Source organism: Carcharodon carcharias, chromosome 5 (assembly GCF_017639515.1).
Source record: "Carcharodon carcharias isolate sCarCar2 chromosome 5, sCarCar2.pri, whole genome shotgun sequence".
In the NCBI taxonomy this organism is placed as follows: domain Eukaryota; kingdom Metazoa; phylum Chordata; class Chondrichthyes; order Lamniformes; family Lamnidae; genus Carcharodon; species Carcharodon carcharias.
Window position 1 is genome coordinate 31,220,184 of NC_054471.1, and position 72,089 is coordinate 31,292,272.

At 44.8% G+C, this 72,089-nt stretch overlaps 1 protein-coding gene across 1 annotated transcript; it reads right to left on the bottom strand.

Moving 5' to 3' along the window:
• Window positions 1-11,302: 11,302 nt before the first annotated feature.
• On the bottom strand, window positions 11,303-42,737 carry kcnk17 (potassium channel, subfamily K, member 17). Its single transcript, XM_041187332.1, has 5 exons — window positions 42,525-42,737; window positions 23,179-23,293; window positions 19,914-20,080; window positions 17,257-17,425; window positions 11,303-11,499 (listed from the first exon to the last, which is right to left on the bottom strand). The coding sequence occupies exons 1-5, from the start codon at window positions 42,735-42,737 to the stop codon at window positions 11,303-11,305; spliced, it is 861 nt and encodes a 286-aa protein (XP_041043266.1).
• Between the last annotated feature and the right edge of the window lie 29,352 nt (window positions 42,738-72,089).

Consider the following 72,089-nt stretch of genomic DNA (forward strand, 5'->3'; position numbering starts at 1 on the left):
AGAGAGTTACAAACTTCTGCCACCAATGGTACATAAAGATTTAAAGAGTCTCCATGTACATACTGCTATAATTTCAGGAATCTTTTTTCAAATATAGTTCTTATTATATGCTGCCACCCAGTGGATGTAAATGGAGCCACATGCTGACTTCAAAGTTCCATTGCTGTTTTTTATACTTGTGTGACATTGATAAATACGAATTACAGCACCATCTAAAGGCATAATAGGTACTGTGGGTGAATGGTGACCATTTTCTCATGCATTTTCCCATTGAACTAATGTAACAAAAGGAGTTTTTGATGCATTTTAAAATGAAATACTGTGACTCGAGGGGTGTTGGGGTAGGCAGGGTGGTGGATAGACAGAGAGTTGCAGCAATTCAGCAGAGCTATGTAAGTGGCACTGAATTTGTTTTAGTTCCTTGAGCTAATGTTTTCACAGCAACATGATTATTTGTTGCCATGCTGTAATTATTGAGTTTAATTTGACTGTCGTGTTTGACTTGGCCTCAATGTAACACTGAGTATTTACATAACATTAACTCCCTCTAGTACAGCTATGCTTGTATTTATCCACCATCAAAAGTTACCAGAGACAATGCTCATAATGTATAGAAAATAACAATATAATGTGTAGGGACTTGCGAGGCTTTTGTATTTCCTATGGAGTCGGGATTCCGAGGTACTGAGGAGTTCGAGGATAGTCAGGTGGCGATGGAAGTCACCACAACTGACATATTGTGCCTAATTCTAGGTCATGCTTTAGGAAGATGTCAAGTCCTTGGAGAAGGTGCAGTTTAGAACAGCAATGAGAGACTTCAGTTATGTGGAGAGACCAGAGGAGCTGGGATTGCCCTCCATGGAGCAGAGAAGGCAGAGGGAAGATTTGAGAGAAGTGTTCAGAATTATGAAGGGTTTTAATAGAGCAAATAAGGTGAAACTATTTCTGCTGGCAGAGGACAAGTAACCAGAGGACAAAGATCTCAGATCATTGGCAAACAAACCAGAAGAGAAATGAGAAGAATTTTAATTTATATAGTGTTTATTATGGCCTGGAATACATTGCCTTGAAGGTTAACAAGAAGCGATTCAATATTAACTTTCAAAATAGAATTTGCACAGCTATGGGGAAAGAGCAGCACATTGGGGCTAATTAGAGGAGAAGGTGGCTTTATGATAATGCCACTGGACTAGTAAACCAGAGGCCCAGACCGATGCTCTGGGGACATGGGTTCAAATCCCACCATGGCAGCTAGTAGAATTTAAATTCAATAAATCTGGAATTGAAAGCTCATCTCAGTAATGGTGACCACAAAACTACCATAGACTATTGTAAAAATCCATCTGATTCACTAATGCCCTTTAGGGAAGGAAATCTGCCATCCTTACCTGGTCTGGTCTACACGTGACTCCAGACCCACAGCAATGTGGTTGACTCTTACCTGGCCTCTGAATTTAATGCAAGCACCCTCTGCCCACAGCCCCCCCCCCCACCCCTCTACCTATCCCATCCTGGAGGTGAGTTCCAAGCTGGGGTTATGGGGGGGGGTGGTGCATTTGATCAGGATCCTGGGGGTTACAAATGACCAGACCAGAAACTGAACTGGGCTAGCCATCTAAATACTGTGGCCACAAGAGCAGGTCAGAAGCTAGGAATCCTATGATGAGTAACTCTCCTCCTGATCTCCCCAAAGCCTGTCCACCATCTACAAGGCACAAGTCAGGACTGTGATGGAATACTCTCCACTTGCCTGGATGAGTGCAGCTTCCACAACACTCAAGAAGCTGGACACTGTCCAGGACAAAACAGCTCACTTGATTAGCACCCCCTCCACAAATATTCACTCCCTCCACCACTGACACACAGTTACAGCAGTGTGTACCATCTACAAAATGCACTGCAGGAATTCACCAAGGCTCCTTCGACAGCACCTTCCAAACCCACAACCAGTACCATCTAGTAGGACAAGGGCAGCTAATGCATGTAAACACCACCACCTGTATGTTCCCCTCCAAGCCACACACCATTCTGACTTGGAAATATATTGCCATTCCATCACTGTCACTGGGTCAAAATCCCGGAACTCCCCCCCTAACGTCACTGTGGGTGTACCTACACCACATGGACTGCAACGGTTCATGAAGGCAGCTCACCACCACCTTCTCAAGGGCAGTTGGGGATGGGCAATAAATGCTGGCCCAGCCAGCGATGCCCACATCCCGTGATAAAATACAGGTTGTAGGAGGGCGTGTCGTTCCTCTCCGCCTCCCCCTGATTAAGTCCAGGGTAGTAAAGCTTATGGGCAGCCTCCCCACCCTGATGTCTGTTGAGGTGCTTAATGGCCATTTACAGCTGGAATTCAATCAACAGCAGGCTGTGTTTCACCATGCGGGGAGAACAGCAAGCAAACCCTGTGGACTAGTTGGCAAGGGCGGAGGGTGCGGTGGTGAAGTGGGGGTTATGGTCCCTCATTAAAAGGCACTCTGTGACTGATCAAAGAATGCTGCATTGGGAAGGGGGCACTCTGACCCCTGTCCCTCCTCCCATCACCAGTGAACCCCTCCCCGTGATCACCAGCCCTTCCACACTTACCTTTCTCCAGAGGTCCCATGATGAGCCCCTGTGGAATCCCAAGTGTAGTACTAGCAGCAGCCACTCAGTGGCGCTGCGAGTAGCAGAGAGCTGCAGGCCTCCAATCGGCCAGCAGTGCTCAGTGGCAGGATTTCCACCTGACTGCGGGAAGACCTGGAAATTCAATGTCTCCCATGGAGCCAGGAGCACTAGTGGCAAGGTTCCTGTTGCCAATTAAGGACTTGATTCTGTCAGGGTTCCTGGAGATCAAATCAGTGGGGTGCCACCAGTTTTGGTGGCTGCTGGTAGGTCCCCCACTACCCTCATTACATTCTGCCCTCTGTATGCATGAATACATGTGGCTGGATGCCAGACCTCCCCTATGGTATCTGACCAGCCAGCTTTCACATGTTACTCTTTCCTCTCCTCCTCTTCTCTTCAGGCTACAGATAGAGGGGAACCCATAAGGCAAAGGACATTGGCTCCTGAGGTGAATGCCACTAGTTGTAACCAAAAGAAACCCCCAAAGCAAAAGGAGGAACGTAGAACCCATTGGCAAACTTTAAGTGGAAAAAAAAAATTAAAAATTAATCAAAAGTGAAGTTACATGGAGGGAAATGTCCTCACAAAGGTCTCTCTTTAGGAACATACAAATTAGGAGAAGGAGTAGGCCATTCAGCTCCTTGGGCCTGCTCCACCATTTGATAAGATCGTGGCTGATCTGATTGTGGCCTCTACTCCACTTTCCTGAGTACTCCTTATACCCTTTGACTCCCTCGTCAATCAAGAATCTATCTAACTTACCCTTAAACATATTCAGTGACCCTGCCTCCCCTGCTCTGGGGAAGAGTATTCCACAGACAAACAATCCTCTGAGGGGAAAAATATTCTCCTCAGCTCTGTCTTAACTGGGAGACCCCTTATTTTTAAACTGTGTCTAATAGTCCCAGTCTCTCCCATAAGGGGAAACGTCCTCTCAGCATCTGACCTGTCAAGTCCCCTCAGGATCTTATATGTTTCAATAAGATCACCTCTCATTCTTCTAAACCCCAATGAACATAGACCCAACCCGCCCAAACTTTCCTCATAAGATGACCCCTTCATCCCAGGAATCAGTCAAGTAAATCCTTTCCAAACTGCTTCTAATGCAATTATATCCTTTCTAAATTGTAGATAGTACTCACCAATGCCCTGTACCGCTGCAGCAAAACTCTCCTACTTTCATATTCCATTCCCCTTGCAATAAAAGCCATTTGCCTTCCTAATCACTTGCTGCACCTGCAAACTAACTTTTTGTGATTCACGTACCAGGACACTCAGATCCCTCTGTACCACAAAGTTCGGCAATCTCTCTCCGTTTAAATGATATGTTACTTTTTTTATTCTTCCTGCCAAAATGGACAACCTCACATTTTCCCACAATAATATCCGTCTGTCAAATTTTTGCCCACTCACTTAACCTATCCATATCCCTTTGCAGTCTACTTATACCCTCTCTGTTTGTGCCAATCTACAGCCACATAACAATGCTGATTTTTTTTTTGGTGTTCTCAGTAAAGGGAGGGCTCTAGGCAGTACCAGAGGGACGTTGAACCTCAGACATTATGGCACCATGTTAATGGTATTTCCATATGGTGCACAGATGGGTAGTTATTGTTGACAAGGTCATCCTGGGAGGAACATCTTTACAGTGATCATTAGGACATGGGTTAACCATTTTCTTCTTCTCAAATCCACCTGAAAACTAGAGAGAAATGTGAAGAAGCTGTAAGGCCAGATATCCACAGCTGAAACAGAAGACATTCACTATCGATGTTAAACTAGTAAGGCGAGGCCTCATCAGCTGAGCTGTCAAACATTGGCACAGATTTTCTCTCCCAGGTCAGGTGGGCAGAGATGGGAGAATTCCCGGCTCTGTGAATTCAACTTTTAAAAATGGCTGCCCACACATCAGATATTTCTGTTGGGGGGTTGAGCGGGGTTGGGGGGGGGTGGGGGCGGGTGGTGGGGGGGGTGGTGCGGGAGGTGGGGTTGTGGTGGGGGTCGGTGGGCAGGATTGGAAGTCAGGGCAGGCGGCCAGGGAAGGACTGAGGAGGCTGACAGGTGCGGAGCTGGGCTGGGCAGAAGGCCAGCCTTTGTGTCCAAAGTTTCAAAATAAAGAATAAAACTTGAAACATCCCTCCATCCCTCAGCATCCACAAAATCCCCATGCCCCATCCATGCCAACCCATGCCATCTCATGCCCCCGTGTCAAGGTATGCCCCTGACAACTCCTATAGCCTCTCATACCATTCGTATCAACCTATGCCTCTCCATCCACCCTCGATGGTCCTTTATAGCCTCTGTGCCAACTTAACGTCAGCTCAGACCAGCCCATGCTCCCCCCACCCCCACCCCCATCCACCATCCTTTACCATCACATCTACCATACCACCTTACCCAGTATCCATCATGGGCAGGCAGGCTTCAGGACACACGCAGAGATGAAATAAAATAAAGCTCTATAAAATAAAATGTCTGTTGCAGACTTCACTATATTGAAAAAAAATACTCATCATAAAAACCCATTTACTACAATTACATTCCCTCAACTAAATAAAGCCTTTTAACAACAAGCATTTCATTCAACTGTACAATCCCTTATAACAACAACCATTGACATCCATAGTCCCACATCAAACTATCTATAACCACTTGTAGCTGTCAATCAAACTGAAATGGCAGGCACCATACTGTGATAATGGATGGTCATGGAATCAGTCATGCAGCACTAATCCAGCAATGGAAACACTCAGGTTTATGTCAACAGACAGAGTGAAATAGCAAGCAATAATTTATTTAACACTCCAGGCAAATTTTCAAAGACTTAAAGGGCAGGATTCTTAAATGCCTTGACAGTTTGTTGGCTTCCTTTGACAGTGTTTTTAATAGTTTTGACAAGTCCCTTTGACAGTTTTGATAGTCCCTTTGACAGATCTGTTGACAGTTCCAGTGAGCTTGACAATAATGAGTTTATGCATTTTTTATGCTAAATTATGCCTACTATAACAATTTAAAAGGACATTTGACCTACCCAAAGGGTGCCTTACCTCAATCAAAGGTATCCACCAACCATATCCAAAGGAGTACCTTACTTCTCCAAAGGGGTACCCTGGCTATCCAAATGAATCAACATAGTTCAGACCTGCTCTTACTAGGTCTAATCTGCACACTTTGGATTTCACACTACAAGGTTACCAAAAGCCCACTTCAGTGGGAGGCAGCCAATGATTTGAATGGCCAGCTGCCTTCATAAAATGCACATGTGCAAAACATGCCCCCCCCCCCCACCCTCCCCCCCCACCCCCCAACCACCCTACCCACTCCACCCCCAGCGAAAATGGGAAGCGCCATGTTCAGAAGTGTAACTTATAATTTTTGGCCACTTCTGCCATTTTCAGCTCAGAGATCATGGTTATGAGCCCACACATGTGCACACACACACGTGCACACACATACGTGCACACACACAGAATCACAATTGGAAGCCAAATAGTGGGGGCCTGTGAACATGTATCAGTAATTGCTGCTGCTGACTGCACTCGGCTCACAAAGCCTGCATGCCCTGTCCCAGCTCCAGCCTCCTCTTTTTAAAATTGTTCAGCTGCAATACCTTCAGTGCCCCCATTATTCTGAATCAAAACCCCTACTGGTGTGATTGCTGAAAACCCCAATTTCTTTCACTTATGTGCAGGTTGGACACTCTGGCTAAAACCTGGCCATGGATACATTTGTATGCCTGCGTAGAGAACATCGACTTGGTTACCCATATGTTCAGCATGACCCATTGGAACTATTGAGACATCTTTTCTGTCTGTCTGCCTGCCCCCTGCCCAATCGCTTGGGCGGATCACTTAGCTCCAGTCTCACAGTTTATGATGTGTTTGGTTTCACCAGCTGAACTGCAACACCACCCTAAAGATGGGAAACTGTTGACTTTGCAACCACTGTCTCGCATTTAAAGCTCAAAATATCCCTTGCATCACCTTTGTGTCCTCTATTTGGATTCATTACGACTGGCCTCGTGCAAGGGCTAATCAGCGGACTTGGGGAAGGGGTTCATCAGAAGGATGGCACAGGGTCTCTGACTTCCCACCTACCTAGGGTGGGCATGCATGTACCTGACCTGATCTGGCGTAAAATCGCTTGAGAAGATGCCAGGTGAGTGCCCTGATATCGTGTCCTCCCCCCCCACCCCACCCCCGGCGCGCGCAACACTTTGGTCAGCGGGCACACGCGGGAGTCAGATCCAAGCCCACCGTCAATTAAGAGGCCACTTAAGGCCATTAAAAACCCAACTGAAGCCAATTTTACGCTGCCCATGTGATTTCACGCTCATCGCACGGGCAAAGCGAGCAGCCCCCATTTTGAAAAACCTCATCCAAGGACGAGATGAGGTTTCCGATATTAAATAAAATAAAAGTAAAAACCTATGGACAGCATTTTTTATCACCGATGCACTCAGGTGCCAGTTGTGATGCTGGGACATTTGTTTCCTGATTTTCAAAACCTTAATTCATGGTTTTCGGATCTGCAGCTCCCTGAGGTGGCTCTCGGCCTTCAGGGAGCTTTCTCTCAACGCTAGCCCGCGAAAACATCACCCACCCGCCCTCCTCCCTCCCTCCCCCCGACCCCGGCAGCGCTGAGCTTTTCAGCGGCCGTTAATTGGCCAGCCAGCATGAAATCGCGGTCAGGCACCCGATCACAGTCGGCAGCCTGTTTGCCAACTGCTCCTGGGCCCATCGGCCACACCCACCTGCCAATCTGAAAATTCAGGCCCTTTCATGAGGTCACGAAATGATTGGCATGCTTAGCTAACTGCTTCAGCATCCAGCACTTCTGGCCAAACAAGCGACCCTGAGATTACCAAGAGCTATTTTGCTTCCGTAGGGACTTGGGATCAAGAACCCATTTCACCATTCACTTAGGTCACGGCTGATCCAAACCTCAACTCCATTTACCAGCCCTTACCCAACCAAAAATCTCTTTGTGTTACATTTTTAATTGCTCTGGTCTCAACAGCTTCCACTTAACAAAAACAGAATTACCTGGAAAAACTCAGCAGGTCTGGCAGCATCGGCGGAGAAGAAAAGAGTTGACGTTTCGAGTCCTCATGACTCTTCAACAGAACTCGAAACGTCAACTCTTTTCTTCTCCGCCGATGTTGCCAGACCTGCTGAGTTTTTCCAGGTAATTCTGTTTTTGTTTTGGATTTCCAGCATCTGCAGTTTTTTGTTTTTAATCTCTGCTTTCACTTAACAATGGTAAGTCATTGATTGTGAAGCTTGTTGGTCGGTCCTGAGAATATGTAAGGTACTATATAAAAGCAAATTCTTTCTTTTCTTTTCACAAACCTATCCCTTGACGTTATAGGTGTCATCCTTTAGAATCTGTTACATTCTCTCCATTTGCCCACAGTTGCTTCCAGTTCTAATTGCATAAGTCAGTGAAGGTGGCAGGCAGGTTGAGAGAGCAGCTAATAAAACATACAGCGTCTGAGGCTTTATTAATAGGGATATAGAGTATAAAAGCCAGGAAGTCATGTTAAACTTGTATAGAACACTGGTTCAGTCTCAGCTGAAGTATTGCATCCAGTTCTGGGTGCCACACTTTAGGAAGGATGTGAAAGCATTAGAGAGAGTACAGGCACGATTCACAAGACAAGAGCATAGTCCCAGGGATGAGGAATTTCAGTTACACAGATAGGTTGGAGAACTTGGGACTGTCTTCTTTGCAGAAGAGAGGGTACAAAATCATGAGGGGTCTGGACAGAGTAGATAGGGGGAAACTGTTCCCATTGGTGGAAGGATTGAGAACCAGGGGGCAAGGATTTAAGGTAATTGGAAAAAGAAACAGTAGTGACATGAGGAAAATCTTTTTCATGTGGCACGTGGTTAGGATCTGGAATGCACTGCCTGAGGGTGTGGTGGAAGCAGATTCAATGGTGGTTTTCAAAAGGGAATTGGATTGTTATCTGGAAAGGAAGAATGTGCAGGACTATGGGGAGAAAGGTTGGCGGGGGGGGGGTTGCTCCTATGGAGAGCAGGTGCAGACACGATGGGTGGAATGACCTCCTTCTGTGTTGTAACAGTTCTGTGATTCTAAGACACTCTTGGCACAAATCACACAAAGCTAAATGTTTTAAGCATATTTCACAAGTAGTCAGAAGACCATGTGTAACAGTTTAATCTCTTGCATTGCCCATTGGATTCATGAGAAAGCACAATGAGTGCTTCACTGATAAGTGATGCACATGCTTTTTTGGCCCAGATTTCTTTGTCCCACTTGCACGAGTTCTAAGAGAAAACATCCATGTTGTTTCCCTCTTCAAATTTTGGGACTGGACGGAGGTATTGAAATTGTAAGGAAAGTTATTTCTCCAGAAGTTCAAGTACAAGTCGCAGTTCCTTCAACTTTTACAATGGTGCATTCCACACCTGGTTGGCTAGGATTTGTCATTGGCTCAAATTTGATATTCACCAGTCAGGGGAAGATGGAAAAATGTGACGGCCTACTGTGATGCTGGGAAGGTGAAAATGGAGTCCAGACATGTAATGCAATCACAATAACATCATCAAAGCAAGGACTTTTTTCATGCGGGTTTGTCCCTGAATAACAACATTCTGAATAATATGTACCAAACAATAGAACTACTCGAGAAAGCATTTTAATCTGTTAGCATTATTTCAATGTTCTTTTGCAATAACTTATTGAAAGGTATTCCTACCAGCTTCGCATCAGTTTATGCTGTGAAGATCCCATGCATTGTCGACCTTCCCATCCCCAGTGTACTGTTATGTGGGAATTTTTTTTTTTTATTCATACACGGGATGTGGGCTTCGGTGGCTGGGCCAGCATTTATTGCCCATCCCTAATTGCCCTTGAGGAGGTGGTGGTGAGCCGCCTTCTTGAACCGCTGCAGTCCATGTGGTGTGGGTACACCCACAGTGCTTTTAGGAAAGGAATTCCAGGATTTTGACCCAGCGACAGTGAAGGAACGGTAATATATTTCCAAGTCAGGAAGGTGAGTGGCTTGGAGGGGAACTTGCAGGTGGTGGTGTTCCCATCTATCTGCTGCCCTTGTCATTCAGTAGTGATTGTGGGTTTGGAAGGTGCTGTCTAAGGAGATGACTATGTCAGACTGTTGCTTGACTAGTCTGTGAGACAGCTCTCCCAACTTTGGCACTAGCCCCCAGATGTTAGTAAGGAGGACTTTGCAGGGTCGACAGGGCTGAGTTTGCCGTTGTATTTTCTGGTGCCTAGGTCGATGCCGGATGGCCTGCCCAGTTTCATTCCTTTTTTTGTGACTTCGTAGCGGTTTGATACGACTGATTGTCTTGCTCATTTCAGAGGACAGTTAAGAGTCAACCATATTGCTGTGGGTCAGGGGTCACATGTAGGCCAGGATGGCAATCGACAATGGTTTCATGGTCATCATTAGACTTTTAATTCCAGATTTTTATTGAATTCAAATTCCACCTTCTGCTGCAGCAGGATTCAAACCTGGATCCCCAGGGCATTACCCTGGGCCTCTGGATTGCTAGTATAGCGATGAGCCCACTATGCCATCACCTTCTCCCCCACCACCCCACCCTACCCTCACCCCACCCCCCACCAAGCAAGCAAGACAGGTCATCTCCTCACAGGCTCAAGCTAATGAAAAGGGGAGGTTCCTCTTCAGATCACATTCACACACCCTCTCAGCAACCAACTCAGACACGTTAGGCCTGGGGGTAAATTAACCAACACTTTATTCTTTGGTATGTATAGATAAAAAGAAACCAAGGACAAAAATAAAATGGATTTCATACATCAAAAATAGCCCTTCCCATAATTGATATGCAATGGGGAAGTGTTAATTTGCTAACATCCTACTTCAGAATCACTCCACTGAATTAAATTTCCACTATTAGCTCAAAAACAGAACATGCTGGAAAAACTCAGGTCGAACAACATCTGTGGAGAGAAAAACAGAGTTAACGCTTCGAGTCCGCATGACCCTTCTTCAGAGCCAGAGTCATATGGACTTGAAACATTAATTCTGTTTTTCTCTCTCCACAGATGCTGTCAGGCCTGCTGAGTTTTTCCAGCATTCCCTGTTTTTGTTTCAGATTTCCAGCATCCGCAGTATTTTGCTTTTATTTCCACTATTAGCTGTTTACTTGTGGGTACTTCCTACAGGTAATCCTGAGGCCCTTTCATTCAATACAAAAGAGAAGGTGCAAGAACAAAAGAAACATTGAAAATTAACTGTGGGGTTACAGTGTTCAGGTGGTCCTTTGGGCTGGTAAAATAAATTCACCTGAACTTTTCACAAATGTGGCACTCTTATCAGAGAGGCCACTAGCTGACCAGTGTGAGAATTGGAAATATGTTACACTGCATTAGAGGGAGCTCTTCTGATTTTGGGATTGAGGCAGATTGTTCAGACATTGAACAGGGTCCTTCACTTTGCATCTAACTAGTGCCCCACCTGAACTAGGAATACATAACGCTGACACTTGGGGGAAGTGTTCCACTCCACAGCACAAACATCATTCACCTGATAAAATCAGAAGAGAAACACCCGCCAGGAAAATAAAGAAAACATGAACATAAGCACTGAGGGAGGAAAAGAAAACCTAACTCGGATGGGAGAGGATGAGTGAAATGAGGTAGTCAAATAGGAGATTCAGCACGATGAAACTAGGTATTAGGTACAATCCTCCTGCTTGGGGCCATGCTTAACCTCGAGCTTTGATTTTTTCCTGTGCCACTTCAGTTGGAAGATCCGTCCCATTACTCTGCTTCCCAGGTTAAAGAGCAGTGCCAACCAAGCCAGGCCAACGACAATCCAGACACCAGCCAGGCTTCTGTAGATGGAAATGTAGTGCTTATCTGGATCAGTGCCTACAATAAGAAGATTGCAATTATTAGTGGCACACACAATTGAAGTGAAGAAAAGGGAAATTATGACTTTTTTTTTAAATCTGATTTTTTATTAAAAAGGAAATCATGCAAAGGGCAAGGACCTTAAGGCTTTAGGTGTAGTGTCCCTATCTCTGGACCAGAAGCTCTGGGTTCAAGTTCCACCTCAGGACTTGATGGGCACAGAAGGTGCTCATAAACTTATTGACGTTTACAGTACAGAAGGAGGCCCTTTGGCCCATTGTGTCCGCACTGGCCAACAGAGATCTGACTACATTGAACTCATTTTCCAGCTCTTGGCCCATAACTCTGAAGGCTATGGCAACGCAAGTGAATATCTCAATACTTCTTAAATGTTATGAGAGTTTCTGACTCAACCATTCTTTCAGGCAGTGAGTTCCAGACTCTGGGTGAAAAAATTTCTCCACAACTCCCCCCTTAGCCTTCTACATCTTACCTTAAATCCATGTACCCTGGTTATTGACCCCCTCTACTAATGGAAAGAGTGCCTTCCTACCCACCCTATCTATCCCTTATAATCTTATACACCTCTATCAGGTCCCCTCTCAACCTTCGCTACTCTAAGGAAAACAACCCCAGCCTATCCAATCTTTCCTCATGGCTCAGACCCCCAACCTAGGCATTAACCTGGTAAATCTTCTCTGCACCCTCTCCAGTGCAATCACATCCTTCCTATAATGTGGTGACCAGAATTGCACACAGTATTCCAGTTATGGCCTAACCAGCATTTTATACAGTTCCAGCATAACCTCCCTGCTCTTGTATTCTATGTTTTGCCTAAAAAAGGCAAGTATCCCATATGCCTTCTTAACCACCTTATCAACCTGCCCTGCTACCTTCAGGGATCTGTGGATATGTACACTAAGGTCTGTCTGATCTTTAGTACTTTCCAGGGTCCTACCATTCATAGTGTAATCCCTTGTCTTGTTAGTCCTCCACAAGTGCAGTACTGCATACTTTTCCAGGTTAAATTCCATTTGCCACTGCTCTGCCCACCTGACCAATCTATTGATATCCTCCTGCAGTTTACAGCTATCCTCCTCACTATTTACCACTCTATCAATTTTCGTGTCCTTGGCGAACTTCTTGATCATGCCCCCTACATTTCAGTCCAGGTCATTTATGTACACCACAAACAGCAAGGGCCCCAGCACCGAGCCCTGCTGAACCCCACTGGAAACAGACTTTCAGTCACAGAAACATCCCTCCACCATCACCTTCTGCTTCCTGCCTCTCAGCTAATTTTGATTCAATGTGTCACTTTGCCTTGGATCCCATGGGTGCTAACTTTCTTGACCAGTCTGCCATGAGGGCCCTTATCAAAAGCCTTGATGAAGTCCATGCAGACCACATCAAATGCATTACTCTCAACAACACTACTGGTTAACTCCTCAAAAAATTCAATCAAATTTGTCAAATTTGACCTTCCCTTAACAAATCCATGCTGACTATCCCTGATTAATCCATGTCTCTCCAAGTGCAGATACGTTCAGCCCCTCAGAATTCTTTCTAGTAATCCCTCACCACTGAGGTTAGACTGACTGGCCTGTAATTTCCTGGTCTATCCCTTCCTCCCTTTTTTAATATGTTAGCAGTCCTCTGGTCCTCTGGCACCTCACCTGTGGTCAGAGGGGATTTGAAAATTACTACCAGGGCCCCTGATATCTCTTCTCTTGCCTCCCTCAACAGCCTGGGATATATTTCATCCGGGCCTGCGGATTTATCCACTATTAAGGCCACTAAACCCTCTAGTACCTCCTCTCTCTCTCTCTCTCTCTCTATGTTAATTTCCTCTAATATTTCACAGTCCTCCACCCTGATGTCTATATCCACATCATCCCTTTCCATTGTGAAGACTGACATAAAGTATTCATTAAGAACTGTATCCACGTCTTCCGCGTCCACACACAGATTACCTCTGTGGTCCTTAATTGGCCCTACTCCTTCTCTGGTTATTCTCTTGCTCTTTATATATTTAAAAAACCCCTTTGGGTTTTCCTTTATTCTACCCTCCAATGCTTTCTCATGCAGTCTCTTAGCTTTCCTAATTTCCTTTTTAAGTTCCCCCCCGCACTTTTTATACTTCTCTAGGGACTCTGCCGTATTGAGCCCTCGGTATCTGCCATAAGCTTCTCTTTTTTTCTTAATCCTAACCTTTGTGTCCCTTGACATCCATGGTTGCCTGGACTTGGTCCCCCACTTTGTCATTTTGCCCTGTACTCTTGCTATTTTCTCCTTGAATGCCTCCCATTGCTCTGGCACAGTTTTATCTGCAAGTAGCTGCTCCCAGTCCACTTGGGCCAAATCACATTTCATCTTAATAAAATTAGTCTTTCCCCAGTTTAGAACTTTTATTCCCTGCCCAACCTTATCCTTTTCCATATCTATCCTAAATCTAACTGTGTTATGGTCACCATCTCCAAAATGCTTCCCAGCTGATAATGCCTTCCACCTGCCCGGGCTCATTTCCGAATATTAGGTCCAGAACTGCTCCTTCTCTTGGGCTTTCTACATACTGTCAAGAAGATATAAGAATGTCTATAATGCTATTGGAAATTATTTTAAAATAGAGTTCTAGTGGTGTCTCTGTGTGTGTGTGTGTGTGTGTGTGTGTGTGTGTGTGTGTTTGTGTGTGTTGGATTAAAGCTAGCTGGTCTAGAGGCTTTGATGTATAGTAGAGAAGTAGGCTTGAAATGTTAATTAGATAAATTACATGTTGAAGTGTAAAGGGGTAATTTGCATTTTTAAATAAACCATTCAAAAGAATGGGTGAAATATTACACCGAGCCAGAAGAAGCCAAACAATATGTTTAATTTTTCCAAAGCTTGCTAATAAAATTGGTGTTATGAAAGGGTTTTATTGTTAGAAAAGGTGAAATTCCAAAAACCTAGTGATACAATGAGAATTTGCATACAAAGAGGAAAATATGTATAAAGGAATAGAAGGCTGTTGGTAAAAAAGAGAGGGATTCTAAGATCTAAAGCCTCCAGCCTGTAAGCCTCAAGTCACTGTCTGCAAGGGCCCAGAGCTGAAAGAAACTCATTTTGAATACAACTGTCCAGAGTGTGCTTTGTCAGGGGTCTGTTTAAATCGGTGTGTTTTACTGTTGTCTTAACAGAGGTGTAACCGAGAGTCAGATTAATTAGGGGATTTTTTTAGAAGCTATTATCATAGTAATTTGTAGACATATCTTACAATCTTTTAATTAATAAATGTTTAATTTAGTTTTATAAAAACTTCTTAAGGCTCTGTGGTCTTATTATAACTGAATTTAAAGCCTGCATCTGAAAATATACAAAATGCAAAAATTAGTTATGACAGTTGTTTCAAGTTCCCCTCTGGGATTTGAACAACTCAGCATTTACCATCAGCTGTGTCATAATAGTACTGGCTAAAAATGTTCTCCTGGATTCAACTGAAGAATTTTGCCCCCTCCCTACCTTGCAAACTAAAACTATCCCAGTTAATATTTAGGTAGTTAAAATCCCCTCCTATCACTGCCTTATTATTCTTACACTTCTCTGAAATTTGATTACATATTTGATCTTCTATCTCTCCCTGACTGTTTGGGGGCTATAGTACACACCCAACAGCATGTCCTTCCCTTTTGTGTTTTTTACTTCTACCCCTGTGGCCTCATTTGATGATCCATCCAGAATATCATCCCTCCTCATTGCTATAATTGATTACTTGATCAATATTGTGCTCCCCCCCTCCTCTTCTATCCCACTCTCTATTTCGTCTGAATACACTATAACCAGAAATGTTGAGCTGCCAATTCTGCTCTTCTTTTAGCCAAGTCTCGGTTTGGCTATGATATCATACTCCCACGTGCCTGTCTGTGCCCTCAGTTCATCTGTCTTATTCTTCAGGCTCTTTGCATTAAAATATATTCCATTTAGCCTTGCTAAACTCACTTCTTTCTTATGTAACCTATGTTTCCTCTGCCTTCCAGACTCACTTACTCGCATTTTAACTTCTAATTCCAACTCAGCTTTTCTCCCCTCTGAACTACTTTTCAGGATCCCATCCTCTGCCAATTTAGTTTAAATCTGCCCCAACAGCATTGGCAAACCTCCCCGCGAGGATGCTGGTCCCATTCTTGTTCAGATGTAACCCGTCCAAATTGTACAGGTCCCACCTCCCCCAGAAATGGTCCCAGTGCCTCAGGAATCTAAAGCCCTCCCTCCTGCACCATCTCTCCATCCACACATTCATCTGCTCTATCCTTCTGTTCCTATACTCACTACTCCGTGGCACCGGGAGTAATCTGGAGATTACTACCTTTGAAGTCCTGCTTTTCAATTCCTACCTAACCCTCTAAACTCTGCTTGCAGGACCTCATTTCTCTTCCTTCCTATGTCATTGGTCCTAACATGGACCATGACCTCTGGCTATTCACCCTCCCCCTTCAGAATGCCCTGCAGCCATTGCATGACATCCTTAACCCTGGCATCCAGGGGGTGGGGGGGGGGGGGGGGGGGGGGGGTGGGCAACATACCATCCTGGAGTCATGTCTATGGCTGCAGAAGTGTCTGTCTACTCCCCTCACTAATGAACCCCTGCCACTATTGCCCTTTCACACTTCTTCCTCCCTCCCTGAGCAGCTGGACCACCCACAGTGCCATGGCCTTTGCTCTGATTGGCCTCCACAGAGGAACCGTCACTCTCACTATTTTCCAAGGCTGAAAAACAGTTTGCGAGTGAGAGGTACTCAGTGGATTCCCTCACTACCTGCCTGGTCCCCTTCTTCTGCCTGGCGGTCACTCATTCCCTCTCTGCTTGCACTTCCTTAAGCTGTGGGGTGACCGCACCCTGAAACGTGCTATGCACGAACCTCTCAGCCTCGTGAATGCACTGTAGTGGCCCCCAGCTGCTGCTCAAGCTCCAAAACCCAGGGCTCAAGTTGCTCCAGTCGGAGGCACCTCCTGCACAAATGGTCATCCAGGCCAACAGGAGCATCTAGGATTTCCCACATAGTGCAGGATGTGCACATCACGGGACTGAGCTTCCCAGGCATATCTTAACTAAATAGAATATGGGCCCTTGCTTTTATTTTACTCTTATTCCTACTCGAGCATAGACTAGATGCTAGATCCTCTAGGTAGACTAGATCCGCTAGGTGCTGCTGACTGCCTGCCCCAGCGTCCTCCTCTCGCACTCTCCTCTAGTACATTCATAACATGGCCAAACAGGTTGATTATCAGCCTGCAAATCCACCTAATTTCCCTCAATGCAGGCGGTAAAAAGAAGATTTTCCTGGTCCGCCATAATGCAGAGCTATTGCCAAGCATATTCATGGACCAATCCAATGGAAGTTCAAGGTGGCCAGCGCCCTCTTAGGGCATGGTACTTAAAGTAGGAGGAGGAGGACAGGCATTACTACGCTGTCATAACATCTCAAAAGGCTTGACACAGTGACTTGACTTTGGAACATAGTGACTATTGTGTAAGCAATAGAGATCCGGCAGGGATCAGCATTAATGGTTTAAATTGCATTATTTTGTAGGCATTCTCATGACATGGCAGATAGACTCAGTGCCACAGGTTGTATGGCCACTTTCTGCAGGTAACACACGGCCACTGCTCTGTTTGGTCAGTTTTGGTGAAATCAGTCCTACTGTGTGTGACTTTGCTTTCAGGCAGTTTCCTCTCTCCTAATATCTGCACAGGTGACCAATATGTATCGTTGAATTCCTGGACTACTCAAGTCATACCTACAACGTAATCTCCAAATCCGATGGTACTGAGAGTAATGAAGGCAAAGTAAAAGCTTTCACCGTATGTCCAACCTTCTACATGACTGAAGACCAATGGCGGGAACACCAGAAATAGCACCGTGCCAATAATCAAGAAGAAAACCATTGTGAAAATCTTCATCACTTGCTGCAGAAGGACAGAAAATGATATGTAAAAATAGGGGAATTTCTTTGTTAAAGTATTTATTCCATAGGAACAGGTGTAGTCCATTTAACCCCTCAAGCATGGTAGATCTGTATCTCAGCTCCATTTACCTGCCTTGGCACTGTATCCATTGTCACATTTATTTAACAAACTATCAACCTCAGTTTTGAAATATTTAATTGTCCTAACCTGTACAGCCATTTAGAGATCCAGATTTCCCAATATTTCCAGAATTCCCAATTGTCTTCACTTTATCTCCTCAAGATGTTGACCCTGTGGTATGGATCATGCTATCTTCTACCTGGTACTTCATTCAAGTGAATGTGTGAGCCCAGACTGTCTGTTTGGCCATAGTTGATAACAGAGCATGATCCTGTTCTTGGTTTATATCCAGTAGACTTTTCAGCCAATAGCATAGATAATCCTGAATAGCAGCCAAGAAAAGGAGTCTTGGCAGATTTTTTATCCTCTTTGGCCCAAGGACATTAAGGTCAGTTGTAGCACATTAACTACTGAGACCAGATTATTGATCAAACCTGAGATCTTCATGTCTTAATAAGGTTCAGCACCATTCTCCAGTTAAACCACTGGGGCAGTTCAAGAAACCAGACTAGTTTCAAAGCCAGAATAACCAGATTTACCAAATACTAAACAAAAAAAATTTGAGTGTTGCTGAAAAAAGAGACACGTTGAAGCTTTTCGTCTTGCACTCATCAGGGCACTCGCAAGAATACAATGTTAGTGGTAAACAACAATTTATACTGTATGAGAAGAGAGTGCTGATTGTTTGGCAAGTGGACTCTGGTAGATGTGTTGCCATGGAGAATGCACCAGTGATGGTGACGGACAGTTTTCAAACAATGGTTGGTAGTTAACTATCAGTCACCATCACTGGTGCATTGTCCATGCCAATGCCTCTACCAATCAGAGTCCACTTGCCAAACAATCCGCACTCTCTTTGCATACAGTATAAATTGTTGTTTACCCCTTATGTTCGTAGTCTTGTGAAGTGTCTTGATGAGTGAAAGATGAAAATCTTCCACGTCTCTTTTTTCAGCAATACTCAAGTCCTGTACGATGAATAAAATATTTTATGATTACCAAGCAGCTGTTTTTGTTATTTTTCACCTTCTGCTGATATTCTTCAACAGGGAAAAGAAAAAAACACCATGTTAAGGGGTGTGCGAAAGTATTACTTATGGTGCTGGCACGCAGTGCACACTCTTCACATTGGGCTGCATCTTCCAGGCGGTGAGCAGGGGGCGGGGCCTGCTCACTGACGGGTAAAATGACACAGGGTGACATCGGGCGGGCATCCCAACGTCACCCCGCGTCATTAACATTCTCAAGTCGGTTGCGCACCCGCTGACCTGTCAACAGCCTTTTAAGGCCATTAGAAAAGTAACTGAAATCATTAATGGACCTGCCCGTTCAACCTTAAGGTTGTTGGACAGGCCGGGAGCCCTGGCAAGCTTCTGAAAAAACATGAAACCTCATCCACGGGCGGGATGAAGTTTCATGAGGGATTTAAAAATTTCAGAATATTTTAAAATAAAGGTTATGGACATGTCCCAACTCACGTGACAGTGTCACATGAGGAAACAAGGCAGCAATTTTTTTTTTCTCATCTTTATTTAATGTTTCAAACCTGAGACGATCTCCCTGAGGCAGCACTTTGCCTCAGGGAGATCTGCGCGCTCTTTCACGCGCATGCACGAAAGAGCACACTCCTTGCTCAGGGAATCCCCCCCCACCCACCTGCACAGGGAGCACATAGCGCTTCCTGATGGACGTAACATGTAAAATAGTGGCTCGCCCCCGAGTGGGGGGTGCCGGTTGAGAACCCGCCCGCCCGTGTCTGGTCCAGCACATCCCCCCCCCCCCCCACCAACGGGGGGAAAATGTTGCCCATTATGTACATTCACAGGAAGAGCAGTCCCTAAAGAAATTAAAATGACCAAAGAATGAAAAATTAATTTTTCATCTGTAATGTCAACAAAAGTCTGAAGATTAATCATTGCACAGGAGGAGGCTATTCTACCCATTGTGTCTGCGACAGCTGCTTGAAAGAATTGTCCAATTAGTCCCACTTACCCCACACCCATGCAATTTTCTCCTTTGTGCATTTGCCCAATTGCCTTTAGCAAACTGTTGTTGAGTCAGCCTCCAACATCTTTCAGGCAGTGCATTCCAGGCTGTAAAAATCTCGCTGCGGTCCAAGCCCATCTACTTCTCAAATAAATTTGTTGCCATACCCTATTCATTGTTGTTTGCCTATTCTTCTTATCCATGAATATTCAATCTGTAATCACTTTTTGGCATCTAAGTTACACCCTTGGCGTGCATTCATTTCTATACTGCAGTTCTACAGTTAACTGAGCATTCACTGAGTGTCCCAATACTGACATGGGCATAGGTCAAGTTTTCCTTCCTGAGAAACTCCTATTAGCTATTTGGGTACAAAGCTTACCTTGTGGTTGCTTGATTTCTGAGCTCTTCTCTCCAGCCTCTTCAAGTAGCCATTCAGGCTTCTCGCCAGGATGTTCAAAAAGGTTAGGTTCAAAGGGACTCCAAATAATGCGTAGAACACGCAGAAAACTTGTCCTCCTACAGTGCTGGGAGACAGGTTACCAAAACCTGTCAAACCAGAGGAAAATTTTGAGTCTCTCGTTTGAGTTTCACATAGACAGAAATTTATTTATTTAGCGAATGCAAATCCCCAAAGCCAATCGACAGCCTCCTCATTTGCTGAAGTTAATGTGTTCAGTCCACCAATTAGTCTGTCAAGGGTCACTGTTCGGTAATGTGCAGTGTTGTTTGTGCCTCTCCGCAAGTGCTTAAGGGGTTTGTACTGAGGGGACAATGGATCAGCATCCATTTCGTGCTCCCCGCCCCTATCAGTACCCAGGCACCCCTGGGGATGTTAATGATCCTCCCAGCATACTGAATTCCAAAAGAAAATTAAAGGACTTCGAAAGAGCACCCCTTGCGGAATGCTAGACCCCTCAGAACCGCCAGTCTCAACATATATCGAAATAACAGCAAATAATGGGGACCAAAATATAGGGCACAGGGTTAAGGAAAATGTTGTCCTAGATATCAGTCTGATTAGAGAAACCATGGCATTGAATTTTATCAGCTCTGGAAGAGCTTGAAGGCGGGAAGGCTGACAAAATGGTGCAGGAAGGTGGTGTGCCTGACATCCTTCCACTGCCATGTGATTTTGCCAGCAGTGGAGAAGGTGGCAAACAGCCTGCCTGCCCGAAATCCAATTGGGCCACTTAAGTGACCAATTACGGGCCACTGCCTGCTTCTTTTAGTATATTTCCAGCATGGGGAGACCATCCAGTGAAACCTGGCCTCCCAGTGTAGGGTCTCCCAGGGGGCTCCAAGGGAGGGCCCTCCTTTTGGGCACTCCATGTTCCACTGAGAGGTGTCCTGGGTGCAATGGCCACCCCAGCAGCAAAGTTATTACCTTCCCTCAGTGACCACCGGTTCCCCCCACTCCACAACCCTTCCCATTGACGGGGCTTGCCTGCCTGGTCCCAGCGTCCCCAGATCCCACTTACCTGTCTTTGAGAGTGTGGACATGCCTGTCCTGCAGGTGCAGCCCCAGCAATGACCACCACTAACAATGGCACTGCTGAGCTGCTGACCCTCTGATTAGCCAGCAGCTATTTGGGGCATGTGGCCGTTCTTAATCGAGATAGCTGTCCTGGCGGTGACCTTGGTCACTTGGTTGGCCACCATCGGGAAAATGCCTCTCAGGGTCCCACTGCTGGTCTAAGTGAGGTGGCCTACTATGTTCAGTCCTGGCAGTGTGGAACCACAAGCTCCCCAGTAAAATTCAGCCCCTTGGAAGTTGTGGCTAAGTGAGGTTGGGGCTGAGGTAAGTTGTCGGACAAGGCATTGGATTCGTTACAAAGCCAACCTGCGATCTAACTGATCCTAGAGTGCATACGAACATGCGAATTAGGAGCAGGACTAGGAAACTCGGCCCCTCAAGCCTGCTCTGCCATTCAATAAGATCACGGCTGATCTGAATGTAAGCTCAATATTCCTGCCTACCCCTGTTAACCTTTCACTCCCTTATTAATCAAGAATCTATCCAGCTCTGCCTTAAAAATATCCAAAGACTCTGCTTCCACCGCCTTTTGAGGAAAAGAGTTCCAAAGACTCACAACCCTCAGAGAAAAATAATCCTCCTCTTCTCTATCTTAAATGAGTGACCCCTAATTTTTAAATAGTGACCCCTAGTTCTAGATTCTCCCACAAGAGGAAACATGATCTCCACATCCACCCTGTTAAGACCCCTCAGGATCGTAAAGGTTTTAATTAAGTCGCCTCTTACTCTTCTAAATTCCAGTGGATACAAGCCTAACCTGTCCAACCTTTCTTCAGAAGACAACCCGCCCATTCCTGGTATTAATCTAGTAAACCTTCTCTGAACTGCTTCTAAGGTATTTACATCTTTCTTTAAATAAGGAGACCATTACTGTACACAATACTCCAGATGTGTCTCGCCAATGCCTATATAACTGAAGCATAACCTCCCTACTTTTGTAATCAATTGCCCTCACAATAAATGATAACCTTCTATTAGCTCTCCTAAGTACCTGCTGTACCCGCATACAAACCTTTTGCATGAACAAGGACACCCAGATCCTTCTGAATCTCAGAGCTCCTCAATCTCTCACCATTTAGAGCTTTTTTTTAATTCTTTCTGCCAAAATGAATGATGTTGCATTTGCCCACATTATACTTCATTTGCCAGGTCTTTTCCCACTCACTTAACCTATCAATGTCACTTTGTAGACTCCTTGCGTTTTTCTCACAATTTATTTTCCTAATGAGTTTTGTGTTGTCAGCAAATTTAGCAACCATTCCTTTGGTGCCTTCAACCAAGTCATTTATATAAATTGTAAAAAGCTGAGGCCCCAGCACTGATCCTTGTGGCACACCACTGGTCACATCGTGTCAACCAGCAAAAAAACCCCTTTATGCCTGCTCTCTGCTTCCTGTTAGCCAGCCAGTCTTCTTTCCATGCCAATATGTTATCCCCCACACCATGAGCTTTTATTTTCTACACTAACCTTTGATGTAGCACTTTATCAAATGCCTTCTGGAAATCTAAGTACAGTACATCCATTGCTTCACCTTTATCCACAGCACATGTGACTCTTTCAAAGAACAACAAAAATTGGTCAAACATGATTTCCCTTTTACAAAACCATGTTGGCTCTATCTGATTGCCTTGGATTTTTCTAAGTGCCCTGCTATAACATCTTTAATAATAGCTTCTAACATTTCCCCTGTGACAGATGTTAGGCTCACTGGCCTATAGTGTCCTGCTTTCTGTCTCCCTCCCTTGCTACTGGCTGCAACAAGTGCAGAAATGTTCTATTCACCAGCAATTTATGAGGGGGGCCACAATTATGGTGAAATGCCCAAATCATTGGAAAAGAACGGGGTAAATTTCAGACTTTGCACCACTTGCAAGGAGCATCAGCCACCAAAAGCACATCGAAGAAACAAATTGTGCTGATTTTCTAACCATTTAAATGAACTGATAGGAGGTAATCTGTGAGACACACCTAAAATTTCTAATATGCACTTTCACCAGGCAAGGCTCCCACAAAATGTATGAAGCTGAAAATTGCCCCTGCCAAAATCCAAGTCTTGAGTCAGAAAGACAAAAATAAAAATCAGTAAGGCATTTGAACATAACTATTTACCTATTGTAGTCACCACGGTTCCTGCAAAGAAAAATGAACTACTGAAGTCCCAGTTGCTTGGGTTGGTGGAGTTTCCTGTTGGATTTACACCTTTATCCCAGGCATCTATAATAATCTTAAATAAATGAGAGAATGGAGATTAGTACTAAAGTTCCAAAGCTTAACTGTAACCGCGAAAAGCAAATCAGGATGGGAGACAAATAAGTCTTCAATTATTTTAATTGTACTTCAATAATGTTCTTGACAAAATATTCTATTGATGGCAGATTTTTCCCTTGGGTGCTTGAGCGTTGCAGATCACCAACTCACAGTTCTGACACCCCCAATGCATAAAAAGTACATAAGGCACATCACAGGCGTAAAGGAGGGGATCACTGAGCCTTTATTAGAGGGTGAGGAGAGGTAAGCAAGAACTTGGTTGAAGAGGTTTGTGGGAGGTTTTTGAATGTGAAGTTGCTAAGTTTCTTCAGTTCCCAGATGTTGGTAATAATCACACACATTAAGCTTGGAAAGATCAGAACTCTTTAAATTGCCATGCTGCCTTGTACAAGAAGAACCAGTTTGAACGGGTTATGTTATACATCACATCAGCATCAAAAACAGCCTTGAAATGTGGCCGCCTGGAACACTAACATATAACAATTAATTCCTAGCTAATTATTTGCTAGCTCTTTACAGATATTTACAGATAATACAGCTACATATAACAGAAGGTTAGAGATGCAATGGGGTTTGGGGAAGGGGTTACAAAGATTAGGACTAAAGTAGCCAAGAGTTCTGCAACTGGATATAGAGGAGAGAAAGGGAGGATTGCAAGAAGACAGAATCAGAGATAGGGTGGGACAGAACAGTGAAAAGATTTGTAGGAATGACAAATATTTTTGGATGTATTCTGTGTGTGAAGAAGAAGATATGGAACTTACTAGAGATTGGGGAAGTGGACTAGTGAGGGAGTTGGGGAGGGGGTGGGGATGCAGAATGGAATAGAGATATGAATGATGTGGAGTTTGTGAAGAGAGGAGTTTGGGAGGTCAGCAGTGAAGGTGTTGGAGAAACCCAGCAATCAGAAGACAAAGATTCATGCCAAAACACCAAGGGAAAATTTTCCCCCCATTGTGGGGGGATGTGCAGGAGCGGGTGCAAGTAGGCGTACCTCCAATCGGCGCCCCCAATCAGGGGTGCGCCACCATTTTACGTGGGCAGGCTAATTAAGGCTGACCCAGTGTGACGTCCGCCAGGAAATGCTATGCGTTCCCTGTGTGGGCGGGGGGTGGGGGGGGGTAATTCCCTCAGCCGGGAGTGCACTCTGTCGCGCATGCGCATGAAAGAGCGCACTCATCTCCCTGAGGCAAAGTGCTGCCTCAGGGAGATCGCCCCAGAATTAAAACTTTTAAGACAAATGTTTAAAAAATTTCCCTGACATGACCCCTTATGTGACATTGTCAGATGAGTTGGGACATGTCCATCACTTTTAGTCAACCTTCCCAACGTGCCCGCCAGCCCTAAGGTTGGATGGGCAACCCTATCAATTACCTAAATTGGCTTATTAATGGCCTCAATAGGCCGTTGACAGGTCGGCGGGCACACAGCCGACTCGGCTGCGCCCCCCCCGCCAACCTGAAAATGGAAATGACGCGGGGTGATGTCAGGAGATTCGCCTGATGTCACCCTGCGCCATTTTACACATCGGCGAGCGGGCCCCGCCCCCCCCAACTCACTGACCAGAAGACCCTCCCCCAAAGCACCAAGGACATTCTGAGATGTAGAAAACAAATCACGTCAACACAGGTGTTCCATCTGTTCAAGGCATTAGTGTTCAAAAGTTATAACTAAAGCGTTCTGAATGACACTAGGACAGTATGTTAATGGTCTTTCAGAGTAGGGGAAAATCGCTCGGGTGACTGAATGCATGGGATCCATAATAATTCTAACTGACGTGTTTTTGGTTAGGAAACAGGGTCAATGGACTGGGTGGCCTTTGCTTCATCTGTAATTTCTTTGCTGTACATCCTACCAGAGGGACCTTGGATTCAAACATGTAATATTAGAGCTACAAGCACTGTAGCAACAGAGTCCTTGGGAATGTTTGCAAGGCTATAAAGTGTGTAAACCTAAGAGATTTCAGAGATTAGATGTTTCTGTCCAACTGTTGCTACGACTAGCTTGTAGATGTGTTAAGATAAAGCCTTCTAAATGTATTTTAAAATGTATTAAAGAAAAGACTTGCATCTATGTAGTAACTTCTCTGACCTGAGAATGTCCTGAAATGCCTTACAGCCAGTTGTGCACTTTTTAAGTGTAATTAGCGTTCTAATTCTGTACTTGAAGAAGTTAAGGATTTTTTAATGTTCTTTTGTGGGATGTGGGTGTTGCTGGCAAGGCCAGCATTTATTGCTCATTCCTATTTGCTCTTGAGCCACCTTGTTGAACCGCTGAAGTCCATTTGGTGTAGGTACATCTCCGGTGCTGTTAGAAAGAGAGTTCCCTTAGGTGCCATAACAATGAAAATTGTTTTGCTTTTCCTTTTGATCTTGAAAACATCTCAAACGCCATATGGAGGGGGCAGAAAAAAACTGATAAAAGGAATAAAGGAGTAGCATTCAATTTACAGTGTGAAAGTTAAGAGAAATGACTGGTATCTTGGTCAACCAATCTTGGGTTTTGAAAAGCTTAACAAAGGAGAATAGAGAATAGAAAGGGAAAAGGATTTAGGGAGGATATGCCAAAGTAGGGGTCAGTGGTTTGAAGACCATGCAACCAAGGTCAGATGAAAGGAAAGAAGGATGAGCAAAAGGTCAGAGGAGTAAAAATGATCTTTATTGTCTATCTGTACATGAGGATATGACAGGAGTATAACCTGCTATCCATATCCTTTATTAATGTTCACTAGTATTACCCCCTTATCCATTATCATGGTCTCTGGCGATTTTCTTACTAAGGGCGGAATCGTCCAGTCCCAATGGCGCAGGCATCATGGTGAGCGTGAACGGGCAATATAGCAAGAAGGTAAAAAATCAGTTTCACCCCGACGGGAAACCAGTTTGCAACCATCCACTCCGCCCGTCGATGGCGGGCTACGTTTCCCACCGCCGCACGTTGGGGACCTAATTTCAGTTCTTTAGCCTCTCATCATAAGCCCCGCTCACCAGAATCATCTTCCCATGTCTAATTTACCGCCCACATGGGCGTGGCTTCAGAAGGCCATGCCTCACGACTGCCTTTAAAAGGGGTAGCGCCTGGCGAGCTGGGCTTCGCGGGGAGCTCGGCGGTGAGTGCGCACAAACTTGGGAAGTACTCGCGAGTAGCACCCACAGGGCATCAAAGACGTGGTTCCGCGCACTCGAGAGGCGGGGGGTGGGGGGGGGCCGCTTTTTCCCAGGTTTTTGCAGAGCTAAGGCGAGGGCTGCAGTGAGGGTGGGGCCGGGGAACTGCAGGGGCTAGTCAGCACAGACTGAAGGATGTACACCAGCACACGCTGGGGTGGGGGAGGCGGAGCGGGGGTGGGGGGGTGGGTGGGGGGGGGGTGGCGGGGGGCAGGGTGGAGGAGGCACTTAGAAAAGCTTGTGAAAAGTGAGCATTCTTCTGGAGCTGCAGATCCATTGACAGGCTCAGAGTCGGGCCTCTGAGGAATTTCTGTCCACTCAAACAACCCCCAAACACGAATGTGCCACCAAATGCTCCTGAACCTTTCACCCCTCGGACGCAGACTGAAAATGAATGTGTGGATTAGGGAGCAGCGGGACAATTGCCCGACTGGGCAAGCTGTAGAACCCCCCTTGCAAAAGGTGGCCTTGGCACAATCATTGGTGGAAGTGCTCAGAGCACCTTGCAATGTCTTTATTAAGGCTTGGACCAGTATCCATCATGGTTCAAGCTAACAGCGCAGCCATGCAGTGCGGGTTAGGGGATTACCTGCACCTGAGCTGAGAGTACAGCTTGCAGTCCAGTGGGCAAAGCTGCCGCCAATCGGTCAAGTGGAGTGGGGTGGAGGTGAATGGAGTTTCAGGCAGCCAATGAGTGCACTAAACACTGGCCATCCAAGTGCTGGCCAGCACTTTCCTGCATGTGTGAAGGGACCTCCAGATGTAAGCAAGGGAGGCTCTTAGGACACCTATGCTAACCTATGCATCTCTCTCTTTGATCCTGCAGGAGGAGAACTTCAGGATCGTGGAGCCTGGTGATTTAGCGGCATGCCTCATGGCTGACAGAGAGCAGAGAAGAAGTGTGGCTGAGGCACCTGGCTTGGCTAAGGGAGGAGCATCACCCTCAAGATGGAAGGGAAGCAGGGCCTGCTGCGCATGCAGCTGAAGGTCCACAGAGAGCTGTCGTTCGTAGGCACCTCACTAGACCCAGGATCTATGCATGGTGCTTGTCATTCCTGTAGATGACTGAGAACCAATGTCGCCGAAGACTACGCATGTCTAGGGAACTGGTTGGTCACATATGCCACATGCTGCAGGTTTGGCACCACGTGCGCATCCCCTGCCAGTAGCCGTGAAAGTGACCGCAGCGCTCAATTTTTATGCTAGTGGCTCCTTCCAGGGCTCCACAGGTGACCTGTGTGGGATCTTGCAAGCCTCCACGCACAAGTGTGCCCAGGAGGTCACAGAGAGCCCCACCTCAAAGGTGCTGAGAGCACACAGAGAGAATGACAGAACTCTGTGATGCCTGCCCACAACATTCTGGCAGCAATGATAAGCACCATCGAGGTGCAGGCATCAGTAATGTGTCCAGTGAGTATGAAGCCGGACCATCACTTTGTTCTGAAGGTTACACGCTGCACAGGGAAGAGGCCCTGGATTGAGATACCTGCCTTTGTCTTGAGCAGGAACCAAGGTTTCACACCTGAGTGACATGAACACTGCTCATCATAACAAGGAACCATAGGCAGGGAGACACACTTGGGAGTTTATTTACAATAGTGAACATTATGTACAAGTGATTAACACAGTGCCCAGGCTGAGCAACTACATCTTCTTCACCTTCCTAACCCTGCTGCTATGTCTTGGTACTTACCCGACATCCACAGTGGAGGTGGAGGCAGCCTGCTGACTGCTACATCCTGTCTGTGATAACCTTGGCAGGCATCCTCTGGAGGGCCAAGACCTGGAGGGCCCCAGCCTGCTTTGGGTGTCCTGCTGTGGGCCAGCTGTGGAGCTGGAGTTCGGGGGTCACAGGAAGAGAGGACTTGGATCGGCCGTTCATTCCCAGAGTCATCTAGGTGGGTGGCCGTGGGGTGTTGAGCTGCTGATCCTCCTCCCTATGGGTGCCCAAGGGCCCCAGGCTGACTCCTTGAGGAGAAGGGGAAGCTGAAGTGTGATCGAGCTGCCTCGCACCCTTCTCGTGTACACACTGTTGGAGGCCAACGATAGCATTAGTGATGAGTGCAGCCTGCACAGCAGTGCAGGACCAATGCCCTGGACCACAATCTCCATAGCAGCTGCCATCCTGCCAGTGTTGACCTCGGTGCGTTGGATGCCTGCACTATCACCTCGGACTGAAGGTGGACAGACTCCTTCATTGCCCTTTGCAATCTGAGGAATGCACCAGACATCCCTGCCTGATGTTCCCATCACCGTCTTTGCGGCTCCACCAATTGATTGAGGACCAAGTCCAGAGGGTCATCATTTGACTCAGACTCAGCAAAATCCTTGCCTCCGGGGGTCCTCCGAATGCCGGCGACCAAGGATGTCCCTGCCTCCACCTGCTATGGAACAGATTGTGTGCAGTACTCAACAGATTGTGACCCCGAGGCTGCTCTACATCTAGGTCCCACCGAGGTGTGTGTTGCTGCACTGGTGGAGGGTGTGGGTCAGTGACGTGATGAGTCTTCAACAGTGCTGCCCTCAGGGTCCTCATTCAAGGGGCTCTGGGGTCCGGATCAAGGTTGCCTGAGGGTGACGTGTCAGATGTGCCTAGGAGACAAAGTGGAGATTATTAGTGCTCGGCAGCCACGTTGAACACAGAACAGAGTAGCATTGAGAGGTGGATCATGTGGTGCAGGATCTGCCACAGGAACAGTCGATGTCAGCTTCAATGTGCGATGCTCAAATGGAGTGAGGCCCTTGATGTCCAGCTCCCAGTCTGGGATATCTCCCGTTGATTGTGCGTGATCTTGTCCTGCATAAACACAGATGGAGAGAGTGTGAGCAAGACACATGCCAGGCCAAATGGGAGAGATGGCAGGCATGAGTGTATGCTGAGTGAAGCCATGGACGGGATGAGGAGGTGATCTCGAGGAGGTGAGGCTAGACGGAGATGCGAGGGTGTTGTGAGAGAATGAGTGGTGATGCCCCTAGAGCTGGCAGTGAGTGAGATGCCAGTGAATGTGAGATGGTCATGTGAATGTGTGAGTTGAGAGTGATGAGATGCTTGACCACGTACCTTGGGGGCACGGATGAGATCATTCATCCTCTTTCTGCACTGGATCGCTGACCCTTTGTGTGCAGCTTTGGCTCTGATCACCACTGCCACCGCCTCCCAAGCCGGAGTGTTGAGACTGATGGGCCTCCTGCGGCCAGAGAAGGGGGTAAATGACATAGCAGCGGGCCTCCACGGCATCTAAAGGGCATCCCGTGGATGCACCACTGAATCGGGGGAATTGCACTCTTACTGGCTTTTGGGGGGATGTCTTCACTGAAGCAGTCCTGGGCTGCAAGTATTGAAAACTGTGTGCACAGCTGCATTTTAAATATGACGCCCGGCGTGAGGAAGTGGCGAGGTAGTGGAGTGGCGGGCCAATCGGAGACCACCTGCCAGCGAACCGGCATGTTTCTCGTGTCTGCACAATTTATGAGGCGGGAAGGGGACAATCCGGCGTGAAAACCCGCCATTGCGGCCATTAGGTAAAACGTCTTTATTCACACCTGCTACCTACCGCATTTAGTACAAATCTGGGATGATTCCACATTAACTATTATGCCTGACAAATATGTTGGACCTGATAATACTCTCAGCTCTGACGATCATGGGTTCAAGCCCTACTCCAGAGACCTGAGTACATAATTCAGGCTGACACTTCAGTTCAATATTGAGGGAGTGCCACACTGTCAGACATTAAACATGTCTACATGCTCAGGTAGACATAAAAAGTCTCTTGGCACAAGTTAAAGAGATGAAGAATTCTCCCAGTACTGTCAAATATTTATCCCTAAACCAACACCACTGGAAGTAATTTATCTCTTTGTTCATTTCAATGCTGTTTGTGGAGCCTTGACGTATGCGAATTGTCTGCTCATCTGTCTACATTACGGCAGCAGCTAACCTACAAAATATTTCAATAGCTGTGAAAGGCTTTTTGACATCCCAAGGATGTGAAATACATGTTTTCTCTGACAAGTAAATTGCTTCAAATGGGAAGGAATAAAAGCAAGGCACATACTTTGTGAATGATGCGTATAGATGAATTTGACAATGCCTAAGAGTCCCGTTAGACACAACGGCCAGAATTTTCCAGCCCCTCACGCCAGTGGGATCTTCCAGCCCTGCTGATGTAAACAGAGCTTTCAATCGCTTGCCAGCCCCAGTGCAGGAGAACCCATGGTGGGGGGGGGGGGGGGTGGCTGCTGGAAAACTCTGGCCAACATATCCAAGGATTACAGAGCTGAAAACAATGAAGTCAATAGAATGTTGAAATAAGCCAAAGAAAGTCACGATCAAACCATTATAATCTGATTAGATCATATGTGAGTAGTGTGTCCATTCCAATCACCAAGATAGTGGGGAGATATTCAAGCGCTGGAGAGTACATGAACTCATCCTTAATGCCAGGGGTCTGAGCTGTGAGTAAAAACTGGAGAAACTGATTTTTCAATTTTGAAAGATGACCTTATAGAGATGTATAAGATAATATTAACGGGATGGAAATATAAATTCAGAAAATTAATTGAAACTAAGTTGAAAGAATTGGATAAGTCTAGATGTGTCCAAATTTCTTCTACTCTTCTTGAACTCTCTGCCTGAAGGCAGGTCCTTGGTGATTATTTGCCACACCAAAGAAAAGTGCCATGATTTTTGCTTGGGGCTGCATTGGAGTGCTTAAGTTGGTAAGTTTGGTGAGAGAGGGATTTTTAAGGTTAATTTCTACCTAAAGTCTAAACTTTCTGAAATTTAGAGCTAACTAAAAGTTGCTCTTTGTGTTGGGAGAAAGTGAGTTTTAATTCAGCTTTAAAACAGGCTCTGCTTGCAGCTGCAACTAGTTAATTAGTTAACTGGCTTAAGCAGGTTTTCAGAAGCCTGATTCAGACAGCATGAAAGCAAGCCATCTACAGTTCTCTTTCACTCTGCACTTGAGTGCTGCTCTGAGCTGTATTAGAGTAGTTTAGTTTAGTTTGAGTTTGGTGAGAGAGGGAGTTTGCTGAAGAGGGAAGAAGGTGATTCTTTCATTTTCTACCTTTCCTAAGAAAGAAGTGCAGCAGCCTTGGTAAGTAGGACCTGGTGAGTATTTCTTCCGTACTTAATAGTCTCTAAGCTAGAGAAAGTAAAAGTAAAGGGAGTAATTTAAGGGTAAGTCATGGCAGGACAGCTCGGCCAAGTGGAATTTTCCTCCTGTATGAAGTGGGAAGTCAGGGACACTTCCAGTGTCCTGGGCGACCACGTGTGCAGGAAATGTCTCCGGCTGCAGCTGCTTGCAATCCATGTTTTGGCGCTTGAGCAGCAGCCAGAGTCACTGAAGCATCCGTAAGGATGAGATTTTTGTGGACAGCATGTACAGTGAGGTGGTCACACCACAGGTAAAGGTTGCACAGGCAGAAAGGGAATGGGTGACCACCAGACAGCGTAAAAACACTAGCAGACAGTGCAGGCGTTCCCTGGGTCCATCTTCCTCCCTCCAACAGATTTTCTGTTTTACTTACTGCTGGGAGAGATGCTCCCTCAGGGGAACACAGCAAGAGTCAAGTCTGTGGCACCATGAGTGGCTCAGCTGCACAGTGGGGGAGAGAAAAGAGCGGGGATTCTATCATAAGGGGAATAGTTAAAGGTTTCTGCAGCCGCAGACGTGACACCAGGATGGCATGTTGCCTCCCTGCTGCCAGGGTCAAAGATGTCACTGAGCAGCTGCAGGACATTCTGAAGGGGGAGAAAGCCCACAAAGATGAATGAATTTCACATTTTTTATACAGTGTCCTCTTGTGCCAGGAGGAGCAGGAGTGTTTTTCCTCAACCCACAAGTTGGAAACAATGGTCCTCCCCTGACCCCAACTGCAACTGGGGCCAGTCCAGGAATATGTGATTTTTGATCCTTTACATGATATATTTCTGAGAAGTGTAATTCTTTTTCAAGCCAGAATACAGATAATTTTTTTTAAAATGAGCGCAGCTTAAGTTCCCCGGGATTCCAAAGAAGAATTGTAAACTGTGAGGAGAACAGTGCAGAACTTCAAAAGGACATTGACATATTGGTAGAGTGGGCAGATAAGTGGCAGGTGAAGTTCAGTGCGGAGAAGTTTGAGGTGATATACTTTGGTACCAAGAACATGCAGAGACAGTATAAAATAAAGAATGCTATTCTAAAGGGTGTGCAGGAGCAGAGAAACTTAGATGTATATGTACATCAGTCATTACAGGTAAAGAGAGCTGTTTCTAAAGCATACAGTATTCTAAGCTTCATTATTAGGGGCATAGAGTATAAGAGCAGGGGGGTTTTGATGAACTTATATAAGACGCTGGTTAGATCTCAGCTGGAGTATTGTGTACAGTTCTGGTTGCCACACTAAAGGAAGGATGTGAACGCATTGGAGAGAGTGCAGAAGAGGCTTATAAGATTGGTTCCAGGGATGAGACTCTTCAATTATGAGGAAAGATTGGAGAAGTTGAGACTGTGTTTTCCTTGGAAAGGAGAAGGCTAAGAGGAAATTTAATAGAAGTTTTCAAAATCATAAGATGTCTGGACAGTAGATAGGGAGAAACTGTCCCTGCTCATAAATGGATTGAGAACCAGAGGGAACAGTATTTAAAGTGTTTTGCAAAAGAAGCAAATGCGAGGTGAGAAAAAACATTTTCACGCAGCGAGTAGTTAGGGTTTGAAATGCACTGCCTGGAAGTGTGGTGGAGGCAGATTCAATTGAGACATTCAAGAGGGCATTGGATGATTATTTAAATAGAAACAATGTGCAGGGTTATGGGGGAAAAGGCAGGAAATTGGCACTAAGTTAAAATGCTCAGAGAGCTGACACAATGGGCTGAATGACCTCCTTCTGCACTGTAATAATACTGTGATTCTGTGAAGAATCAGATTGGACTCGAAATGTTAACTCTGGAGATGCTGCTAGACATGCTGAGTTTTTCCAGCTTCTGCTTTTATTTCAGATTTCCAAAATCCACAGTATTTCGCTTTCATTGAAAACAAGCTGGTTCAGTCCCTACTGTTGTTGGATGTTGGTTACATCTTGGGAAGTTTTAATGAAGTCTTCGTGGTTTGAAGTAGGTTAATTGTAAGTCTTTATTAACTACTGGAACTAATTACAAATATACATTAAGGGGTACAAGCTAGGAGCTTGAGTCTGTATGTGGCTTGCAACACCACATTGACTCCTAGGTACAGATCATGTGTTCTCTTACATCACTGTGGATGGTACTATACTCAGTCCCACATTAACCCTATGTGTGCCAGACCCTTGTACTATACTTACCACTGGCACTTAAACATACTTAATCAATGTTGGCATTGACATCTGTTAATTTGTTTTTGAGTTAATCAATAACGATTATTGTTATGGACAGGAGGGGAGGCTAATTTAAACTGCAGTAATTTCTCCTCTCACCACCCGTCCATAAACAGAAAGGTGCTTTGATTTGCTTCCTTTCTATCATGGTGGCGTATTTCCCAACCCTTTGTTTTTTTTGTGATCCAATTTTCTTTCGCTAACCCAACAGCAAACTTGTGATAGGATGAACTCAAAGGGTTAGTTTATCGCTCACACTCAAAACACAGGAGGAGGGTTCGCAACCTTGCCTCCACACTCAGACAGTGAAGAGACGGATAGAGAAATGAAGCTTTTACCGTACAAAGACCACAGAGAAAATAAATATTGGTTTACGTGGGTTCCAGAGTCCAAAATCAGTCCAGTGAGGTATTCTTTCACGGAGGTTGTTGGGCTGAAAACCAATGTTGTGAAATTTTCTGGTGGTGTTGACTTCACATGCTGAGATAGGCATGCAGAAATGAATCAGTCTTATAGTCAATGGTACAGAACTTCTGACAGAAGCAGTGTAGATGGGGTGGGATGTCAAACCTGGGCAGCACTCCTTTGTGTGTGTGGCTGCTAGTAAGATGTTAAAAGATAGCCTGAGCTCTTCAGCTCAGCAAGGCAATATTGCTTATTGAACAATTCAGAGGCCTATGCCACATGGACCTCCACCTCTCCCAACGAAGGATGTGTGTCCATCATCTGGAATTCCGCTGGGTCTCAAAGGCTCCTAAACATCCCAGCCATTAGGAGTTGAAAGGAAGGTTGAAGGGGCCTTTGTCTTAGCTGACCCTCAGTCTCCTGCTGGTAAGCCTGGGTTATCAAATATGAATGGCCTTTGTATAGCTCTCTTTGAAGTTGCAGTCCCCAGGTGATTGTTAGTGGGTCCTCAGAGATAACAAGGTGGGAGTTTTTCCAAAAGTGCAAAGGGGCTTCTTTTGTTCTGGGCTTACAGACAGGCATAGTTTCAGCCATTTAAAGGTCCAGTTTTGTAGACTCCTCTTGTTGGAACTCATATAGTCAATTTGTCAAATTTTTTGATGTGCCTTAGGACCAATGTTCCTTCTAATTTCTGTTTGCTGTATGCAGCCTGCTTGCTGCTCTGAGGTCCCTTTAAGATTGCTGCACAACTCTGCATGTGCACATCTTAAACAGTTGCATGCACGCTACTTGTTTGTTCCCTGCGTGGCACATGTCCAATTCCTGCACAACTACACACTAGTGCGGCTCAGAGGGAGTGTTGCCAAGAACATTTAAATATGTTAAAAGACACTATATAAACAAAAGTTGTTATGAGAATAATTCCTGCAGAACTTAGCCTGCGTTAGTTTTAGTAAATTGGCTGGTGAGTTCTGCTGAAATTCCTAAGGAGTAGAGGAAGGCTAACGGCTCCACACAGCAAATTTCAAGGATAAAAGTGGACACTGCCAAATGACTGCAGTGTGTGTAAACTGCAGGCATCAAAGATTTTCTCAGGGATTGTTGCATTTGGCATTTGTAACTTTGGCAGGAATCCTGTTCATTGATCTATCTGGGATTTCTATTGATTTTCCACTGAAGCCACAGTGGCTGATCAGGTGAACCCCCTAGGAGACAGTGGCATGTACAAAACAGATACTCAGATATCTCACCCCAGCCTCGGCTAAACTGATGCTGAAACCCACAACCATGCCTTTGTAATTTTCAGATTTGACCATTCAATTTTTCTCCTACTGGCCTCTGACCTTTCACCCCCTATAAATTCAATTCATCCAAAACTCTGCTTCCCATATCCTGACTCGCACCAAGTCTCAACTATTTTTCAGCCAATGGAGCATTTTTGATGTGCAGTTACCCAGGAAATTTGGCAGTCATTTTGTGTACAGAGAGGTCCCATCAATGTGATAATGGCCAGCTAATCTGTTTTTTTTTTTTTGGGATGTTGGGTGAGGGATAAATATTGTCCAGGATACATTAGCCAACATTTAACATTATTTCAACATTTCCCATTCAGTTTATGTCAATGGTCACTGTAGTTCTCACCACTAAGTAGTTCTTGTGAGCAAGTTTCTGAAGTCTCTCTTCCAATTCTGTTTCTTTCTTGTTTATAAAATAAACTTCTGATCATTGACTGACAGGAAGCAATACTACAAACAATTCATTGGTTTAAGTATTAAAAACAACAGGATTTCTTGGACCTTAAGATGATAAGCCTACCCTGCAGAATACTGAAACGGCAGAGGCACTAATTTTGCAAAATTCTTAAAAAGCAACAAAAATTGTCCTGAAAGCTAGCCAAATGTTAAACAGGTGTGTATTAAAAAGCTTAAGGGATAAACTATACAATATTATCCATTTAACTTCATATATCACAAGGTTAATACAGAAGCACAGAATTGTTATAGTGCAGAAGGATGCCATTTGGCCCATCATGCCTGCACTGGCTTTCTGAATGAGAAGTGCATCTAGTACCCATTCCCCCCCGCCTTCTCCCTATACACTCTTCCTTACAGGAATACAGAATGTAGCCAAGGAAGGTCAATCAGCTCATCTTGGTTTGTCCAAATGGAAAGATGTCTAATGCAACATACACTTGTTTCTTAAATGATTTGACCCCACTAATCTATCTGGAATTCTATTCCATAGATTGATAATTATTTCTATGAAGAAGAACATCCCAGTCTTAGTCCAAAATTCATCTTTTAGTGGCTTGATCCTAGGAGCTGGTTAACTGAGTTGGCTAGTTGGCTAGCGTGTGGACCAGATTAGTGCCAACAGCAGGGTTTGATCCCATTCTAGCTGAAGTAGGTTTGGGGCCTGTCAGCTCGCACCACTGGTAAACATAGAAAATAGGAGCTGGAGTAGGTTATTTGGCTTTTCGAGCCTGCTCCGCCATTCAGCATGATCATGGCTGATCCTCTATCTCAACACCATGCTCTCACGCTCTCCCCATACCCCTTGACACCTTCAGAGTCCAGAAATTTACCTCCTCTCTTTTCAAATATATTCAGTGACTTGGCCTCTGCAGCCTTCTGTGTGAGAGAATTCCACGGGTTCACCACCCTCTGAGTGAAGAAGTTTCTCCTCATCTCAGTCCTAACTGGCCTACTATCCTGAGACTGTGAGCCCTTGTTCTAGACCCCTCAGCCAGAGGAAACATCATCCCTGCATTCAGTCTGTCCATCCCTGTCAGAATTTTAACTGTTTCAATGAGATCCCCTCTCATTCTTCTAAACTCCAGTGAATACAGGCCTAGTCAGCCCAATCTCTCCTCATGCAATCCTGCCATCCCAGGAATCAATCTGGTGAACCTTCGCTGCACTCCCTCTATGTCAAGTATATCCTTTCTTAGGTAAGGAGAAAAAACTGCACACAATACTCCAGGTGTGGCCTCACCAAGGCCCTGTACAGCTGCAGTAAGACATTTTTGCTCCTGTACTTAAGTCCTCTCACGATGAAGGCCAACATACCTTTTGCCTTCTTAACTGCTTGCTGTACCTTCATGCTTGTTTTCAGTGATTGGTGTGTAAGGACACCCAGGTCCCTTTGTACATCAACATTTCCCAATTTATTACCATGTAAATAATACTCTGCCATTTTGTTTTTCCTACCAAAGTGGCTAACTTCACACTTGTCCATGTTATACTGCATCTGCCACTCTCTCAACCTGTGTAAATTGCCTTGAAGCCTCTTAACACCCTCCTCATTGCTCACATTCCCACCAAGTTTCATGTTGTCAGCAAACTTGGAAATATTGCATTTGGTTCCCTCATCCAAATCATTGATACATATTATGACTAGCTGGAGCCCAAGCACTGATCCCTGTGGTACCCCACTAGTCACTGCCTGCCACTTCAAAAAAGACCCATTTATTCCTACTCTCTGATTCCAGTCTGCTAATCAATTCTCAATCCATGCCAATATATTATCCCCAATCCCATGTGCCTTAATTTTACACACTAACCTCTTATGCAGTGCTTTATCAAAAGCTTTCTGAAAGACACTACATCCACTGGTTCTCCCTTCTCTATTGTGCTAGTCATGCCCTCAAAAAACTCTAGTAGGTTTGTCAAACATGATTTTTCTCTCTCATAAATCCATGTTGACTTTGTCTAATCCCATTGATATTTTCCATTTGTCCTGTTATCACATCCTTTACAATAGACTCTAACATTTTCCCTGCCACTGATGTTAGGCTAACTGGTCTGTAATTCACTGTTTTCTCCCTCCCTCCTTTTTTAAATAGTGGGGTTACATTTGCCACAGTCCAATCTGCCAGAACTGTTCCAGAATCTACAGAATTTGGAAGATGACAACCAACACATTCACTGTTTCCATGGCCATCTCCTTTAGTACCTTGATGTAAATTATCAGGCCTTGGGGATTTATCTGCTTTCAGTCTCATTAATTTCTCTAGCACTATTGTTTTTGTAATACTAATTTCCTTCAATTCTTCCTTCTCACTTGACCCTTGGCTCCTGAGCATTGCTAGGAAGTTATTTGTGTCTTCCTCTGTGAAGACAGAACTAAAGTAATTGTTTAATTGCTCTGCCATTTCCTAGTTCTTTATTATAAATTCTCCAATTTCGGCCAGTAAGGGACTTAAATTTGTCTTCACTAATCTTTTCTTTTTACTTACTTATAGAAGCTTTTATAGTCCGTTTTTATGTTCCTTGCACGTTTACTCTCTCACACTATTTTTCTCCTCTTAATCAATCTCTAAGTTCTCATTTGTTGAATTCTAAATAGCTCCCAATCCTCAGGTTTGCTACTTTTTCTAGCAACTTTATGACTCCTCTTTGGATTTAATACTATCCTTCATTTATTTTGTTAGCCATGGTTGGGCTGCTTTTCCTGTTGTGTTTTTGTGCCAGAAAGGAATGTGTAACTGTTGCAATGCCATTGTAAATCCACCATCATGCCTTTTAATGAAGTTTCCCAATCTATCTCAGCCAACTTTCGCCTCATACCTTCATAATTTCCTTTGTTTGGATTTAGGACCCTAGTTTCAGATCAGACTACTTCACTTTCCATCCTAATGAAGAATTCTATTATGTTATGGTTACTGTTCCCTAAAGGACCCCACACAACAAGGTTACTAATTAACCCTTGTCATTGCACAATACCAAATCTAGGATAACCTGTTCCCTAGTTGGTTCCTCAACATACTGGTCTAAAAAACCATCTTGTACACACTCCAGGAATTAACATGCCACAATATTATTACTTATTTGGCTTGCCCAGTCTATATGTAGATTAAAGGCACCCATGATTACTGCAGTGCCCTTTCTACATGAATCTCTAATTTCCTGTTTAATGCCTTCCCCTACCTTATCACTATTGTTTGGAGGTCTAGATAGCTCCCACCAATGTTTGCTGTCCCTTGTTGCTTCTTAGCCCCACCCATTGATTCTACATCTAGATTTTCTGAGCCAATATCTTCTCTCACTATTGTACTGATTTCATCTTTAACTAACAATACCACACCACCTCCTTTTCCTTTTTGCCTCTCCTTCCTAAATATCAAGTACCCTTGGATATTCAATTCCCAGTCTTAGTCACCCTGCAGCCATGTCTCTGAAATTACAATCATATTGGACCTGCTTACATCTATTTGCACTGTTAATTCATCTATCTTATTGCAAATGCTCCATGCATTCAGATACAGTGCCTTTAGACTTGTCTTTTTATACATCTGTTTTTGTACTATAGCCATATTTGCTGCTAGCTCTTGTTTCCTCTGTCTTCCACTTGTGCTTTCTACTTTTCTGTCTTTCATTTCCATCTTTGTTTCCCTCTTATGTCTTGCTGCTCAGGTTCCCATTCCCCCACTACTCTGGTTTAAACCCTCCCCCGCAGTCCTTGCAAATACTCCTGCGAGGATGTTGGTCCTGCTGGGGTGCAACCGTCCAGCTTGTATGGGTCCTATCTTCTCCAGAATTGGTCCCAATGCTTCAGGAATCTAAATCCCTCCCCCCTACATCATCTCTCCCACCACACATTCATCTGGTCTGTTCTCTTATTCCCGATCTCACTAGTGCATGGCATTGGATGTAATCCTGAGATCACTACTTTTTAGGTCCTGCTTTTTAATTTATTTCCTAGCTCCCTAAATTCTGCTTTCAGGACCTCATCCCTCTTTTTTTACCTATGTCGTTGGTACCGATATGGACCACGACATCTGGCTGTGTGATGGCTAACCTGCCCATTAATGCAATTTGCTGTTTGTGGGACCTTGCTTAAATTTGCTGTACTTCCTAAATTAAAATATACTACAAAAAAGGCTTCCTAGTCTCTAAAGTGCTTTGTGACTGCATGAGGTTGCGAAAGGCTCTATAAAAATGCAAATCTTTTTAATGGTGTCATTGATGGTTCATCCTATTTTCTCATGAACTCAGAACTTCCTCAAGGCCCTGTCTGATCTCTCCCTTTGTTTTCCCATCATTTCAATAACATCCTCTACTTATCATCTTGACTTTATCCATTGTTTTTACTGTATATTCAGCATAACCTCAGTGTTCACAAACTCATAGACCTTTTTGCAGTGCAATAGCTGCATCATGTCTAACTGATCTTTTCCTTTCCATTCACTGAAGCACTGAAACTCTTATTTCCTTCAATTTTTCAAAGATGCAGTAGAATAGACTCCCCTCCGCAGTGCAGGGTACCAGTGTTTGGTAACTGTAAATGGAAAGGAACTCTTGAACTCTTTTTTTTTTGTTATTCGTTCATGGGATATGACCATTGCTGGCAAGGTCAGGGTTTATTGCACATCCCCAATTGCCCTTGAGGTGGCGGGGGTAAGCTGCAGTCGTGTCGTGTAGATTTTGGCCATTTACATGACCCAGGCACATTCCTAACATTGGGCCATGCCCTGAGGAAGAAGGAGCACAGCTGGAGGCCTGAGAAGCCCACAGTTGCTCTTCTGGCCACTGACATTGGGAACTTGCTGTATGCTGCTCTCTTTAGCATCCTTTAAGACTGAGGCCTTGGGTCCAGGTAAGTATGCTGTATTTCTATCTCCAGTTCACCAATAAAGTTTCCCATAAGAAAAGCATTGATGCATTTTGACCATCACAGTTAACCTTCCATTTTGCAGCAGGGGTTTGTGGCATCAATGGTAACGGTCTACTGCTTGCTTAAACATTTGCTGATGCACATTTCCCATTTATGTCAAGTGGCACTATCTGTATCTTCCCAGCCCCAAGCTCACAACGTGTTGTAAAATAAACAGAACATCAGAAACGAACCTGAAAAACATTTTATGCCACAGTGAACAGGGGAGCCTATGAAGCCTTCAGCAACTGAGAGCAGAAAATGAAATTTCGCTGACAGTCGCCAGTTGTCTGCCTCACAGCCTTGCATGTTTAGAAAGGGATTAGTGTTTGTGTAGAGTTTGTTTAAGTAAATGTCTGATATGTGTTTGCTTAAAGAGATACACTCGGTTGGAACGCCAGTGAGCGGATGAAATAGGAAATACTTCAAAGTGATTTAGCCATCCGCTGGCTAAGTTGCAGCTTATCAATAATAATTTGCCAAGGACAATCTTCACAGCTCAGGTGGAATGTGCACTGCCCGGTATGGTAACTGGAAGGCCCTAGTTTCAATTCCTAGCCTGTGCTGAGTTACCTCATCTTAATCAAGGCCGTGCAGCTACAATTGGCCACATCATCCCTTGACTAGGAATGTTAGAATAGTCAGCAAGAATTGCGCCCCCCCAACCCCCGATTAACCACCACCCCCACTCTCCCAACCCCCCAACCGCCCCCCTCCACCACCATTCCCGGAGCCCCTGTTGCCAAAGCATGGATGTTCAAGAGCGTTGGGTTAGGGAAGATTTAGTCTTTGCAATGATTCTCCCCAACCCTTGTTCTCACATGGTCAAACAGGGAAGCAGTTCCACTGCCCAGGGAACTGCCCCTCAGCCAGGAATCTGTGCCAGCAGAAGAGAGAGAAAAAAATCATGCTTTGCTGCTATTTACACATGACTTCATGAAGATTTGACAAATTTGACTCAGAATTCAATGAGCTCAGGTTACATCATATCATTCCCAGAACTGTGGATCTTATCAACTGGATTTCCAACAGTGTAAAAGCTAATTTTATGATACCTTGCCTACTTGAGTTACTGAAAAAGCTTAGCAGGGACATTTTTAAAAATCATACTGTGTTTTAATGTGCCAAAAACTGGAAAACTCAGTACTAGTTAGCAGGCATAGCCCTTGGGAATGCTCAGAATTTTGATAATTGGAGTGCATCTACACTGTTAGTAAAAGCTTGGCCTAAATAGCCAAGTGGTTATGGTACTTCATTTGTAACCCCAAGATCAAGAGTTCAAATCCCACAATGGCAAACTATGAAACAATGTAACTTCATCTGAAAACATGTTTGTACTCAAAAGAGTTACACTGTTAGTAAGTTGTTTAAATAACAAGGCTTTTGAAACTCTTTCAACATGACAGGCATAGGATTTTGTTAATGTTTACCTCTTACACTAATCTTATCCTTTTAAATGTAAACCAGAGAAGTTCTAGCTAATTTAACCTCATCGAATTGTTCTGAACCCATTCAGGCATTACTTGGCTGTCCACAGTCTTGTGCCTTGCATTATTCTTAAAGTCAACAGGTATCATCCCCACCATTCCCTCCCCATTCCCACCTCAGTATTTTTCTACTTACCTGCACAAACCTTTCCAGAGCTGGTCCATCTAGACAGCTGTAATTTGTAAGGAATTTGAGCTTTGCCAGTTGGAAGTTACTCCGAGTATGAGACTCTGCCTGCTTCTCCAACATTTGGAATACTGCAGCTCCCAGGAACAAGTAAACAAAATATCCCAGCAGTAGAATCACTGTCCAACTGACTCTGATACTGTGCACAGTAAAATATGACATGGCTTTGGCTATGTGTTTAAAAACCCACTGCACCACTAACTATCAAGCACTATCTCACTTGGCTGGTTGAATCAGACAGGCTGAGTTGAGGACAGGCTCATTGTTGCCTGTGTGGTTTTACATTGCACCTTGCATCAGGAATGAAAGCCCTTCTCTGTGCTTATTCTGTGTGAGCTGACCTTATTCAACAGATATCCAGTCAATTTTCTTTTTTTACAGCCCATTACACTCCACTTACCTCACTCAGGTAGTTGCTACTTGGCAGGACGTGAAATCAGGAAACAAGTTCATTACAGGCAGATGATCAATAGGATTGTTACAGCCAAGACTCTATACCTTCTAATACAAATGCTAGATTCAGCAACTGGTTTTGTAAGGTTACTTTATTTTACTGTGTTTATTAGTAAGTTTGTTTTAAAAAAAATTTTAACTTCAAATTATGGCAGACAGATGTTCCTCCTACACCTCACACTGGTAAAATTTGCATGACTATCTCTTAGTGTTAAATGGTGTTCACCTATGTGATGTGGGTGAACAGAGGAACAGCCCTTCTGTTGTAGTCAAGTGTTGCTTCAATCATCACAAGATTATTACAGATTTGGAAAGCCATTTGGTTCATCTTAGTTCACCACAAGGACCTCAGTGGTTCAAGAAATCAGCTCACCACCACCTTCTCAAGTGCAATTAGCAGTAGGGTAACAAATGCTGGCCTAGCCAGTGATGCCCAGATCCTGTGAAAGAATGAAAAAAAAAAAAAATCCAGGAAGGTGCTGGGAAAGCTCTGGAATTTCCACCTTAGGCCTATGCTTCTTGCCCCCTTTAAGATACTCCTTCAAACCTACACTGACCAAGCTTTTACTCATTGATCATAATCTCTGCCTATGTGGTTCTGTATCAAATTTTGTTTCATTATGCTCTTGTGAAGTTATTATGTATTATTCATTCATGGGATGTGGGTTTTGCTGGCTGGGCCAGCATTTATTGCCCATCCCTAGTTGCCCATGAGAAAGTGGTGGCTTGAAAATGTTTTACTTCATTTACAGGGCTATAGAAATGCACGATGTTATAATCATTCTCTGTGTATAAAGAGGAATTTCCTGATATCATTCTTAAATTGATGTTTACTAGGTTCCTTCATTGTATTTAACTTAAAGTATTATTCTAGGCGCATTTTTCTATTTCTTTAACTACCTCATGTATCTCTATAAGGTCACCATTCAGCTGCTTTCTTTCACGGCTAAAAGCTCATGTTTCTCCCGTCCTTCCTCATATCTGAAATCCTTGACACCAGGGATTAGCTTTGTGGTTCTTCACTGTGTTGCTTTTTAAAAAAAACAATCTTGGGATTCATTGGCATGGTTGGTATTATTACGACCAGCCCTGGATGGGGTCGCCAATTTGTTAAATTCCCGGACGAGATCCCCAATTTGTTACGACCGGGATAGGACCCCAATTTTGTTATGATCCTGGGTGAGGAGGAATGAGCTGGATCCCCTCATTGTTCAACATGCTCAGTTGGTCGCAACAAGGTTAGTTTAAAAATCCTCTCCCCGTGGATACCTTTTCCCAGTTCAAATATATTTGCTTTTTATAAGGAGCCAATTTAACCAGGCTTTCTTGAGTCAAAGAAAGAGTAAGCTTACTAGTTACTAAAACCTGAGGAAAAATAATAAAATGACGCGACACGCACATACACACTCTGACCAGAAAGGAGAAGTTAAAAGTCCAAATAAAAGTTTAAAAATATACAAATCAGTCCTTAGCTTGTCCATGAGGCATAGGTGGTGGTATGTTGCAGCCGTTAAGTTGGGTGATTTCAGTAGAGCTGACTTTGGCAGGTTTGCAGTCTGTTGGAGAAACTTGTTGGCATGTCCCAGGGGGAGGAATCCTGGTTCTCTCTGCAGGGTAACTGAAGAAGCTATCATGTTTCTTTTTACTTGTGGCCTCTGTTTGAACACACTTGCCCTCCACAACAAAAGAGAGAAATTGACTGCTTGTCTTTGCAGGGGTGACTGACTGGTGTTTCTTCTTCTTTCTGTCACTCTCAAACACTGGAGCAGCACCTATTGTCCCCATACTGAAACCAGATAAGAATGCCTGCATTCACGGTGATTATAAGCTAACAGTTAATTAGGGGGGTGGGGGTGGGGGGGGTTGGGGAAGAAGTGGTATTGTCACTGGACTGATAATCCAGAAACTCGGTAATGCTCTGGGGATCGGGGTTCAATCCCACCACGGCAGATGGTGGAATTGGAATCCACAATCTGGAATTAAAAGTCTAATGATGACCATGAAGTCATTATCGATTATCATAAAACCCACCTGGTTCACTAATGTCCATTAGGGAAGGAAATCTGTCATCCTTACCTGGTCTGGCCTACATGTGACTTTAGACCCACAGCAATCTGGTTGACTCTTAAATGCCCTCTGAACAAGGGCAATTAAGGAGGGGCAATAAATGCTGGCTGAGCCTGTAATGCCCACACCCCATGAGCAAACAAAAAATCAGGCCACCAAGTTGGATATCCAATTCCAAGAATTGAAACTTGTACACAAAGCTGGCAGGAGGTCAATCCTACACTAAGTTGGATATGAGCCACGCGTACAAGCAACTCGAGTTAGATAACGCATCCCGGGGGTATGTCACAATAAACACACACAAATGCCTGTTCCAGTATAAACATCTACCTTTTGACGTGTCCTTGACATGTGCAATATTTCAAAGGACAATGAGTTTGCTACAGGGATTACCCCAGGTTGTCGTATACCTTGACAATGTCCTCATAACTGAATCAACAGTGGCCGAGCATTTAGCAAATTTAGAGGAGATATTAAAAAGATTTCTGGAAGCTGGAGTCTGTCTAAATAAAGAGAAATGCACTTTCCAAGCCACAGAGGTTACCTTTCTGGGGCACCGTGTAGATGCACAAGGATTACTTGGAAGAAAAGGTTAAGGCGATAAAGGAGGCGCCTTCTCCCTTCAAATATAACCAAACATAAATCATTTGTAGAGATGGTAAACTACAACGGGAGATTTTTATCCAACTTATGGACTGTACTGGCCCCTTGCACATACTACTGAAGAAATAACATCATTGGTCCTGGAAGGCTTCACAGGAGGCAGCCTTCAAAAGAGTAAAACAACTGCTGCACTCCTTAGCTTTGTTACTGCATGTTGACACATCCAAAGAATTGATATTGACCTGCGATGCCTCTCCATATGGCATTGGTGCTGTGTTGTTCCATGAAATGGACAACAGCTCTGAGAGGCCAATAGGTTACGTATCAAGAACCCTCTCAGTGGCTGATAAAGGTTGTTTGCAGATCAAGAAGGAAGAACTGTCAACAGTCTTCACAGTTAGAAAATTCCATCAGTAGTTACATGGCAGACACTCTACTATCGTCTCCGATCATAAACAGCTTTTGGATCTTTTCAAAGAAGACAAGGCTATCCCGCCAACAGCCTCGGCAAGAATTCAGCAATGGGCATTAATTCTGTCTGCCTACGAATACACTTTCAAGCAACAACCTGGGATAGACAGAGTGTACATTGACGCCATTAGCCACCTGCCTTTGCAAGAAAGCATCTTGTGTACTCCTGTACCCAAAGAAATTGTCTTTGCAATGAATTTCTTAGACACATCGCCCATCTGTGTGAAGCAGATCAGGAACTGGACCAATCGAGATCCACTTCTGTCCAAAGAAAAAGACCAGATACTTACAGGACGGTTAATCGAGCCAGCCTCCGAGGAAATGAAAACAGTTTTTTACCCGCAAATACGAACTGAGGTGTCAGGATGGCATCATACTCCGGGGAGCAAGAGTAATCGTTCCCCTACCAGGCAGAGAACTGCTCCTAATGACACAAATGAGACAGCACTCATCCTGGCATTTCTAAAATGAAAATGCTCGCCAGGAGTTACGTGTGGCGGCCTGGGGTATAGATGCAGATATCGAGAAGCTAGTCAAGAATTGTCAACGGTGCCAACTGCAGCAAAAGTTGCCAGCTGCAGCCCCCCCTACACCCTAGGGAATGGTCTGGCCGACCATGGGGTGCAGATCCATATACACTATGTGGGTCCAGTCCTCGGCACAATGTCTTTGCTCATAATCAGCACACACTCAGAATGGAGGGAGATTTTTGAGGTGAAACCACCTACATCACATGCTTCCATCAAAAGGTTACGTCAATGCTTTTCGACTCCCGGATTGCCCAAGTTATTGTATCAGACAACGGAGCCGTATTTACAAGTGCTGATTTCAGCACCTCACCAGCCTAAATGGCATTAAACACATCTGAACGGCGCCTCACCACCCAGCATCAAACGGACTAGCTGACAGGGCCGTCCAAACCTTCAAGTCGGGACTAAAAAAAAAAGGGAGGAGCCTTGGAAACCAAAATCTCACACTTCCTTCTTAGCTACTGCACGACTTCTGCAGGAGATCCAGCAGCAGAACTGCTTCTAAAGTGTCGTCTCAGAACGAGACTGAGCCTCCATGTTTCCAAATTTGCCAGGGAGGGTAGAGAAGAACCAAGATAACCAGAAAACAAGCCACGATTTGCATAATAGAGCCCGGAAATTTATAGCAGATGAAGCCGTATGTGTAAGGAGCTTCAGTAGCGGTCCAAGTTGGATCCCAGGAATTACTATCTGTGAGACCGGACCCCTTTCATACCAAGTAGATGTGGAAGGCCGTATCGTTCATAAACGCGTGGATCACCTGAGGGGTAGAGAGACGCTTCCACAGCCAGAGTTACTACCAAGGAATGTTATTGAGCCCATAAGCATTGAAGTACCTGATCGACCTGTTATAGACATAACTGATGTCTCCACTGAATCAAATAGTGATGAACTGCCTGTGCTTATCGCAGTTCCTGTGCGTGTCGATCCTTTAGGAGAGCCTCAGGCTATAGAGGTGCACCGCTCTACCCAAAACAGAAAACCCCCTCAATGACTTGATTTGTAATTACTGGACCTATATACATAAGTGTATAATCTGAATTCATGACACAGTGCCAGTTTGATCATTTCTGAGAATTTTGATATTATTTTATATTCACCCGTATAAAGTAATTTGTGTAAATAAGGATTGTAAAACAAGGAATTAAAGGGGGAGGAACGTGATGATTGTTGTTTTATGGTCAGCCTTACTGATTAAGGGTCATGGGCCAGAACCACCAATCGGCACTGAGCACGAGGAAGCTTATAAAGGGCAGAGTTTTCCTAGTCTAAAGTGTGTATTGTGACCTTGCCAGAGGCCTGTAGCTAATCCAGCAGCCCTGTAAATACAGTTCATTGTTCAACTAAAGTAGCCTCTCACTAGTACATCTCTAAACATATCTTCCTTTCAGGTGTCTCTATTTGAAGTAGGCGCTGACATCTCTTCAGGTGCGACATTCCATGTTCTCTCAAGGCAGGTCTGTCAGTATAACCCACAAAGGAATTTTCCAGAAGGTGGTCACTTTACATTATTAGCCATCTTTTGTTCAGTCTTTACATGTTTTCTTTTTAAAAACACAGGTCTTCCTTTAAAAAATTTTCAATATGCCAGTAGATGGTTGGTAGCTACGGTCTGCTATTGTGACTGTATTCATAGCTCACCTCTACTTGCCTGTAGAATATGGTAGTGCTTTGAAGCAACTGACCGGCTTGCTATGCTATGTCAGTGGGCAATTCTCAGTCGATCATACTGCTGCGGCACTGGAGTTACATTCAGGTGAGACAACGATTGGGTTTTAATGACAATCTGGCAGCTTCATGACCACTTTTATTTTTGTAGGTTCATTTCCTTGCTAGGACCTGCCAAAATCCCCATCTAATCACCTTCTAATCCAGCAACGATCACCATCCAGCACTGCCTGCAGTCCTAGCAGTGGCTACTGCTCCCAGTGGCGCTGCTGGGACTAGAGAGCTGCTGGCCATTTGATTGGTCGACAGCTCTTGGAGGCGGGACTTCCTCCCAGATGGGGGTAGAAGTCTCATCCTGAGCCAATGAATGGCCCAACCACCACTAAATCAACTTGGGGCTGCCTGGCCATGTGGAGAAATTTTAAGCCGGGGGTGTGGGGCCACTGCTTCCTTTTAAAATTCCATCTGTTCTGAGCTCTGGTTTGATTTGTCCTACTGGGGATTTTTTTTTTTTTTTCATTCTTTCATGGGATGTGGGTGTCACTGACAAGGTCAGCATTTGTTGCCCATCCCTAATTGCCCTTGATCTGACCTTGCTAGGCCATTTCAGAGTCAACCATGCTGCTGTGGGTCTGGAGTCACATGTAGGCCAGACCAGGTAAGGACAGCAGATTTCCTTCCCTAAAGGACATAAGTGAACCAGATGGGCTTTTAACAACAATCGAAGATAGTGTCATGGTCACCTTACTAAGACTAGATTTCGATTCCAGATTTATTAACTGAACTCAAATTCCACCAGCTGCCATGATGGGATTTGAACCCATGCCCCCGAGCATTAGCCTGGATCTCTGGATTACTAGTCCAGTGACATTACCACTACACCACCGATTTCCTTAATAAATTAAAATAAGTTATGGGAAAATAATTTAGCCCATTTACGTTAAGGAAACTACTGATAGTTATTGATGAGTTTGATCCCCCACTTAAATTTGGATGGCTTTGCAGTGCGTACCATTTACAAGATGCACTGTAGCAACACACCATGGCTCCTTCGACAGCACATTCCAAACCCACGACCTCTACCACCTAGAAGGATAAGAGCAGCACATGCTTGGGAACATCACCCTACAGTTGAATTTTTTTTAATAATGTGAGCATCGATTGCACTCATTACAGCCTTGGTTCAAACATGGACAAAAGAGCTGAACTCATGAGGTGAGAGTGACTGCCTTTGACATCAAGGCCGCATTTGACTGAGTGTGGCATCAAGAAGCCTTAGCAAAACTGGAGTCAATGGGAATCGGGGAAAACTCTCCACTGGTTGGAGTCATACCTAGCACAAAGGAAGATGGCTGTGGTTGTTGGAGGACCTGTCTCAGTTCCAGGACATCACTGCAGGAGTTCCTCAGGGTAGTGTCCTCAGCCTATCCATCTTCAACTGCTTCATCAATGACCTTCCTTCCATCATAAGGTCAGATATGGGGATGTTCGCTGATGATTCCATAATGTTCAGCACCATTTGTGACTCCTCAGATACTGAAACAGTCCATGTCCAAATGCAGCAAGACCTGGACAATATCCAGGCTTGGGCTGACAAGAGGGAAAATGTGTCAGATGTCCAACCAGTGCTTCTGATATGTCTTTCTTCTTCCTTAACCGAGATTTCCCATCCACAGTGGTTGACAGGGCCCTCAATCTTCCACAACTCTGCCCTCACACCTTCCTCTCCTTCCCAGAACCATGATAGGATCCGCCTTGTCCTCACTTTTCACCCCACCAGCCTCCGCATTCAAAGGATCATCCTCCACCATTTCCACCAACTCCAGCATGATGCCACCACCAAACACATCTTCCCTTCACCCCACTTTAGGGACAGTTCCCTCCCGGACATCCTGATCCACTCCTCCATCACCCCCCCCCCCCCACCACTTCAACCCCCTCCCATGGCACCTTCCCATGCAGTCACAGAAGGTGCAACACCTGCCCCTTTACTTCCCCCCCACCCCCTCTCCGTCCAAGGGCCCAAACACTCCTTTCAAGTGAAGCAGCACTTCACTTGCACTTCCCTCGACTTAGTCTACTGCATTCGTTGCTCCCAATGCGGTTTCCTCTACATTGGAGAGACCAAACGCAAAATGGGTGACCGCTTTGTGGAACATCTTCGGTCTCTCCGCAAGCATGACCCAGACCTCCATGTCATTTGCCATTTCAACACTCCACTCTGCTCTCATGCCCACATGTCTGTCCTTGGCCTGCTGCAATGTTCCAGTGAAGCTCAACGAAAACTGGAGGAACAGCACCTCATGTTCCGACTAGGCACTTTACAGCCTTCTGGACTTAACATTGAGTTCAACAACTTCAGACCATGAACTCTATCCTCCATCCTCAACCCTTTTTGATCCCCTTTTTTCAATATTCATTTTTATTCTTATATATTTTTTTCCATTTATTTTATTATCATTTTTATTTTTAAATTTATTTCCATTTTTATTCATTGTTTTATTTAGCCTATTTTCGATCTTTTTTCCCGCCACTGCCTCCTCCTCCCCCCCACCCCACCCCCACTTGGGCCATCTGTCACTTGCTCATCCTGCTTTCTACTCCTAATGTCACCATTAGCACCTCCTTTAGCCAGTATCACCGCCATCAACACCCCTTTGACCTTTTGTTTATGACATCTTTTGCAATCTCTCCTTTGCCTCCACCTATTGCTGGCCTTCTATCCAGCTTTACCTCTTCCAACCCCCTTAAACAGTGTATATTTCACCACATTTTTACTTCTCTCTAGCTCTGAAGAAGAGTCATACAGACTCGAAATATTAACTCTGTCTTTTCTCTCCACAGATGCTGTCAGACCTGCTGAGTTTTTCCAGCATTTTTTGGTTTTGATTTTGTTTCAGATTTCCAGCATCCGCAGTATTTTGCCTTTATCTTCGTACTTCAGAGGCCCAGGCTGATGCTCTGGGGACACAGGTTCAAATCCCATCATCGCAGCTGGTGGAATTTGAATTCAATTTATAAAGTCTGGAATTTAAAACAATTCTCAATAATGTTGATCATGAAAAAATTGTCAATTGTTGCAAAAACCCATGCGGTTCTCTGATGCCCTTTTGGGGAAGGAACTCTGTCTTCCTTACCTGGTCTGGCCTACACGTAACTCCAGACTCAAAGAAGTGTGGTTGACTCTTAACTGCCCTCGGTGAACTGTACTCATTTTGCAGGTATTTGAGGGTGGGCAACAAATGTTGGCCTTGCAATGCCTGCATCTCATGAAAGAATAAAGTAAACAAAAGGCTCCAATCCCTGCAATTTAAAACTCTCGTCCTCATGGCTTTACTGCTCCCTATCTGTAAAGTCCTCCAGCCCCACAACTCATCCAATATTACGCCACTTCCTTCTCTCTGTCTTCTCGTAAACCCAGCCCCATCCCCAGGCACCCCACGTGAAACATTTTGGAGATTTTTCTCTGTTATGGTGTGATATAAATGCAGGCTGTTGGTGCAGTTACATGTTATTTAAGAGATCATCCTCACTACTCAAAAAAATGTTAAGTGTTCCACTTTTCCGTTATCCCTCCTCAATGAAACCTATCTCTAGAATAGGGTGTGTCGAAGGGTTTGGGAGATTTGAAGCCGAGTCAACATCCATTTCTGTCCAGTATGAATAGATTATTTGTTTTTATTGAGAAAATTAGACCTGTATACCCTGGCAGCAGGATAGTGGCGTCTTCTGCGGCCCCTTCCACCTTGGACAACATCTTGGCCCTGTGCCCCTTGTGCCTGCGCCTGGCCTCCCAAAGGTGGCTCCCCTGGAGGCTGATTGTCTAGTCCTGGCCTCCTCCTTATTCTATCCCTCCCTTCCTCCTCAGAGGAGCTGCCTCCAGTGGAGATGTCAGAACCCATACCCCCAGGCTAAATGGAGGCCTCTGGAAAGCTGCAGGCCCAAGAAAGATTACTGTCTGCAGACTGGTGAGCTGAAGCTTCAAAGGACAGAGAAAGCTATTGGAAATCGATCTGAACTGCTAACAATCACACAGACAAGTTTAAAACACTTTCTGCAATAAATACTTCAGATAAAACATTACCAACCCCTCTGAGCCCACATATCCCGCCCGTGAATGAGGTTTGATAAAAAATCAGTTACCCGCCTGCTCGTTGGGCCCATGCGCCAAAGCGAAGATCTCACGGGCTCCTCAAAATCGGCTTCAGTTGCCGAGTTAAGGGCCTTAACAAGGCTTTTAATTAATGGCGGGCGCGCGTTCCGCATCATAGCATGTCCGCCCAGCTAAATATCGTGATGCTGCATGCAGATGTTGGGATGTCAGCCATAAAATTCTGCCCTTTCCATTTCTATTTCAGTTTTCCAGCATCTTTTATCACACACGCATCTCTCTGTTTTATTGAGAGTTGTAGTGTTAGTGCTCTTCAAAACTTCCCTTGTTTGTTACTTCTAAAATAGTCCTACATTCTCTTCCTCTTCCCTAAAACTCCATCACACTGAATCTCACTCTAAAACATTTTGCCCCAGGATCTCAAACAAATGACATTCTTTAGCATTTTCAATCCTCCCTTCCTCTTGCAACCTACAGGCGTTTAAATATCTGAATGATTTACCTCATCTCTCTTTATTAACTTTTAGCTTCATGCACAAAAGGAGGTTCCGACGGTCAAGGGGGACAGTCAACTATATCTGTCAGATGATTGGCCCTGAGATCTCCCTAACTGTGTTGGTGGACACCCTTTGCCAGCGGCTCTGAAGGTCACAGCTGCCCTCCACTTCTATGCATCTGGCTCCTTCCAGGGCTCGGTGGGTGATCTTTGTGGTGTCTCCCAATCAGCTGTCCACACGCGTCAAACAGGTTACAGACGCTCTGTTCAGATGGGCATTGACCTTCATCCACTTCTGCTGCGACCAGGCAAGTCAGACACAGTGAGCCAGAGGCTTTGCGGCCATTGCTGGCTTCCCCTGCGTTCAGGGTGCTATAGACTGTACACATGTGACCATCAAGGCGCCAGCTGGTGAGCCTGGTGCCTTCGTCAACAGGAAGGGCTTCCACTCCATGAACGTGCAGATAGTGTGTGATCACAGGATGCAGATTCTGCAAGTTTGTGCAAGGTTACCAGGCAGCTCCCATGACACCTACAACCTCAGACATTCCCAGGTGCCTGGGCTCTTAAGTGCTCCGGTTCGGCTGGATGGTTGGCTGCTGGGTAACAAGGGCTATCCCCTCAGAAGGTGGCTCATGACGTCTCTCCGCCACCCAAGAACAGAAGCTGAGGAGCGGTACAATAGGAGCCACGGCTTCACAAGGGCTGTGGTGGAGAGAACCATCGGTCTTCTCAAGATGCGCTTCCGTTGCCTGTACCACTCACGGGCGCACTCCAGTACCCCCCAGATTGCGTCCCTGTGATAGTGGTAACATGCTGTGCTCTGCACAATCTTGCGCTGGAAAGGGGGGGATGCAGTTGATGATGAAGACCTTGACGCAGTGGATGAGGCTGCACATGATGAATCCAGCAGTGGCTCAGAGGATGAGGAAGCACAGGGCGATGATGAGGGGCAGCACGCCGACCCACTACTACACCAAGGAGGCAGGGACACCAGGACACTTTAATCCAATGAACCTTCAGCTGGCTCCACACACATGGATCAGCAGGACCAGCATTGCCTGGCGCTTCCACATGTGGCACTTAGGTGCTACAACTTCCACCTCATCAGCTGCAACTAAGGGCTTAGTGCAGAAACATCAATGTCCTCTCAAACACTCATGATATGTCTGTGAAACATACAAATGCAGCACAAAGGAAACACCCTCAGCCATGGTCAGAAAAGTGGACTTTATTCCCACCAAAATAAACAACAAACGTCGCTCTGATGTACATAATGATATATTCCCTAATCTAGGGTCAACACAAAATCACAAGTGACATACCCATGGAGTGCCTAACGTGCCTTATGCTTTCGTTTGTGGGTGCTACATCTTGGTGCCGTCATAGTGGCTTGTGAGACAGCCTGCTTCTCTGCTGTCCTGTTAGCGTCGATGACCTTGGCGGCCGTCCTCTGGCCCGTGGAGCCTGTGATGGCTTCGCCTGGGAGGGAGTGGCCAGATCCAGAACTGGCACCTCCCCAGTTGTCGCAGCCTCAACGGATGCAACGGTCACTGGCAGAGGGGCGGAGGAGCTGCTGCCCTGAGAGGAGCTCGCAGCGACGACAGGCAGCTGCTGTGCCGACGTGAGGTCCCATTGGACCTCCCTGCTCACTGCAGATGCATGGGCACCAAGCACAGACACTTGGTGCCGAGAATATCTCCCACATTGCGAATGACCACCTGTGTCCATTAGCGCTGTGAGGGCTTACAGGTCAGAACGTAACCCAATCAGAAGATTCTCAATCCGATTGAAGCCCCTCTCCATGATAGTCGCCTATCTCTCAATGGAGGAAGCCTGAAGGTCTGTCCTGAGGTTCATGCCATCACTGACACTCTGCCTGGATTCCTCCACCACAGAGACCAAGTGAAGCACACCCTCATGCAACCCTGCCAGATGCTTCCGTGCACCCTGCCACTTGTCCTGCAGCTGCTGCATGGTGGACATCTCCAGAGGCACATCATCACTGCCGGACTCAGCATGTGCCTGGTCCCCCGTAGTCCTCTGGCTGCTGGCGCCATCGGCACTCTCTGTCCGTGCCATCTCCTCTAGCGATTGTGAAGTCCCCTCTCCACTGTGCCCCGGGACACTAGCCAATGTCATAATCCCAACCGATGTGTTTGTCACTGCACTGGTGCCTGGCTCGCTGAAAGGATGTGATGCAAGTTACAAGAGTTGGCCCTCAGGTATGGAGAGGGGGGTCTGGACTTGTTGGTGGCGGCCATGCTGTGGTGATGCTGAAATTAACAACAAGGACAGTGCATCAGTTAACGTTCAGTCAGTAACACCTTTCATCTCTTTTCCCACCCTCCAACCCAGCCTCATAAGTTGCTCGCCCTTCAAGAACCTAAGCAGATGAACATTGGTGGGGTGGTAAATAGTCAAGAGGAGACCCAAACATTACACGTGCATACAGACAGGCTGGTCAGATGGCCTACGGAATGCCACATGGAATGTTATATGGATAAGTGTTCGGTTAAGCACTTGGGCAAGACAAGCAAATTATGGGAATACATGAGTAATGGTAGGACCGTGGGAAGTCACGACGATTACAGGGACCTTGCTGGGCAGACCCGTTAAGGTAGCAGAATAGGAACATAAGGCGTTTAACAAGGTCGAAGCCTGACTTGCCTTTATTAGCTGAGGAATAGAATCTAGGAAAAGGGAGGTCCTGTCACAAGTGCAGAAAATGCTGTCGAGGCCACATCTACATTTCTGTGTTCAGTTGTGACCTGCACTTCATGGGAGGGATGGCATTGGAGTGGGGAGAGTGCAGAGGTACCTGACCTGGATGCATGCTGGCCTGGAGAGTTACGCTGATGAGGAAACATTGCAAACATTTGCGATATTTGCCATGAAGCACAGGAGATTGACGGTCACATTATTGACCTTCATACCGTTATGAGGGGCATAGAACGGGTGGACAGAAGGCAACATTTCCCCTTGGCACAGGGATGATTAACGTGGTGGCATTTATTTGAGTTGGGTGCCATGAGGTTAACAGGCGAGCTGCTGAGGACCTTTTTGACAGAGTAATGTGGGGCGCACTGGCCGAAAGGGTGGTGGAGGTACAAACCCTCCTAAGATGCGCTAAGTCTTTGGATGTGCAGCAGCGATGCCATGGCATGTTAGGCCATGGGGATAGTGGTCACAAATGGGATATGGCGACTTTAGAAAGTGCTAGAGACGCACATCCTCAAAGGGCCGAGGGACCTTTGTGTATGACCCACACTTCTGACTGTATCAGCCTGTGAATGAGCAGTGTCGCTACATTAAGGATTGCAGCAGCTATCAGGGGTTTGGATGGTGGGGAGACAGAGTGGATGGGACTGTGGCCCTCAAATACCTGGCCGCTGCTCCCCAACCTCGGCGACACCTGCCAACCTGGCTGCCTGCCTCCTCCCCAGCTCCATGGCCTGCTCCTCAAAGTGGTGAGGCGCTGGAGCAGGGTGTGCCCACCTCCAGTCCTCTGGCGCTCACGCTGATTGTGCTCAGTTTTTGCCTGCAGAACATAGAAGATGATTTATTGGGGCTGATCGCTCATGTACTCTGCGTGTGCACGTCGCACCCCAGCCACAGTGGCCCATCGGAGGCCTCCAGAGGCTCCTGTCCACACTACTGGTGCTCAGTCCCCAGAAGATAGTACGGCTGCTCCCAACCCCCTCCCCCAACAGCCCTTGGACACATTCGGCGTCCATCACTTTGAATAACACATGGGTCTTAGTGCCCATGGCAAGGAGGTACAACTAGGTGCAGCGCCGATGCCAGCAGATGGCTCTTGGCCACGACACCTTGAGGCTCCCCTTCCACCATCTCATCACCATCAGTAAGATGTGTTGGAGTTCTGAGTATGTGTCTAGCTGACTACCGTGCAGGTTGCCCCCAGACTACTCAGATGCGACAAACACCAACATATGCTGCGGGGAGAACCCATCTTCTCCTCAACCACTAAGGCTGATGTAAGCATGGTCACTATCTGTTTGCCCACCCAGCATGCGCCAAATGCCCAATGCAGTAACGATAGTAAGACATGGTGGGGGGAAGGGGCTCAAGGGCTAAGGCTACCTGCTGGGTCAAATGGCCAAGGCTGACATGGTGCTCACCCTTCCAGAGCGTAACAAATCATTGAAACGCTTGTGCCACTGGGTTCCTGTGCGCTGCACAGCATCTTGAGAGCTTACAGCCTCCGCCACCCCCTGCCATGCCTGCCTGATGACGTGGGGGGCCCTCCTCCTCCCATCCTCCAGAAACAACACCTCCCGATGGTTTGACACCTCTTCCAGGAGGACAGCGAGGCAGGCATCGGAGAACCGAGGGGCACAGTGGCCCCCCACTGGCCTACCCTGCAGCTTGCCGCACCCCCCCCCCCCGCTCCTCCTCCTCCTCCTCTTCCTCCTCTGCCCTCACCTCTTGTGGTGCCCAGTCGCTGGCCATGGTCAACAGCCTAAAGGAGGCTGCCTGGCCGTTCTTTATACAGACTGCCGGTTCCCCATTGGAACCGGGGGTCTGAACACGCTCGCTGCCGATTTAATTTTCCCGCTGAACACGGGAGTCTGAAAAGCGCTGGGTGGGCCTTAATTGGGCCCCCCCCACCCCGTTCAAAATGGAGGCGCGGCCCGTTTCGCCGACAAATGTGAAATTCAGCCCAAAATGTTGGAAATAATCAGGTTTGTCAATGTCTGTGGAGAGACAACAGAGTCCAGTTACAGGTCTAGTTCTAATGAAAGGTCACAGGCTTGCGATGTGTTTGTTTGTATATGAGGAGGTGACTATCCCTCAATGCTAGTTCTGATGCTTTGGCTTTTACATTCAGTTCTAAACAACTGTTTATCAGAATTGACATTTATTTGTCTTTGATCCAATGAGGTAAAGGGGTTAGCAAACATCACCAGATATTGCTGTGTTAGATTTGAAAGGTCATGGAAACCAAGTATTCTTTCAACATCTCAATAAACATATAAAAAACTTAAAAAGGCCTCTGCATCAATTGACAGACTAATATTTGAAGCTATTATTGCTTGATGCTAATCTCTCTCAGTGCTTTGAAAGTAATTGGCAAGAGTAACCTGGAAAATGAGTTAATAGAGTGTGTGTGCAGGCCAATTTCCTTATAGCATTACATTCCCAAGACAACCAGGGAGCAGGCTATTATAGACCTGGTAATGACAGGATTAATCAATAACCTCATTTTTAAAAATTCTTTGATGGGATGTGGGCACCACTGACAAGGCCAGCATTTGTTGCCTATCTCTAATTGCCCTTGAATTGAGTGCTTTCTTAGGCTATTTCAGAGTCAATCACATGAACTCAATTTAAATTCCACTAGCTTCCATGGTAGGATTTGAACCTGCATTCTCCAGAACATTAGCCTAGGACTCTGGATTACTAGTCTAGTGACCTTGCCACTATGCCCCCACTTCCCAATGTAGAGCCTTTAGATGATAGTGATCATAACATGATAAAATTTCATGTTCATTTTAAAGGGGTGAATTGTGGGTCTAAGACTAATGTTTAAACCTGAAAAAAGGTATGAAAACAGAGCTAGCTGAAGTGAACTGGGAAGCTATGTTAAAAGGTAGGATAGTAGAGATGTAGTGGCAGACTTTTAAGGAGATATTTAATAACTCTCAGCAAAGATTTATCCCAGTGAGAAAAAAAAAGACTCTTTGAGAAGGATCTATTATCCCTGGCTGAATGAAGAAGTTAGGGATTGTATCAAATTGAAAGTAACACTGTACGAATCTGCAAAGATTAGTGATAGGTCAGAAGATTGATCAGGTTTTAAAAACCAGCAAAGAATGATGATAAAATAATAATAAAGAAGGAGAAAGTACGTTATGAGAGAAAGCTAGCTAGTAATACTGCATAGTCAGGTCCGCTCATGATGGTTGCCTCGGGTGTAGGGTTGCTCTGCTCATGGTGGGTGCCTCCGTACACTGGGAGGACAGCACTCAATGTGTGCTGCGGGTCTCAGGCAGGAGTGCACTCTGAGACCAGCATTGTGACCGGGCTGGGAGGGGAGGGGAAGGATGACAGAGACATGTGGGTCAATGGGGTATGGTGGTTGGGGGGGGGGGGGGGGGGAAGATGTCAGAGAAATGAGGGACAATGTTGTGTGTGGCACATGAGGGACGGGTTGCACAGAGACTCATGGATGGGGTGGTGGAAGGCAGACCATGTTGTGATCAGTCATGAAGGAACGGGAGAGCTCATTGAAAGACAATCTGGGAGGGAGCGGCCAGTTCCAGAACAGGCACCTCCCCAGTTGTCGCAGCCTCAACGGATGCAACGGTCACTGGCAGAGGGGCGGAGGGGCTGCTGCCCTCATCTGTAGCGCCCTGAGAGGAGCTCGCAGCGACGACAGCATGTTAGAGATGGCCATTTCCAAAGGTCATCATCTGACTCAGAGTCAGCGGGTGCCTGAGCGCCAGCAGTCCTTCGTGTGCCTGAGACTTGGACTGTCACTGCCTCTGACTGCTGTTGGGACATGTCAGGTGGTCTGTCCGGGCTTGCTGGTGCCTGTAAGTGAGAGAAAACAGATTTACTTCTTCTACAGCAGGAAGAATACAACATTGCATGTCAATCACTATGACTATCAGGATGTGATCATCCATACTGGCTTGCTGGGAGAGGCCGATCTCGCCTTCCCCACAGGTGATCTTTTCCTCGCCTGCTAGCTGGGCAGCATCCTCCTCAAAGTGGGACAGATCCTGAACGCCTGCCTTCCTTCCTCCACCTGGGATATAACCCTCCGGTTATGGGTGAACCTGGCCTGCATGGAGATAAATGGAATAGAACATGGTGAGAAGAGATGGAGGAGAGGTTGAGAAGCATGCATGCCTGCTGCGTGTGCTGAGTTCTCACGAGTAAGGGCTGAGGATGGAGTTTGTGCAGCATGATGGACAAGATGCTGGTGATGCTGAGACAATCAGTGCTGACGCCTCCCCCACTAATATTGCGTGAGATCCCTGAGCAGTGAGACCCTTTGCGTTCACGATGCCATTTATGAGAGTGTGAGATTGGAGTGAGCTGAAGATTGACTTACCCTGGTGGACCGGGTGAGATCATTCATCCTCTTCCTGCACTGGATGGTGTTTCTAGGGCGGGTGCCCAGCAAGCTGACTTCCCTTGCAACTCCCTCCTGGGCCAGCAAGGTGAGGCTGGTGGGCCTCCTGGAGCCATCCCTTGGGTAGAGGACCTCCCAGTGCTGGCGGGCTGCATGGATGAGGGACTCAGGGGAGTCATTGCTGAATCTGGGAGCAGCCTTTTCCTTCGGAACCATATCAAGAAGTTTCCTGCACACAGCTGGCCTGCTGAGAGCAACGTGTGTGTTCGGGTGGTGGTTAAATATGGCGCCAGGACATTCGGCCCCATTAGATAACAGTGGGGCAGATGACCCAGTTCTTGTCCCGCCATGTAATGCATTGAGCTGCTCGCCAATGCACAATTAATGAGCTTCCGAGCGTGATATCGGGCGTGATTTTCCGCCATGCTGTCAGTGCCGTGAAACCCGCCAACCACCGCTCCGGAAGGGAGAATTCTGCCCACTGAGTCTGGGGAATTAATAATGGAAAATTAGAAAATGGGAGAGGAACTTTCTGTTTGTCTTCACTGTAGAAGACATAGCAAACTTCCCAAAGTTACTTGAAAATCGAAAGTTGAACAGGAGGGAGGGAGGAACTTGAAACAATTCTAATTAATAGGGGAAAGGTGCTGGGGAAACTATTAAACCTGATGGCCTGCATCCCAGGGTCTGAAAAAGGGTGGCTGCAGAGAAAGATGTGTTGGTTGTAATCTTCCAAAATGCCTTAGATTCTAGAAGGGTCCCAGTGGATTTCAAAATAGCTAATGTGACACCTTTATTTAAGAAAGGAGAGAGACAGAAAGCAGTAAACTACAGGCCAATTAGCCTAACATCTGTCATAGCGAAGTTGCTCGAATCCATTATTAAGAAAGTTATAGCAGGATACTTGGAAAATCATAATGTGATCAGGCAGAGTCAACATGGCTTTGTGAAAGGGAAATCATGTTCAACTAAATTATTAGAGATTTTTGAGAAAGAAACAAGCAAAGTGGATAAATCTATCTATATATCCCTTAATGTTATTAGTATACAGAAATACCTTGAACATGCTCAGTGATTGATCTTCCACAGCCCTCTGAGGTAGAGGATTCCAAGGATCCACTGCCCGCTGTGTGAAGAAATTCCTCCTCAGCTCAGTTTTAAATGGCCTGCTCCAAATCCTGAGATTATGTCCCCTTGTTTGAGACTCCGCAGCCAGGGGAAACATTTCCTGTACATCCACCCTGTCATGCTCCGTAAGAATTTTGTAAGTTTCAGTGAGGTCATTCACCCCTCATTCTTCGAAATTCTCGGGAATACATAGCCAGTTTCCTCTATATCTTCTCATATGACAACCCCGCCATCCCAGGGATTAATCTGGTGAACCTCCATTGTACTCCCTCTATGACAAGTATGTCCTTCCTTAGATAAGGAGGCCAAAACTGTACACAATACTCTAGGTGCTGTCTCACCAAGGCGCTATATAACTGTAACAAGACATCTTTACGCCTGTACTCAAATCCTCTTGCGATAAAGGCCATTTGCCTTCTTAATTGCACCTGTGTGCTAACTTTTAGTGACTTTCTAAAAATTCATTCATGGGATGGCTAGGTCAGCATTTATTGCCCATCCCTATTGCCCTTGAGAAGGTGATGGTGAGTTGCCTTCTTGAACTGCTGCAGTCCATGTAGGTATACCCACAGTGCTGTTAGGGATGGAGTTCCAGGATTTTGACCCAGTGACAGTGAAGGAACTGCGATACATTTCCAAGTCAGGATGGTGAGTGGCTTGGAGGGTAACTTCCAGGCGGTGGAGCTCTCATTTATCTGCTGCCCATGTCGTTCTAGGTGTAGAGGTCGCAGGTTTGGAAGATTCTGTCTAAGGAGCCCTTGTGAGTTTCTGCAGTGCATCTTGTAGATGGTACACACTGTTACCACTGTGTGTCAGTGGTGGAGGGAGTGTATATCTAAATTGGTGGATGGGGTGCCAAACTCATGAACAAGGACACCCAGGTGTCTTTAGACACCCACATTTCCCAACTTCTCACCATTTAAGAAATATTCTGCCTTTCTGTTTTTTTCCGCCAAAGTAAATAACTTCACACTTATTGACATTATATTCCATCTGCCAAGTTCTAGCTCATTCAGTTAGCTTGTCCAAATCCTTTTTTTTTATTCATTCATGGGATGTGGGCTTCGCTGGCTGGGCCAGCATTTATTGCCCATCCATAGTTGCCCTTGAGAAGGTGGTGGTGAGCTGCCTTCTTGAACCATTGTAGTGAAACTGGTGTAATTACACCCACAGTGCTGTTAGGAATGGAGTTCCAGGATTTAGATACAGTGACAGTGAAGGAACAGCGATATATTCCCAAGTCAGGATGGTGAGTGACTTGAAGGAGAACTTCCAGGTGCTGATGTTCCCACCTATTTGCTGCCCTTGTCCTTCTAGATGGTAACGATCATAGAAGGTGCTGTCAAAGGAGCCTTGGTGAATTCCTGCAGTGCATCTTGTAGATGGTACACACTGCTGCTACTGTGGTGGAGGAGTGAATATTTGTGGATGAGATGCCAATCAAGCTGGCTGTTTTGTCCTGGACGGTGTCAAGCTTCTTGAGTGTTGTTGGAGCTGCACTCATCCAGGCAAGTAGGGAGTGTTCCATCACACTCCTGACTTGTGCCAGGCTTTGGGAGTCAGGAGGTGAGTTACTTGTTGCATGATTCCTAGCCTCTGACCTGTTCTTGTAGCCACAGTATTTATATAGCTAGTCCAATTCAATTTCTGGTCAATGGTAACTCCAAGGATGTTGATAGTGGGGGATTCAATGATGGTAATGCTATTGAACATCAAGGGGTGATGGTTGGATTCTCTCTTGAAGGAGATGGTCATTGCCTAGCACTTGTGTGGCGTAAATGTTACTTGCCACATGTCTGGTTAGTGTCCAGGTCTTGCTGCATTTGGACATGGACTGCTTCAGTACCTGAGGTGTGAGTGGTGCTGAACATTGTGTAATCATCAGCGAACATCTCCATTTCCAGACCTTATTATGGAAGGAAGATCATTGATGAAGCAGCTGAAGATGGTCAGGCCTAGGACACTGCCCTTAGGAACTCCTGCAGTGATGTCCTGGAGCTGAGATGACTGACCTCCAACAGCCACAACTATCTCCCTTTGTGCTAGGTATGACTCCAACCAGTGGAGTGTTTTCCCCCTGATTCCCATTGACTCCAATTTTGCTAGAGCTCCTTCATGCCACACTCAGTCAAATGCTGCCTTGATGTCAAGGGTAGTTACTTTCACCTCGCCTTGGGGGTTCTGCTCTTTTGTCCATGTTTGAACCAAGGCTGTAATGAGGTCAGCAACTGAGTGACCCTGGTGGAACCCAAACTGGGTGTGAGTGAGCAGATTATTGCTAAGCAAGTGCTGCTTGATAGCACTATTGATGACCCCTTCCATTACTTTACTGATGATGGAGAGTAGATTGATGGGCAGTAATTGGCCGGATTACATTTGTCCTGCTTTTTGTGTACAGGACATACCTAGGCAATTTTCCACATAGCAGGGTAGATGCCAGTGTGGTAGCTGTATCTGGAACAGCTTGGCTAGGGGCTTGGCAAGTTCTGGAGCTCAAGGCTTCAGTACTATTGCCAGAATGTTGTCAAGGCTCATAGCCTTTGCATTATCCAGCACCTTCAGCCGTTTCTTGACATCATGTGGAATGAATCAAATTGGCTGAAGACTGGCATCTGTGAGGCTAGGGACCTCCGGAGGAGGCCAAGATGGATCGTCCACTCAGCATTTCTGGCTGCAGTTTGCAGCAAATGCTTCAGCCTTATCTTGAAGCCTCTTAAAGCCTCCTCACAACTTAAGTTCCCAGTTTGGTGTCATCAGCAAATTGGGCAATATTACAATTGGTTCACACATCCAAATCATTTATATTCAATCCATAACCTTCAATCCAGTTAATTTTTCAAGTACTACCTCTTTACTAATACTAATTTCATTTAGTTTCTCAGTTTCACAAGTCCCTTCGTTGCCTAGTATTTCTGGAAGATTTTCTGTATCATCTTCCATGAAGGCAGACACAAAGTGTAATTGTTTGGTTTCTCTGTCATGTCCCTGCTCTCCACTATAAATTCTCTTGTCCCCACTTGTAAAGGGCCCATATTTGTCCTAGCTAATCTTTTCCTTTTGACATACTTTAAGAACCTTTTACAGTCTGTCTTTATGTTCCTCACAAGTTTGCAGTCATTTTCTCTTTTCCTTTTCTTTTATCAGTTTCTTGGTCCTCCTTTTCTGGGTTCTAAATTGCTCCGAAAGCTCGAGCTTACCACTTTCTCTGGCAATCTTATAAGCCACTTCCTTTCATCTGATGCAATCTGTAACTTCTTTCATTAGCCATGGGTGACTTACCATTCCCTTTGGGTGTTTGTGCCTTCGAGGAATGTATATCTGCTGTAGACCATGTAGTATTTCTTTAAATACTAGTCATTGCCTGTCTACCATCAAATCTTTAGTGTCTTTTCCCAATCCACCTTAGCCAACCTGCCTCTCATACTCTTTTCTTCTCCACCGATGCTGCCAGACCTGCTGAGTTTTTCCAGGTAATTCTGTTTTTGTTTTGGATTTCCAGCATCCGCAGTTTTTTTGTTTTTATCTCTCATACCTTCATAATTTCTTTTCTTCAGAAGAAGGTGCCACATTAAAGGTCACTACATAAGACAAGAAAACATGCTGTAGGTGTTATCCATTAGCATGGATAAAGGATTGGTTAGTTATAAGGAAGCAGATAGTAGGGATAAATGAGGCTTTTCAGGTTCTGAAACTGTAACTAGTGAGTGCCATAGGGATCAACATTGGAGCCTCAACAATTTATAATTTACATCAATGATTTGGATGGAGAGACTGAATGTATAATAGCTCAATTTGCCGAAGACACCAAGATAGTTAGATAAGTAAGTTGTCAAGAAGAGGTAGAGAATCTTCAAAGAGATTATAGACAGGTTAAATGAGTGGGCAAAAATTTGGCATACAGAGTATAATGTGGGCAAATGTGAGCTTGTCTGCTTTGGCAGGGAGAATAGAAAAGCAGTATACCATTGAAATGGAGAGAGAGATTGCAGAACTCGTGGTACAGAGGGTTCTGGGTGTCCTGATACGTGACTCATTAAAAGTTAATATACAGGTACAGCAAGTAATTAGAAAGTTTTACTGCAGTTATACATGGCATTGGCGAGACCACATCTTGAATATTGTGAACAGTTTTAGTCTCCTTATTTGAAAAAAAGGTATAATTGTGTTAGAGACAGTACAGAGAACAATACTTGACTCATTCCTGGAATGAAGCACTTATCCTATGAAGAAGGGTGGAACAAGTTGGGCCTATACCCATTGGAGTTTAGAAGAATGAGAGGTGATCTTATTGAAACATATAAGATCCTGAGGGGACTTCATTGGGTAGTTACTGGGAAGATGTTTCTACTTTTGGGGGAGGCTAGAACTAGGCGACACAGTTTAAGAATAGGGAGTCTCTCTTTTAAGACTGAGACGAGAATTTTTTTCTCCTAGAGGGTCATAGGTATGTGGAACAGAGACCAGTGGAGGCCATGTCACTGAATTTATTTCAGGCAGAGTCAGACATACTTTGATAGACAAGGGAGTTAAGCGTTATTGGGTGGCAGAGAGGAAAGTGGAATTGAGACCACAATCAGATCAGCCATGATCTTGTTGAGTGGTGGAGCAGGCTTGAAGGGCTGAATGGCCTACTACTGCTCCTAAATCCTGTGCTATTCCTTACAATTGGCAAAGATGGAAAACTCACAACTTATTAATTAAAAAACTAAGGTGAAGGGATAGACACGCACTACAGGTCAAAAAGGATAAAACTTGGAAATAGTAATTAGGTCATACAAGACTTGACCTAAGAATGAAACTCATCTTCCTGGATTCAGTAATGGAGATGTTTGACTCAAGGTCATTGAAGGTAGTGGTATCTGGGCTGGACACGCCAGAACTACCTTATTTGGCTACCACTCACAACTTCCTTTTCATGGCCCAATTCAGTCCCTGGCTGCATGTTCAGCTTAAGCAGTTGGTAGGTATCTCAGAAGTCCTATCTGACCCTGAGCTATGCTTAAAATCTCACATCATATCCATCACCAAGACCACTTAATCCCATCTTTGCAATACCATCTGCCTCTCCTCTTAACTAATCCCACAGCTACTGCTTTTGCCACCCATAATCTTGATTTCTCTAGTACCCCCCTCATCAGCCTTCCAAATCTACCCAATCAAACCTCCACTTCTTGACCCACAAACCCGTCAGTCCCATCTTTAGTGATCTCCAGTGCCGCCGTCCCAAATGTATTGGAGTCAAAATTTTTCAGACATAAAACCCTTCATGGCCTTGTCCCACTTTTTTCTGCAAAGTTCTCCAGCCCTACATTTTAGTGGAGTCCTTTATTCCTCTGATTCCAGCCTGCCGTGCTGCCCTATAACCCTCTAATTTGCCATCGTTGACAGAATGTCCAACCTGTTTCCCCCACCTGCTGAACACTCATGACTTGCGACTCCTCTCCCTGCTTTTAAAAGCTATCTCAAAACCCATCTTTTACATGCTTTTTGGAAATCTTTTCTAAAGATTAGTGCTAGACTAGAGGTTTGGAAAAGATTTAAAAACCAACAAAAGATTACCAAAAAAATAATGAGGGAGAAAATAAACTTTGAGAGTGAACTAGCAAGTAATATAAAAATGGACAGTAAGAGCTTCTTTAAATATATAAAAAGGAAGAGAGAGGCCAAAATGAGCCTAGGTCCCTTAGAGAGTGAGGCTGGGGAAATAATAATGGGGAACCAGGAAATGGCAGAGAAGTTGAATAAATATTTTGCTTCAGTCTTCACGGTAGAAGGTACTAATAGCATTCCAAAAATACTAAATAATCAAGGGGAAAAAAGTGGTGAGGAGATAAATACAATACCAATCGCCAGAGAAAAAGTACTAGGGAAACTAATGGGGCTAAAGGCCGATAAGTCCCCGGGACCTGAAGGGTTGCATCCTAGGATATTAAAGGAAGTAGCTACAGAGATAGGGAATGCACTGGTAGTAATCTTCCAAGAATTCCTAGATTCTGGAAAAGTCCCAGAGGATTGGAGAACGGCCAATGTAACACCCTTATTCAAAAAGGGAGACAAAAAACAGGTAACTATAGGCCAGTTAGCTTAACATCTGTCATTGGGAAAATGTTGGATGTAATAGCAGAACATTTAGAAATACATAAGCTAATCAAGCAGAGTCAGCATGGCTTCGTGAAGGGGAAATCATGCCTAACAAATTTATTAGAATTCTTTGAGGAGCTAACAAGCAGGAGAGATAAAAGGGAACCAGTAGATGTAATATATTTGGATTTCCAAAAGGTATTCGATAAGGTACCACACATAAGGCTACTTAATAAGATAAGAGCCCATTTTGAGGGTAGTATTTTAGCACAGATAGAGGATTGGCTAACTAATAGAAGACAGAGAGTTGGGATAAGGGGTGCATTTTTGGGTTGGCAACCTGTAACTAGTGGAATACCACAGGGATCAGAGCTGGGGCCACAATTATTTACAATATGTATTAATGACCTAGCTGAGGGAAATGAATGTACTATCAGCAAGTTTGTGGATGTCATAAAAATAGGTGGGAAGGCAAGTGGTGAGGGTGACACAAGTAGTCTACAGAGGGGTATGGACAGGTTAAGTGAGTGGGCAAAAACTTGGCGGATGGAATATAATGTGGCAAAATGTGAGGTTATGCACTCTGGCAGGGAGAATAGAGGAGCTGAATATTATTTAAATGGAAAAAGACTGCAGAAGGCTGCAGCACAGAGGGATTTGGGAGTCCTTGTGCATGAATCCCAAAAAGCTAGCATACAAGTTCAACAGGTAATAGGGAAGGCAAATGGAATGTTGGCCTTTATTTCAAAGGGAATGGAGTATGAAAATAGGGAAGCCTTGCTAAAACTATACAAGGCACTAGTTAGACCATACCTAGAATACTGTGAACAATTTTGGTCCCCTTATCTAAGAAAAGAAATACTGACACTGGAGGCATTCCGGAGAAGGTTCACTAGGTTGATCCTGGGTATGGAGGGATTTTCTTATGAGGAGAGGCTGGGTAGGTTGGGTCTATGCTCATTGGAGTTCAGAAGAATGAGAGACAACCTTGTTGAAACATATAAGATTCTTAGCGGGCTTGACAGTGTGGATGCTGAGAGGTTGTTTACCCTTGTGGGAGTGTCTAGGACCAGAGAGCATAATCTCAGAGTAAGGGGGCGTCCATTTAAAACAGAGATGAGGAGGAATTTCTTCTCTGAGGGTAGTGAATCTGTGGAATTCTTTACCGTAGAGGCTGGTTAGTTAAGTATATTCAAGGTTGTGATAGACAGATTTTTAATTTGTAAGGGAATCAAGGGTTATGGGGAAAAGACAGGAAAGTGGAGTTGAGGATTATCAGATCAGCCATGATCTCATTGAACAGCCGAGCAGGCTCGCTGGACCGAATTGCCTACTTCTGCTCCTACATCTTATGGTCTAAATCTTTGTGTAATCGCTTGTTTCTATACTTCTTTGCTTCTATGAAGCCCCTTGGGTTGTTTTCTTTGTTAAAAGGTACTATATAGATGTAAGTTACAATGTAAGGACCTAGGTATATACTTACATCATTTAACTTTAGAAATATATTCATTAACATTGAGATAAATAAAATGCTTTAATGTTATCTAATTTTTCAGTGGGATGATTGTATAAAATTACATTGAATTGAAGTTTACATACTAAACCTTTCATTCATATAGGACCTTAGGACATCCAAAAGTACTTTACAGCCAATTAAGTACATTTGAAATGTTGTTACTATTGTAGGAAACGGCAGCCAATACACATGCAGCAATGTGATAATGCCCAGATTTTCATATTTTGGTGGTGTTTGTTGAAGAGTTAAATATTGACTAGGACACTGAGAGAGATCTCCCTAATCTTCTTTGGGGTCTTTTACTTCCCACTGATGGAGCCTTGGTTCAATATTTCAATGGAAAGACAGCACTTCTGACAGTACAGCCTGCCCCCAGTACTGGACTGAAGTATCAGTAAAGTTTCCTGTATGCTACGCTTGCAGCAGCTTGGAAGGTACCATACAGACCGTTCATAAGCTGCCCCCTTTAAGATGCCACCCAAATATATTTAAAGGTACAGTGCACTGAGGTGAACTGGCCACATACAACAAAAATTTGGTGGGCTATTAAATGGGAGTGTTGGAATTGAACCCTTAACTTTCTGACTCTGTTTTTTACCTAGCAGTAATTTGTGAAGCATGCTCCTCTAACTACATGTTTTGGATCTGACTCTGATTAATTAGTCATAAGCCAAAATCCAAAAACTGAAATTTTAAATATAAAAGAAAGAAAGAATTTTCATTTATATTGCACTTTATGACATGCTGACAATGTGCCAAAGGACTTCATGTTATGAAAGTATAATAATTTTCATAATATTTTTCTGATTTGTTGTAAAGTAGGTTTATGGGTGTCAGAGTAGATGGTTCTGTCTGTGTTATCTAATTACATCTGGAGTCAGGTAGACTACAAACTTGAAATTATCAAAAGAAGCCAGGTGTAGAAATATACTTGAAATGCCAATGAGTAAACATGGATGCTGTCTTAGCATGCAAGGTGTGGAGGGAATTTGAGATTTTAGATAAGTGAAGGGATTGTTTGGATTTCAAAGGGATGTTAGGTATGTTTACAATTAGCCAGATTGGCAAGTCTAAGGAGTGTGTTTATTTTTCCCAAAGGTTACTGACAATATTGGCACCATGGAAGTTTTTATTTTATGGGAAAGGTATAGTTCCAAAAACATATGGAACAATTGAATTTACATTTTAAAGAGAGAGAAACATATATAAAAGAGAATTAAAGGCTATGTTGAAGACCATGCAAGATCTAACAGGATTGTGTGAAACAGCCTCGAAGAAGTCTCCAGCCATTTGTGCATAAGACTGCTGTGTCCAGTGACTGGAGTTGGAGAAAGCCATTTGGAATTCCACTGTTAAGTGGAACTATGTTAACTTTTTTTTAATCTAACATCTATTTTGGATTGTTGCCTTAAAGGAGGTTTGTAACTGGGAGTCAGGTTAATTAAGAATTTTAGGACTTGTTACAGTATTAAGTAATTGTAGTCTTATGTATGTGTTTGAAATCTTTTATTTTGTTAATAAATATATTAATTTAATTTTTAAAATCTCTAAAGGTCTTAATGAACTCATTATTTCTGAATTCAGTGCAAACATCTTGAGGTAAATACAAATTATAGAACCATTGTGATAGTGTGGCCAAATTTCCCTTCTGAAATTGATCTGCCTGGCACACATCATCTGCCATATTATAACGCTTCATAACCAATGGATTACTTTCAAAGTTCAGTCAATTGTTGTGTAGACAAATGTGACAGTAAATTAAACACAGCAAGATCCCACAGATCAGCTGAATTACTTGTTAATTATTTTTTAAGTGGTATTTGTTGAGGGGGGAATTTGGCCTGATGTGGAGAAAACTTTATCGTCCTCATCCAATAGTGTCATAGGATTTGTTACATCTTCATGGCCGATTCTGGTTTAACATCTCTGGATCGATTTTCACTCCTGTTTCTGAATATTAATGGGCCAATAACGGCCCTAAAATGGGGTTGGTGTCCTCACCACCTTGTTAACACCAGCAAAGTGGCCAGATCCATTTTAAAATGGATCTATTTCTGGCTGTCCAAAATGCAGACCTGTTTCAGGTGATAGGCCCCTTTTAATATGGAAATGAGCTGTATAGACAAGTAAGTAAGTTACATCAAGAATAGAAGTTCAGGAATCAAAGTGGTTGCTAAGCAGTTAGAGGCAGAAAGATGGCCAAGAATAAACACCAGAAAATAAAACCAGACAGCCTTGTCCTGACAACAAATAAAGAAAACATGGAGAAGAAAATCAGAAGAGGAAGATGAAAAAACTGGTGAGCTCATTGAGGCATGGACTGAGGGAGGCTTGAAGAAAGCCAAAGAAACAACGTGATGCCAACAATCGCACTAAAGCTATGGTGAAAACAAATGATGAGTGTCCATGCAAATAGAACCTTGTTTGCCATTTAGAAAAAGAACTGGTTAGAGCCTGCAGAGTTCCACAGGTGATGGAGGGGAAAAGGCTCAGGAAAGCTAAGTCTTGAATTATTTTTGTTGGCTCTGAGCAGTGAACTTACAGGGCCCGTAAGTACAATCTGGGCTGCTGCTGCTGCTGCTGCCCTGGGACACCTCCACCGTCTGCAGTTGCGACCCATCCTCACTGACTTACTTTGCTAGTGGCAGGACCAGTGAATCCAGCAAGTTGTGTTGGAATGTTTGTTTTGTGCCATGCAGCTTGCACAGGGAATATAAATTAGCTTGGAATAATCACAAGACTTCTTCATTACCAGAAAGGGACCAGTACTTCCTCAGCTCTCCACTGAAGTGTCAGCACAGATTTTTTGCACATTCCAAGTGGGGATAAAACCCACAACCTTCATACTCAGAGGCAAGTGTTATCGCTTAAGTAAAAGACATTTATTCACAGTTTAAAAAGCAGTCAAAACTCCTAAAAGTTAACTACAAAAGTAAAAATTCTCATTAACTTCGCTATTCTTTTTATTTCAGTCCTTCTGGCAGAAAATTCCAACATAAACATTGAGAGCAACTGACATTAGGTTAAAGCACAAGATGGGCCAAGATTAAAAAGAGCACAGAACCCCAGGATTTGAGATGTCCAGGAAGTGGTAATCAGATAATGCCAAAAAAATGTAAAGAATGTAAAAGAAATCAAAGATTATGGAAAGGAAGTAATTCATAGCTTGGTGTGAATCTTGATTTCAAAAATTTAAAGCGTATAGGAAGAGATTAAGGTGTACCAGAAGCTATATTAAGAGAACATAAAGTTAAGGAATAGACTCAATTGAGGAACATGGATGAT

Excerpts from the sequence above, each read along its gene's own strand:
- kcnk17 (XM_041187332.1), bottom strand. The coding sequence starts at position 42,737 with ATGTCATATTTTACTGTGCACAGTATCAGAGTCAGTTGGACAGTGATT. Across the intron at positions 20,081-23,178 it reads AACCGTGGTGACTACAATAG|GTTTTGGTAACCTGTCTCCC; the intron begins GTAAATAGTTAT and ends CTGGTTTGACAG. Across the intron at positions 17,426-19,913 it reads AGAAATCAAGCAACCACAAG|CAAGTGATGAAGATTTTCAC; the intron begins GTAAGCTTTGTA and ends GTCCTTCTGCAG.